The 60,948-nt window shown below is 37.9% G+C and overlaps 1 protein-coding gene across 2 annotated transcripts; it reads right to left on the bottom strand.

Annotated features, from left to right (window-relative positions):
- Positions 1–6,943: 6,943 nt before the first annotated feature.
- FAM98A (family with sequence similarity 98 member A) lies at positions 6,944–20,865 on the bottom strand. Of its 2 annotated transcripts, XM_069493895.1 has the most exons (8): positions 20,735–20,865; positions 17,718–17,866; positions 15,405–15,539; positions 11,654–11,838; positions 10,547–10,627; positions 9,873–9,989; positions 8,813–8,980; positions 6,944–8,729 (listed from the first exon to the last, which is right to left on the bottom strand). In XM_069493895.1, exons 1-8 carry the CDS (start codon positions 20,785–20,787, stop codon positions 8,067–8,069), a joined length of 1,551 nt encoding a protein of 516 aa, XP_069349996.1. In that variant the 5' UTR covers positions 20,788–20,865; the 3' UTR covers positions 6,944–8,066. The 2 variants fall into 2 exon arrangements, with proteins under 2 accessions (XP_069349996.1, XP_069349997.1); XM_069493896.1 differs by lacking the exon at positions 11,654–11,838.
- Between the last annotated feature and the right edge of the window lie 40,083 nt (positions 20,866–60,948).

Genomic DNA, 60,948 nt, shown 5'->3' with positions numbered 1-60,948 from the left:
ACAGCCCTTACTAAAAAAGAAATGCAACTTAAAAGATAACAGTTTCTCTTATCCCACTCAAAAAAAATTGAACACTTTCTTGGCACAAGTGTGGGAAACAGACATTCTATTCATGCATCACTATTGGGAATATAAGTTTATGCAACCTCAATGAAGACCATTTTGGCAATATCCATCAAAATTAGATTATGTTCCACATCTGGGAATTTATCCTAAAGATAATGATGATGGCAATAACAATAGTAATAGCAGTAGCTAATAGTTACAGTGTTTACTACATGTCAAGCACTGTTCTAAGTAGTTTACACAGGGTGAGCCACTCACCTCAAAGTCCTTAAACAGGCCCCAGCACACACACCTAGTGGGTGGGTCTGTGTCCAGAATCCACGCTCTTGCTTGTGACCTCTCAAGCCGTACTTGGACATAAGAGGTTTTTCACAACAGTATTGTTCAGGATAGGAAATGATTGGAGATAATAAAAAAGTCTGTCCGTAGAGCCCTGGTTAAATAAATGGTTACACCCATACAATGTAATAAATACCATTCAGATATTTTTTAAAAAGAAGAAACTATATGAATTGATACGGATAAATTTTTAACTAAAAACCAAGCTGAAGGCTGGCTCAAGAGCAGTGGTATTTAAACTAATTGATCACAACCAGTTACAATTTTGTTTTTTCCCTACTCCCATGCTTCACTTGACTAGGCTTAAAAAATAAAACAGAAGGCCAGGTGAGGCAGTTCACGCCTGTAATCCTAGCACTCTGTGAGGCGTAGGTGGGAGGATCACTTGAGGTCAGGAGTCCAAGAGCGGGCTGGCCTGCGCCAGACCCCATCTCTACCAAAAATAGAAGAAAATTAGCCGGGCTTAATGGCGTGTGCCTGTAGTCCCAGCTACTCAGGAGGCTGAGGCAGGAGGATCACTTGAGCCCAGGAGTTTGAGGCTGCAGTGGACTATGATGATGCCACTGCACCCTAGCCGGGGCGACAGAGCGGGACTCTTTCTCAAAAACCAAAACAAAATAAAACAAAAACCAAGGTGCAAAACGGTATGTATTGTATGCCACAAATGGGGGAAAAGAATTTTTTTTTTTTTTTTGAGACAGAGTCTCACTCTGTTGCCCGGGCTAGAGTGAGTGCCGTGGCGTCAGCCTAGCTCACAGCAACCTCAAACTCCTGGGCTTAAGCGATCCTACTGCCTCAGCCTCCCGAGTAGCTGGGACTACAGGCATGCGCCACCATGCCCGGCTAATTTTTTGTATATATATATTTTAGTTGTCCATATAATTTCTTTCTATTTTTAGTAGAGACGGGGTCTCACTCTTGTTCAGGCTGGTCTTGAACTCCTGACCTCGAGCGATCCACCCGCCTCGGCCTCCCAGAGTGCTAGGATTACAGGCGTGAGCCACCTCGCCCGGCCGGAAAAGAATTTTTAAAATATCTCTGAAAGTACACAAAAACACACGTAATAAATTAGACGTCTGTGGGAGGGGAACTGTGCGGCCGAGGGGCAACGGTGAGGAGACTTCATTGGATGACTTTTTTTTTTTGCATTTTGCATTTTGAACTACGTATTATCTATTCAAAAATTTAATAATGATAGTAACAGAGGCAAGGTGACAAGAATGACAAATGTAAGAACTGACTGCAAAAGAATGCATACTCTTTTAATCATTTAATGAAATAGCACAATCACAGAACTAGTTACTAGCAGAACTGAGACCTTATTTTTAAAAAACAAAAAACTCCTAATAAAATCCTCTTTCCAGTGCCTCACACCACCACTTATTTTTCCTATAGCTACAATGACGTCATAGGAAGTTTCTATCACAGACGATGGTAGAAGTTACAGTCTCAAAAAGGGGCTTTGTGTGGTATACAATATGCAGAGAAATCTCTCCGGTCAAGGACAGAGCGTTAGTAATGAAGTACATCCCTCAGATACACATAAAACCATTTACCAAATTAGTGGTCTTTAAGCCTGTTTACCTGCTTATTTTTAAGTTTCTATATAAAAATATTTCATCATAAATTTAAATAAGTTTATTGTTTGCTGTAAGATGAAATGAACATTGCCTGTGATTGGAATAAAGATTTCATGACATGATTTGACAACATAGGTTTTAACTACCTTACTGTATAGAACCCTGAATGGGAAAGTCATTTAACAGTTTAAAAGAGTTTTATCCAATGTATCTTGACAGATTTGGTTTTCATAAAAGATTCTAGATATGTTTAAAACAACCCACATAACTAACCTATATTGTTTTGGTTGCTCTGAACTCAGGATGCTATCCCCATACAGGCCAATTTGATCCTTTAGGAAAATAAGTACAGTATAAAAGTATTTAAGGGGTAAAATGATTTGAACAGATGTAGAATCAGGCTCCCCTAAACAAGTATTTTGTTTTGCTTCTTTGTTTGGCACCTGGAGGGTTTTATACTCTGGAACAACTCACAAGTAGAAGATGGGGAATGAGTTTTTGGCTTTTTTTTTTTTTTCTTTTTTCAAATAGGAAAAGCTGTTTTCTCCGCTAGTTTTAGGAAAGGATACCTGTGGAAGATGAGGATCTGGAAATTGATTGCCTTGCTTAAAGTTATCCACCTGAGCAGCACGACCTTTGCAATGACTTTGGGTACAATTGTTTATTCCATTTTGGAAAACACTATGCTAAATTACAGGCATCATTCTACCTTGTTTATTTTGTTTTTGATGAGAAAAAAAAAAAGCATACCCAACTAGAGGGAATGTTCTAAAGGGATATAAACAGAATTCTGTAACATGGGTCAATGAGCAGAATTTCACAATCTTTCAACTCTCTTTGTTGTCCTTGACAATGCTGTTACAAAGCTGCTCTATGCTACAGACACACATTGAATACTATGGAGGATTCTCATATTAGAAAAAAAGCTAGAATAACAAAGCAAAAGGATACATAGAAGATTGCCCGTCATGGATTCTGCATGTGTGGGCATTCAGGCTATTTTAGGCTGTTTGAAATTGTAGGAAGGAGAGCTAATGGAGTGCTATGCACTTCTTTGCAACATTTGTTCTAAACTTGAACCTGGAGGGGTAAACAGATGTTCTCTCTAAGATTCTGCTTAGGGAGTTCCAGAGTATTAATTACCTCTGTATTGATGATGATAGCTAAACATTGAGTGCATATTATGTGCTATACACTGCAGTAGGCATTTTATAGGGATTATGACAATTCTTACAGCTCTTCTGAGAAGGTGGGAATTACCTTCATTTTATAGACTGGAAGATTATGGTTTAGCCAGGTTAAATAACTTGTTCAAGGTCACGTAGCTAGTGTACCAGAGTTTGGAATCCAGACCAACTGCCTCCGGGTGATTCAAATGAATTGTGAGGCAAGTATTTGTTACATCCACCCATTGCTCTCAAATTTTAATTTGGATACAAATTTCACTGCCCCAGTTTGTTACAGAGTAAGTGCCACTACAGGAAACATGCTTTCTACTATTTTTTTCTCCATAGTAAGCACTTAAATAGTTTAGTAGTCACTTCTTGGCCTTTTGGCTAAGATCAAGTGTAAATAACTTGGTAAGGAATTAACTTTAAAAGAGCACCACAAAGTTTAAAGCTATTTATATTTTATCATTTAAAATAAGATTTTAAGATAGTCCTTGCTCATCCTTTTAGGTTGGGATTTATTAATACTATCTGCTTGTTTCTTTAGAATTTTTTACTAATTTCTGACAATTGAGGATTAGTTAGAATGAAGCAAGTTTCTCTGTAGTTTCACGTTAGTGTAGTTGACTTGTCATTGGTCCATCTTCCACACCACAAGAACTGGTTTGTCTCGACAGAGAAACAATTCTGAAGCAGTTAGGCCTTAAGACACAGCGCCAGTGTTGGCTAACGCCTTGATAAGTGTTGGCAACTATGTATAACTGGGAATAAACCTACCTGTTCTAAGGACTTGGTAGCACTTTTCATACATTTCCCAAAGAAAACCTCATTTATCTCAACCATTTTGTAAATGCCTCATTAAAAAAATGCAGTTTGGCTGGGTGCTGTGGCTCACACCTGTAGTCCCAGCACTTTGGGAGGCCAATGCAGAAGGATCACTTGAGACCAGGAGTTCAAGACCAGCCTGGACAACATAGTGAGACCCTGTCTCTACCAAAAAAAAATAAAAAAGAAAATTGCAATAAGAAACAGTGAGTACTAGATATGTTTGCTTTGAATTCCTAAACAATTCTACAATTGACACTTTTGGGTTCTTAAAGATCTTTAATTACATTTCCTTGAAAATTTCCTTGGCTTTTTATAACCTTTGAGTACATCACTTCATCCCATTAAATTTTGTATTTTTATTTTACTCTGTCCTTCCCTTCTCAGAGAAGTTTCTGGAACTACAGTGGACCCTTGGTATATGTGGGGGATTGGTTCCAGGACCCCTGCATATACCAAAATCCATACATACTCAAGTCCCATACTTGGCCCTGTGGAACCCATGTATAATAAAAGCTGGCCCCTCTATATACATGGGTTTCTTATCCCTCAAATACTGTATTTTCCACCAGTGTTTGGTTGAAAAAAAATCCACACATAAGTCTACCTGTACAGTTCAAACTTTAGGTTGCTCGAATCAACTGTACACTAAATTTATTTTTTCTTGTCTCATTATTTCCTTAAACTCCAGAAAACTGGCTCATTCTTTATTCTGAAACTGCCCTTGAAAAGACTGTAAGATGTAATGGCAATTTTTCAGCTCTAGTTCGTTGAATTTCTCCGTGGCATCTGGAATTGTTAATTACTGAGCTCTGGAGCCAGATGGCCCTAGGTTTGACTCCAGCTCAGCTGCTTACTAGCTATATGGGTGTGGGCAACTCTGTTCAATCATCCTGGCTTCATTCTCTTTATATGTGAAATGGAGTTAATAGTACTCACGTTGCTCTCAATAAACAGTAATAAACTGCTACTCTTACTACTACACCTGGACTTCCATGGTATCTTCCTCTTGGTTTTCCTCTTACTCTGTGACCCTGTTCCATCTGCCCCTTAAATGATTATTCCTCAAGATTCCACCCTTGGTCCACTGCTGTTTCCCCCTCTTGAGTGATTTGATGGAATCATTGTTTTGATAAAATGTTCTAAGGCAAAATCACTGGATGCTGACTGTTCCCAAACCTCTACCTCCAGGCATTTTCCTGAGTTTCAGACTGAAATTATTTTCTCCACAATGTCTTTCTCCTTTCTTGTAATTTTGATTTCATTTAACAGTCTATTATCTACTTAATCACAAAACAAGAAAACCAGGGGTTATACTAAATTTCTTGTCCTAATAAACTCCTGTAAATTTTATCTCCTAAATATTTCCCAAATCTGCCCCTTCTCCAACCCTATTATACTACATTACTTTAAGCTCTACGCTTCTGATTCCAATCTTTGCCCCCTCCCTAAAGTTATGCTCTTTAACCAACAATTTATATATTTATAATAGAGTCTATTAATAAATCTGAACATGCCATACTCTTTCTTATTGGTATACTACTATACACAAAACAGGTCTGAGTTATTTAGGATGGCAAGTAGAGCCCTCTATTATCTGACCCCTGCAATCTTCCCAACTCCTGCCAATTTCCACCCCATATGAGTAATACTGAAACACTATGCTATACCGGTACCCTGGCATAACTTTCATTATTTATGCTACAATTATCTATGTTTCTGGCTCTGTCACTAGACATTTCCTGAGGCAGGGACTTTCTAACTTATCTTTGTACCTCAGCCCAACACAGTTCTGGAATATAGCAGACACTGAAGTTTTTATTGGCTGGTGTGAGTGCAGTGGTGTTTACAACTAATTGATCACAACCAGTTACAGATTCCTTTGTTCCTTTTCCACTCCCACTGCTTCACTAGCCTAGCCTAAAAAATAAAATAAAATAAAGTTTTTATTGAACTAAACTGCAGGCCTTTTTTCTTGAAGAAATTATAACTCGATTGAACAAATACTGACATTTTAAGAGATTTTTTTCCCCCAAGATTTCCCTTCAAATTTGTGGGGAACAAAATTTTTTTTTTCCTATATCTGCCCCACACTTGACAATTTTATTTTTAATAAGAAACTTTTCCGTATACTAAACATACATATTTAACAGCATAAAGAAGCCAACACAATGTTCAAAACAACTTAAAACCTTAACTTTTAATGATAAAAAACTAAACTGTCTTCAAATTTGAACATTTTAAAATGGCAATTGCTAGCTGAAAAATACACGGGTAAAATTAAAAGGACCAACGTGGGATTTCAAAGATAGTTTTAGTTCTCAGAAGATGTGCTTATTTCAATATTCAATATTTCTTATTAAAAGTAAAATTGTCAAGGTTTCATATCTTAAAGTGATACCTTAGAGTGTATTCACATTTAGGTTAGCATTTGTTTTGCTCAGACTCCACAATATATCTAATGAATACATGTTTCATTCTTTTGAGAAATACAATTTTGATTTATATTTATGGTTAATAGATTGTTTTTTCAAACATGAGCAGAAAAATTTTAATGACAAGACATGAATTCTTTAAAAAAAGCCCAATTTTGTAGGAAAATACAATTTCTCTTTTAACAAACATGTATTTATATTTTCAATTCACTTCATTAAAAAAAAAGTCCCCGATTCTTAGGAACATTAATTTATCTTTGCCTAATATGTGTAGCAACAGCTACACCCAGTGGCCAAAGATGAGTAGTGAAGTTTTCTAGCTATCTTGTTACAATAAAAAGTAAATTTGGAAATAGCCGTTTTTCAATTTATTTAAGGTTTAGGATAAGGGTTATCTTTCACTACAAATTACGTTTTAAGGAAATACTCAAGAATCTCTGGGAACAAAAACCTTAGCTCACAAGCTTGATGTGAGGTTCCAGAATAGTTCAGTTAAAAAAAGTTGCTAAAATAAAACTCAAACCAAAGAGAGAACGTACAGATACTTTATTGCTCACCTTTCACACAAAGCACACCTCCAGCCATTTTCTTTCACAGCTTGACAATGTTTACGTATACAAAAACCCAGCAAGAAGCATCATGTCATGTAGATTTCAGTAAAGGAGAATGTAAAACATCAACTCAGCCAGGCTTTTGTTTTCTGCAGCAATAAAAAAGGGCCTCCTGCACTAAGCAAAAATCTGTCTTCCTTTGTAGTGCATTTCTTCCATTACAAAAAAAGTCTCCTGCCTAGAGCAAACTAACTTGTATTTGCTGAGCCAGTGGTATTAACTCGTGCATAAAACAAATTTCGGTTTGCTGTTTCTTCTAGCAGATTTCAAGTAAAAATAAGTTGAAGGAAGAACTTGTTTTGGATGGATGCAGGTCAGTTTGAATTGCTATACTTAACTAAATGCTTACATGTACTATAGGTTCACAACTTAGCTTGCTTTTATAATCCTTATGGATTTTGGCCGTGTCCAAGGTTTCCAGAGTTGAGCATATGGTACAGTATTCCATCAACAGAGTAAGGCTACTGAATGTGCTGTCTGCAGAAGAGCTCACTTAATAGGAACTGACCTAAAGTTCTATCAGGAAGCAACTGTGGCACAACCTCTCTGAATAAAAAGCCAACCGGGGCAGAATTGTGCTTGGAAAACAGGCATTAGAATACTTCAAGCAAAACACATATACATGGATTGTTAATATGAGGTTTCCTAGTAGTAAATCTAAAAAAGTCTAGGCGAATCCTCATTTTCAAAACTGCATATTGAAAACAGGAGAACTACTTATTCAAGTAATTTCTTCAAAAAATATGCACGTTCTGACTGTGGAATTAGTCTACTGGTCAATTAAAGGCAATTTTAATCACCTTTTAAAAATTTTTCATAGAAAGGAGATGTTGTATGTGTTTCTCAAATAAACAGCATTATGTAAATCCGTTAAAAGAAAAAACCAACAGAACTGAATGAAGACCTACAAATGCTATTGCCAAGCAGGAATCTGCCTGCCACCTGTGGTCTCACATTAATTCAAAATAGAACGCTGGATTCAGGATTCTGAAACTAAGTTTCTATTACTTGAGCTCTAGCAAAACGTAAGGGTCTGTAGCCTCAACTAGTATAATGTCTTCCCTGTCCAAACCCAGAATGATTATACTGATAACCTCCATGCTGGAAGTGCTGCTCAAACTGACCCCCTTGGTGATAATTCTGGCTCCCCCTTCCTCCCCAACCTCCTCCCTGGCCTGCACGACCACCTCGGCCTCCTCGACCACCTCTCCCTCCGCGGCCACCACCTCGATCACCATGGTGCCCACCATCTTGGTATCTATTGTCCTGCTGGTAGCCACCACCCTGGTATCCACTTCCTGTATATGATGATGTCTGGAAGCCACCATAACCTCCACCTTGATAGCCGCCACTGTGGCCACCATGATAGCCACCTGGCTGGAAACCTGAATCTCGATAACCACCATCTTGGTAGCCACCTCCTCCTCCACTCCCTCCATCTGTCCAGCCTCCTTGATGCTTATTTCCTCTTCCTCCCCCTCGGCCACCATGGTCATAGCCACCACGTCCACCTCTCCCTCCTCCTTGTTCATGACCTCCTCGTCCTCCATATGAGGAATGTTCATAGCCACCTCTCCCTCCTCCTCGGCCTCCTGCTTGCTGTTGGGGGCCATCTTGCCTTTTCTGCCATGGTGGCATCTCTGGGGGTGGAGGTTCAATTTCATTGGGTCTACCACCTCTGTCAGGAACCCTGCCCATCAACACCTATGGAATAAGAAAGATATTTTATTTTATTTTATGAGCTGAAATAAATGTATTTGGAAGAAAATTAAAGGTATTATAATCACCTTATTTATGGCACAGGCAGTCTTTTCTCTTATAGAGCCGCTGCTAGTCCTTAAAATCTTTGACAAGTCTTGTCTTGCTGCCAAAAGATGGGCAACAGAAACAGTACTTTTAGGAGATAAGACTGAACGTTTCGGCTGGTAAACCTTGGCTAATTTTTCTGTCTGACTCTGTTGAAAGAAAAGTGTTCGAAGACAAATGTCAACTTTCAAAATGGCATAAACACTCATATTAAGTTAAAGATCTACAAAATATTTGATAATGATATTTACTAGGTGACAGGCGCCAGGAAAAGTTATAAACTAATCATTGCTCCTACCTAGTCAAGAACTACCTTAAAGTATAGCTGTCGTATTTGCTAATATGGCAAAGAGTGATGGTGGGGACAGGCGTGGAGTGGGACGGCTTCCCTTTAGGGTTGTGGGGCCAAAAAGATAAAAAGAGTTCTCCCTGACGTTGGTCTCAGATCAAATACATTCATTTTCTCTATTGAAATATAAGAATGTAAATCCACTTCAGTAATTTTGCTTCTTAATTTTCCCATCTTTGGTTTCTGCAAGTTAATAAATTATCTGTTGCATGACTGAGACCTTTTACCTGGATTATCTCATTTAAGCTGAAATATAACTTGAGTCTTACTTACAGATTCTCCAATTCTCTATAAACATATTTTAATATTTGATCATAGTAAATCTAATACTTCTAAATTCAATTAGCAAGTTAAATTGTTAGCTTAAAATATAGTAAACAAATAATTTGAAAACAATTTATTATTGTAGTAATTTTTAGATTCTATAATATTTCCATTTCTCTCACAAATGGGTACTTCCAGTAAAGACTATAAAATTCAGTTTTGTTGAAAAATATTAAAAAGTTGAAAAATAAGTGCTTTTATTATTGCTGAATAGATAAAAGAGTTGCTATTCAGCAAGTCACTAAGGAAAAATTCTTACATGTGTCTCTTATGTATTTCTCTTGTAGTCTCCATTTTATCTAACCTGTTTAGATGTTTAGGGATCATGTCTATAAATACTCTGATCTTTTAAATTATTTAATGTATACCTTAGCTCTGTCAGACCAGCCAAAGGACTGTACAGTGACATCCAAACGTTTTATTAGCAGCTTTCTCCGGACTTCATATTCATTGGCTATGGCTTGGTTAATTGCTTCTATTTTTTCCTAAAGCCAAATTAAAAAGACCAGTTAGAATTTAAATCTGCTTGATCCTCTGTTTTTTTAAGGGCAGAAACTATGTCTGTCATTCATAACTGAATTCCAGGCAGTTAACACACACAGTCCCTTTTCCACATAATCTATTAACAATTAATGAAATGATAGGCAACAAAAAGCTAATTCTAAAACTTTATAAATATATGCAGTACAAAATTCTTATTTGGCTTTCCCATAAATCAGTTTGTGATGCTCAGTCCAATTAAGTTTTTGGCTTGAAGGCAATCCACTTGGCAATTAGAAACTTGTGTCATACTGAATTTCAGTTTATTTTAATCAGCTGTGTGAAATATTTACAAATTATAACATTAAGTATTTCTCATCTTACACAAATAAAATTACTTTGCATAAATCTTGAGATTCACAAAAATGATTCCAAGGATGTCCACCTAGAAAACTAATACATTACAAAACATAATTTAAAAAGCACAAAATGTAAGTGTCAACATAAAAGTCATGAAATAGACAATTCCTTACAAAGTTTATTCAAGATGGTCACTACTCACCCAGTGGGCTGGTCCCATTGGCTTCTTCAATAAAGGCTTTCCCACATGATTAGGTGGAACTTTTGCTAGTGTTTCCTTTAACTGACACAAAAATATAAACAAATGAATAAAAAATCCAAAACTCAAACATGTCCTCCTCATCTTCCCAATTCCCATCATATCTTGCCATCAAAAGAAGATTCCTGACAGAGGCAAAGGTGGAGGATGTTTTGAAATGTAAATGTAAATGTCAAAGACCCACAAGACACTCACTTTTCCCACTCCTCATGTGCCTATAGAAGCACGATTCCTTCATTGCACCTAGAACAGTGCCTGACCACGGTAGGCACTCAATGAGCATTTGCTGAATGGATGAATGAACACATAGGAAAATACGGACTATGGATACACTGCTGCTCCCCTGTAGAGTTCAGCCGTATTTGTGCATCATGGTGCCAGTCTACCCCACAAGGCAAATGTACCAATTCTTAAGAGTCCAGCAGATACGCAATAGGGAATAACTCTGCTATAACAGATACCATTTTCTGCTACTCATTAATTTTTTGTTAAAATTGCTTGATCCTAAGAAATAAAAAAATCTTAACTGTTGATGTGTGGTATAAAAATAATCCTAATTTATTTTCACATACCAAATTAATGTTATCAGTCAACAAATCTAGTTTGCCAATTGAAACATATGAGACCCGAAGTGATTGGATTTAAAAACAAAACATTAACATCCTTTTCTGTCCAGTCAATGGGGAGGAGAGTGGTAACATTTAATGATAAAGACCTTAAAAATTAATTGCATCAAAGTTCAATGATCAAATAATTTTTAAAGGACTTAAATCTTAATCCTTTTTCTATTATATCTAGCTTACTTTAGCTTATAAACCAAAGTGTAAAGTTTCCTTTTTGAAAAGAAACATGCTAACATGTTTTTTAAAAAAATGCTAAAATACTGATTTCTCTTTAAGGTATCTAGGATAAAAACCCAAAAGTCAATTAGTAACAATTAATAATATGCACATTAGGTTCCCATTAAGAGAAATTAACTTAATTGTTTCATTTCATACAAATGTAGGACTATGCCTTTAATACACTACAATTTGGTACTAAAGGTCTTACTTTTTTTTCAATCCCGCTGAAGAATTGGAACATAGTTATATTGGCTGGAGGTTTGGACATTCCTAGAGCAATACATATGCCTTTCAACTCTTGAAAGACCTCACTACCGCCTCCTTCTTGAGCTTTTTTTGGAGGAGCATTCACACAGAGCATTCTGGCAGCTTCTAGTTCTGAGATGAGGTATGCTGAAGTAAACAAAATAAGATTTCAAAATGAGATACAGCTATAGTTATAGTCATAAGTCTGGAGTCACAACTCTATCGACCTAATGATATGTAACTTTTAAAAAGCTGCAAGAATGGATAAAAACAAGAAAGGAAAACCATTTTACCTGCAAATGATATAACGTATAAATTGGTTATGTAATTTAGGTATTTAACCGATATTAATGCTTAAAGGTTAATTTAAAAATAAGTGATTCTTCTTTGAAACCAGAAGATCAAGGTAGATCACATCTAAAAATTTGGATTCTTCCACTATTAAGGAACCTCCAGAACAGGGGTTGGCATCTGTTAAAAAATTAGCAAACGGTGGCAGGTGGCCAATTTTTAGTGACAATTAAAAATGTTCCCTTTTTTACGTATTACCACTTGTGAACACCAGTGATGCAACTGCCTTACCCTCTTTTGTCTCCCAGTGATTAGGCAGCCTGTTTAGAATCGGTGTGAAACAACATTTTTAAGTAGTCAAAGTTTAACTTATAGGAGAAGTGGGAAGGCACTAAACTCCCAAAAGTTCCTTTCCCAGTATCCTTATGTTTCCCTCTGGCTGTAAAAAGAAAGCCTGCTTCCATCTAATGTTCTTCTCAGGGCTCCCTTTCCCCCTACTTTCCTCACCCCACTCCCCCAAAACAACAACAAAACTTTCAAATCACTTCTTGGTAGAGTCTCCTTTGTGTCAGTATCATCCCCTTGTGTGCTGATTTCAGCCAGGTATAATGAGGGCTGCAATCTGCTTCAGGTAATTCAGTTGAAGATATCAATATTCAATCTCATTCCTTTAACATTCCCAAGGACATTTCAATTTTTATAAAGATGATTAATAATCATCTGAATCTTAAGATGTCAGGTTACGTGACAAAGTCAGATCCTTCTCACAATACAAGGAAAACAGTTTTGGAAAAAGACATTTTCAAGGCCCTTAAGTCCTATTAAAAGTACAAAAAAAAGAGGGCAGCTTGAATATCTCATTTCCTACACCCAAAGTGTAATGCTAGAAACATAGGGGCCATAATTGTAGCAAATCATTTCTGAAAAGTTGCCCACTCCTGTTCCAAAACAACAAATATAGCTAAGTTTCTGGAAAGGTCATCTTAAATGGGTTTGATATTGTAAAATCTTTACATGTTCCATACAACAAACTGTATTTTTATGAGTTAAAACATCAAAACAGTAAAACTCCACCGTTATAACAATAACCACTGTTTTTATAAATACGGTTTTACTAGAACACTGCCACATTCATTCATTTACATATTGTCCAGAGCTGCTTTCATGCTACAACAATAGAGCTGAGTAGCCACGACAAAGAACTTACAGCCAACAAAGCCAAAAATATTATCTGGCATTTTTAGAAAAAGTTTGCCAACCCTTGTTCTAGAAAATCATATATTATGATTTAATATACTGGTTCTTTAAATTTGGGACAACATAGTTCAGGTATTCACAAAATTAGCTCACCAATATAATTACCATGAAAAAACTTTCACTGTAATCAATGTGTTCAAAGCACAAGGAAAGGCACTAGAAATATGATTAAAAAACACACAAAAACGAATATTTCCACTGACAGTCTAGTTAGGAATAAAGAATATATGCCCTCCCCCCACCCCAAAAAGGTGAATAGTTCTTCATCTATTAGGAACTCAGATATCTGACTTAATTTACCTAAGGGAAATAATCTGAGAACCATAAAAGGCCAATGAATCCTTACTCTGATACATAAGAGTTTTCAGCCACTCACTGAAAGACTATTCTATTTCACTAACAATTCTAATGAGGTTGGTTTATTTTTCCCTCTAAAATACAATGTGATAAAAGACTAAAATTACTGAAGTAAGGGTGCTAGAAGAAGTAAAATTATAGCATTAGGATGTGACAACTGATACTTGGAAAGATGAGAAATATTTACACAGAGCAAGTAGAAAATGAGTACACGCACGTAAATACCAGAATGAAAGAGAGGTTAAAAATCGAGGGGACTATATTAGAATGGGGAAATAGCAGAAGCAAAGATAAAGAAGGAGATAGTGTGTATGTACGTATGAAGAATTAGAAACACGAGTAACCTTCAGTTGATTTAGTAATTTAACTGAGGAACAAACAGTTGTATATTCTTGAAAAGCTTTTGAGGGTGACAGCACATTAAAATACAGTCTATAATTATGACCCTGAGTCCAAAATAATGGTCACTGCAGTCTGCTTAAAAAACAGCAAAGAGTAAAAAGCATTTTATAAAAGATTTACATTAAAGTAGTTCTTGTAAGCAACAGCGTTAAAAAGGCCAAACTCTGAGCTCTTTGGAAGAATTAACTATTCAGAGTCATTACTAAGCATTCCTCACAGCTCTTATCCTCATATGTAGATAACGTATTCTAAGTGCAAATATTATTGAGAAGGATAAGCAATGCTACAAAGGAAGAACCAGGTGAGTACAGTTATTGAGCCAGTTATAGAAATTATACAATTTGAAGGATACTGAATATGTAAGAACTATATATGGCAATATTAACAGCTAGGAAGCAATATCTAACCTTATATGCACACTCCCCCAATAACACCCATTTGACAGACAAAGGGGAAGTTAAGAAAGTGATTCTGGAATAACTTAGTGCTTAAGTATAATGGCTATGAACACATTCTTTTCCTAATTGAACCTTCAAAACAGGAATTGTGCTACTTTTCAGAAATCAAAGCGTAGCTATAAAAACAAACATTTAAAAAGTCCTTTTAATTGTGTCTGTCATAGTGAGAACTATAATATTTAGTTAACCAAAGCTTAACCTAAATGTGCTTTAGAATGCTACAAAAATTCTGAGTTAAGACTATTGGTTATGTTTAGTGGGAAGTTTATAGAAGGCAATAAAATTTTTGAGTCTACTAAATGTTTCCAGTGAAGAGACAAACAGTAGTTAGTATATAAAAAACATGCAACGGAAGAACTTGTCATAAAAATTTACTTCCCAGAATGATTAGCAAGTACAAGACCAATCCAAATATTATTCCAGAATACTTACAAACAAAACCAAAACCCCTGAACAATAATTCAACCACAAAGAAATATCAACAGAATACTTTAAGTCATTACATTAACCATTAACTGCATCTAATGAATGCTTACTCTCCTCAAAGAAACTAATTTCCAAAGAAATTTTTCATTATTTCCACACTATCTTCCCAGTCTATTTTAAAATGTGCATCAAGTCTAAAATGCAAAGGTTTAATGATCACACACTTGAACACTCCAGCACTACCACTGGTCACACTAGGTGAAGCACAACGGCCTGAGTACCACCAAAGCTGAAATGAAAGAGTATCAATTATAAAAACAACAATGCTACCAATGCATACACCCACCATCAGCTCCTAAATACTATTTATTAAAAAATAAATACATAAATACTATTTATTTAAAAAAATAAATAGTATTTTGAATTAAATCCATAATGAAACAAAATAAGAACCACTGGCTTATTAGTCATGGAAAACGTAAACAGAAAATAATAGCTACATTCTGGTAGTCATGAACTTACTGAGCAAAAGGAGGCAGTTCTTCTGAACAAGAAGGCGCTTGGTCACATCCCCAGATGTCAGTGAAAGATAGGGACAGTTCATCTCCCCTAGCAGCCCACTCACCTCAAGCTGGAATTCTTCAGCTTCACTTGGACCTTTAAAGAATTAAAATAATCTTATTTAATAATACTGATTGTTTCTCTCATTAGCATAGTAGTTATGTATATTAACTTAAATTTAAAATAAGATTTTCATAACTTGAGTTTATCCTTTCTCACACTGCTGAAAATGTTCTTTCTTAAACAGTGTTCATTAGGTTATTCCCTTACTGGAGAATCTTCAATGGCTCCCTAATTCCTACCTCATCTAATCTAACTTTTTGTCTGCCTTTAAGGATTCTTCACAGCTGCTTATGCTTGCCCTTCCCAGCACATTCAGTAACAATCACCTACTTACTCCCTTCACAAATACTCCCTCTATTTGTGCCAGGCCAGTCTCTTCACTGTTCCAGGAACAGCCAGTCTCATTTCCACTTTTGTGCCTGCATTTAAGTTATTCCCTGTGATTGATATGCCCTCTACTTTCTCCTCTAGCAAATCCTACCCATCCATCGAAGCTCAGTGGTCTTGCTCCCTGATGAAACCCTCCTTAAGTATTCTCGCACTTATGATTTCCTCTCCCTGTGAACCACAAAGTGAACCATTTAATTCCTGTACTAATCTCCAGTTGTTTCATTTGTGCCTAATATTCCCAGTTAGACTTAATTTGAAGACAGCAAAGATGGCTTATAGTTCTATAATTCCTGTAATATGTAAAATATGTAAAAAAAGAAAAAAAAAAAAAGAAAAAAGTACAGTTCATTGGGTGAGCCAAGGGAAAAAAACAATGCTCTTTTCTCATTATTTTCACAACCATTTGACAAAGGGGAAGAAGGAGTAGAAATTAACTAACAAACTTTGAGAGAGTCACTCAACCTGAGTTCATCTTCTCATCTGTAAGACTATATTACCAATGTTTTGCAACCCGTGATTGGGAACCCTACAGTTACACAGAGCTCCTTTAGAGGCAGTTGGGAAGGATGAGGAGAGAGTTGTGCTAAAGGTACCCTCTCTCTACTTTAAGTAGAACAGCTACACCTTTTTACCTGTTTTATATGCTGGCTTCTATATCATGTTTCATTTGAACAAAAGGGCTCCAGGTTAAAAAGAGTTATCATCTAGTATTGATGTTTTCAAAGGTTCCTATAATCTCTGAAACGTTAGGTCAAGAGGCAGTACCGCACAGTGTTTAAGAGCACTGGCTCCTGAACTTGACTACCGGGGCTGAATCTGGCTCCACCTCTTACGGGTTGTGTGACCTCGGGCAATGCATTTAACCTCTTTGGGCTTTCTTGATTAATATATAAAAGTAATAAAACCTGCCTCATAGGGTTACCCTGAAGTTTAAATGAGTTAACACATGTAAAATGCTCAGAATATATGCTCAATAAATGTAAGCTGCTGCTATCATTATTGTTACACTATACCCTCCTTAATAATTAGAATTGAATGCAATTAACATGTACACATTACTAACACATAAGAAGGTGAGCTCTTCAAAATGGGATTATGTGAGAAAAAAGGAGATTGTGTGTATAGTTCTCCATAAGGGTTAACTGGTGGGCATTTTTCTTGGTCTCCTATTATAGGTTTACCTACGGCAGGAGGGAACCAGATGGTGAAGTGTCAGGTTCCAAGCTTTTGTCTCTTTTGTAGCAGCTACTAGCATTAAAAGCGTTAACAAAATTGGCAAATATAAAACAGCTCTCAGGCCCCTAAATCTGAACATGTTGAATCTGGTTGTGACGTATCTAATGGTACACTCCTATGATAAAGATAGCTTCTTAACAAAGTGTTCTCTGTCTTCCCAAGCATAATAGAATTATATTGAATTTACCATGGTATATGTGTTTCCGGAATCTGGTAGTCCTAAGAGAAAAACATCCCAATTTCCAGGTCTAGCCACCAATCTAGGATCTTAAAATTCATATTTTATAAAATGCAGAAAGTTCACATAGTCTATATTTGTGGTCTCCATTTTTCTGTATCTCAGTAATAGGGTCTTTTCAGCCTCCACCAATTTTTAATAGTTATGTGACTATATTCTGGCTTTTCAACTTCTGAATTACCTCATCTCTAAAAATAATGGAGGAAAAAATATCTTGGCTCCTTTACAAAATTCCTCTGCACATTTACAAAAAGCTTGAAATTTCAGCTTTAATACTATTAATGTTCAATTGATAATACTCTAATTTTGTTTTTATATTTTGTACCTCAAAGTGAATGTTTACTTACTGTTAGTTGCTTGCACATTTTCCTCTAGCTTACAGAGCACTCTTAATTCAGACACCAGCCAAGCACAGAGTTTGGTAAACTCGGGGGAACTGGCTCCAGCCGAGACTGCCTGAGACAGAGCGCCATCTTCCAACAATGGGCCCTTGTAACTGGTGAGTAAGAAATTACACTTAAGAATATAAAATCACACCTAATTTATTACAGATAAAACACACCTATGAATTATTTATGTAATTAAGCAATAATGTAATAAAGATAGGTAATGATTATCAACTTCTAAACTTGCAAATATAAATAAAATTTAGAACCATATTGAACCATTAGAAGAACAACCTAAATGTTAACTACATTTCAACCCTTCAAAATATATGTGAATGTTTAACAGAATAAATTATGTCAACTTCTTCTGTACATTTACTGAAAGCTCTTGTTGTAAAGGTTTATTTTCTTACTATAACTGAATTGAATTAAAACCAGATTAACAAGTGATAGCTAATTATAACTTGTATTTTAGAATAAAACTTATTTATAGTTTATCTTATCTAGAAAGTTTTAGAAATCAATTAGGTTAGACTTTCTTTAAAAGCAAAAACTTTCCAATTAACCATTTATTTCCTTTTTCTATATTTAATGACAGTTAAAACTAGTAAGACATAGTAGTACCAGAGAAATGTCAATATGAATTTAATAATTGTTGGGGCCAGTCAATGAACTGGAGCACCTGAATCCTAATCCTTTGTAGGTGATTCCAGTGTAATTTTAAAAATTATAAAATGTTCAAACATTTATAAAAGACAACAGTAACAATGAACTTCAAGCACTTATATTTTAGAATTTAAGATTTTTATCAAAGTAATCTTAAAATATATTATCCAGATTGTTTTATATTCTTTTAAATGAAATATTGATAAAAACACTGCTATTAAAGATGACACATTAGATATGGTTAAGATAATGTGAAATTTAGAAGTATAAGTATGTTAGAAAAATGACAATTTTCAATCCCTTTAAAATACAATTATATGTTTATACAGCATATGAAATGGAATGGAAAAAATCATACACAAAATATGAGATTACATATAGTCTGATATCTATACTTAAAAACCACCTGTTATTAGACATTGGAATAAAGAGACTAAGTCTAGAAATTTCTCCTTATGTTTCACATTTAGACTCCATTAGTTTATTCAACATGTAGTTACTGAATTCCTACTGTGTGCAGGTTAGAGATAAAAGGTAGTCATTTAACTTTAATATTTCTCAGTGAATCCTTTAAAAGTACATATCAATTAATTAAGACTGAATTTTAATGCTTGAGTGTCACCAAACTAAGTAGTTATGGTTAAAATTTTCAATGGTTTTTAGAAAATCCATCTCAATTATTCAATTACAATTGCAAGTAACAATGATTTTTATAGTGCCCAAGAAAAAGTTAAAAGAGGGTAAAAGAACAATAATGTGAAGAAACAGCATCCATGGCCAATTCTTAAGTGATCTCTGTCCATGCAGAATGGCTACATTTAAATAAGGTCTACCGCTTCCTCTCATTCCACTCCTCCTTCAACACTATTAAGTGCCATTTCTTCCAGGCAGCTTCTAGTACTTCATTTCCTTTCCCAGTAAAGGGATCTCCCTCAGTGCTCCTCACAGTATTATTTTCACAGTATCCTGTGAACCTCTCTTTCACCTCACCTTGTACCCTTAAATGCCCAGCAGCCCAACAATGCCAAGAACAAGTGTTTCTCAAAAATATTTAATCAATGAATGGTTTCATATGTGAACAAGGAATTCAGCCTGAGATTCCAGTAAAAAGAGACCATTGTGCTGAATGTAATTTTTACTTATGCCCTAATGAAGGAAATAAGTCCCCTAAGCTCTGCAGTATATATTAAAATTTAGAGCAAGTTTCAAAGAAAAGAACAATGGTATTTCACATTGACAAAGATTATAAGCACAATCCCTTTCCTTCCTAAAAATTTCTACCAGGATAGCAAGTTATTAATACTTAAGTGGGTAGACTTTGGGAACCCTCAAGGTGTCCTTTCCTAAAGAAAGGTTTCTCTCAAAGGTTTCTACGTCATGGGAAAACCTAAGGGAAAGTTTTGAAGTTTTGATAAAGGACTTGTTACTTAAAAATACAGCCAGGTAACTTGTACTTTGTTTTGACACTGTACCTGTAGGCAAATATTTAATCACACAATTTGTTTCTGGAACTACCTTTAGCCTAAGAGGTTCCAAGTTCTCAAGTTTAATAGAGTACATTGATCTGGGTAACCTGGTGAGATAAGAAACCCTATTTCCAGCTCCTAGATATTGACAAATTATGGTTGAGTAACTCAGGAGGAGAGAAAAAATGCAACACAAATATGCAGGTTCTTAGTGGGTGAAGATGGGCTAATGGGGCTCAACAAGGCAGAGTGTCAGAGTCAAGGGAAACTGCCAGTGGTTCCCAGGGAGGTGGTGATAGGTTAGATGCACAAGTGGGCTGGCTGGCGGAACAGATGCAGCGCCCAGACATGTGGCTTAGGGAAGCCTGGGTGCATGCACAGAATGACTGGGCAAAGGAGAAATTTTGAGAGAAGTGGGGTGGGGTAGGAGTAGGAGCTCAAGACCAGAGCAGGAAATTTGGAGGGCAAGCAAGGAAACAGAGAATCAACTTTGGCAACCTCTAGAGCGGGGGTAGAGCAGGAGGATGGGGAGCAAGAAGCGAAGCTCGGGAGTGGGGGGTGGCGAGAACCAGAGCCCAGACAATGACACGCATGACTGACAAACGCTGCGGGTAACTCGGCTGCACGGAGCACTGGGCAGGCCCAGGGGCGTCGGGATTAGAGGTCTCCGAGCCGGCAGGGCAAGCAGTGGACGTGGCACGGCGGGTCCCGGGGCCATAGGAAAGCGACAGCCAGGAGCCCCGGGGTGCGGCGTGGAGAGGCAGGTGTCTCAGACTGGGGCGCAGGAGGTGTTCCCGGGGGACTGGCAGTGTGGGGTTTGGGAGACTCGTGCCCTGGCAGTCTTACCCTAAATCTTCCAACGACTCCAAGATGTCAGTCTCCATGAGGTCACACTCCATGCTACTGTGGTATTCAAATTTCCGAGTCGTCAGGCTCCCCTCTTCGCCGGCAACGCGTACACTCGCGCATGCGCTACTCTCCCGGAACTTCCAAATCGACAGCTGGCGCCTCAGCCCCTGCACTGCGCATGTTCCGAGCGTGCGCAAGAAACTTGGTCTCTCCCACCGCCCCGCCCCTGCCCGCTAAAGAATTGCCGGGCCCCACAGTTTTGCACATGCGTATTACGGAATAGTGAAGCCGGCCGCCCAAAGAAGGGCAGGAGGACCGGCTGCGTGGCAGCTGGGCGTGGGGATCAGGCAAGGTGGGAGCGCTCCAAGCTCCCAAGCTCTCTTTATTGGGTATACGCATGTGTGAATCTTGGGGGCGAGGCGGGCGGGCTAGGAGCTTGGGGCGGGGTGTGTCGGCCGTGAAACCGAGTATGTGCATCCCAGATGGTACATGGGGTGGTTCTTTGCAGCTTGCCGGCGTGTTCTGTCCTTAGCTGGGGGTCATGGAGAAGGAAAATTCATGTGCTCCGGTCTTAATTGCCCAGGACTGGTAGATGGGCCAAATGCCGAGAAAGACAGTTAACGTGCCATTTGATTTCCTTGTGGCTGCAGTAGCTGTAGTTTAGGGTTAGGGATGAGTCAACTTTCCTTAGACAACGGATGTATTCCGATTGTTGGGTCGTTTCGCCCCATGCATTCTCCAACTGACTTTTTAAGCCTTTCCTAGACACTAAGCATGTTATTTTATGGGGAAAGGTGGGGGGGGGGCTTCACTCCTTAACAAATAGAATAGAATTTATTTAAAACCTTGTAGTTTAGAAAGTGAATAAACTTTTTGGCTGTAATTTCATTGCTTTTGACATTATTTGCCTGGGCGTAACATTCAGTCCACGATGGGGTATGATTTCTTGGCAGTTAATGAGTGTGTGCTTAGGGATTATTGAAAAGTGAGGAAAATTGTTTTCAAAGTGATGGCGTGTTTAGAAAATTATATTTAACCATAAGTTGGCATAGTTACATTGTGTAGGCATTTAATTAAAGAGTTTTCACGTTGGTACCAGTAGATTTTATTTTGTAGTTCTCAAGCATTTTCGTGTCTAATGAATAAATGCTCCTTTTCCTTAGTAGTACATTTTTTTAGCTCCTTATTTCGCATCATCTGAAGTAGGGCAAAGTTATTACGTACCTGCTGTGGCTTGACATGGTATTATTTCCCTGACCCACATTATGATGCAATCATCATAAGGCTATGTAAATATGACATTTTACAGAGGAAGACACTAAGGCTCAGTATTTTAATGATCTGTCAACGATCTTAATGCCCATAAGTATGGAACTAGATTTTGAGATTGAGGCATATCTGAATCCATATTCCTTCCTATTTGACTAGTCAAAGAAGGATTTATAAGCAAGATATGAAAAGATAGAAAGATTTAGCTACTTGTATTTGTTTAATCTTTTATATATTGTACATAATTATAATAAAAATGGAATAATTATTTTTTCTCATAGGGTTGTTGAAGGTACTAAACAAAAAGTAATGCTTAATACAATTGGTCAATTCAGCCTAGAAGAAAAATACACAATCAATTTTGAAAGAAAAAGTGTTTTATTCGTGATTCATTTTTTGATGTTAAGTTGTAAAACATAATATTAGTAAATGAACCATGATGCCTTAGCTAAGTTTATCAGTATTTTCTTTCTAATGCAGATCATTAGTTTAAATCAAGGGTTGCTGATGTGAGATTTTTATATGTATTACTATTAAAAATAATTCTATAGTGGCTTTTTCTGTTATTAAAACAATGCTTTTAAATATTTTTCAAAAATTGTCATCATTTCTATAGGATCTACTAGGAATCTTTTGCAGCTCATTTAGAAATTGTTTATCTTGTTTGTAACTTATCTGAAGACCTAATTCAAACGGAGTTTAATAGAATGAAAGGAACAATAATCTGGGTATTAGGGAGCTCTGGTTTTTGCCTCAGATTAGTATGAGAATTTTCTAACACTTAGAATGCTCTTAGAATTGATTAGGTATCTGTAAGGCTGGTGGCGGGCACCCCTCCCCTTCCTGATGGAAAAAGAAGAAGCCCCTCCTACTCCTCCATACCCGCCCTAAAGCTGAAACAAAGAAATTCCTCACTCTTCCTGCTGAAACCTTCCCTCCAGAGAAACTCCCATGCCCCACCCCTAAAAACGTATATAAGCCCACCCAGACTTCTGGGCGGGGCGGCTTCTCTGGTTCCACTCGTGGGACCATGAGGCTCACCCGGGCCCCTCTCTTGGGACCTGGGACCCACCCAGGAACGCCCCAATAAAGCCTCTTTATTTATCCCTTTCAACTCTGCTCATTTTTCTTTCTCTGGTGCCGGCCACTCCAAAAAACCTTACAGTATCTTTAAGAGGTGGTAAGCTTCCTGTCTAGAGGGTGTTTACCTACAGGCTGAATAAATACTTGAGGGTGCTCTTGTGAGAAGGCACAGCCACAAGTGCCAGCACAGAACCTTTTACTAACTCTGATGACTTTTGGTTCTAGACTTTTCCCCCAAAAGAATATAAAATGTCAATTTAAAACTCTTCTAGTGTCCATCTTTGAAGAGCTAGATACGGTTTGTCGTAGTAAGAAATTACCACAAATTTAGAGGCTTAAAACAGGACAGATTTATTATTTTACAGTTCTGGAGGTCAGACATCTGAAATGGGTCTCACAGGTTGAAATCAGCAGATCTGTGTTGCTTCTGGAGTCTCTAGGGAAAAATATGTTTTCTTACCTTTTCCAGTATCTAGGGGCTGTCTGCATTCCTTAGTCTGTGGCCCCTTTCCTTCATGGAAGCCAGTAATATCACTCCAACCTCTGCTACTCTGTAGTCACATTCCTTCTCTCTTACCTGCCTCTTACATTTATAAGGACTCCCTTGTGATTACATTGGGCCTGTCCAGAAAATCCAGAATAATCTCCCCATATTAAGATGTTTAAATTAACCACATCTGCAAAGTCCCTGTTTCCATCTAAAATAGCATGTTTGCAGGTTCTGAAGATTAGGACACAGATAGCTTTGAGGTAGTCCATTATTCTGCCTACAATGCTGCCTTTCTTTCTTAAAAATTTATTATTATTATTTTTTAACAACCTGAATAAGATATCCCAGACACTGCCTTTCCTAGAGAATAGGAATAGTGAATGATCTTAAAGACCGGACTTTCCCAGGTCTCAAAAACAGTAAAGAGAAATTATTTTTTATACCTGTAAAAAAATGTAGGGGGGGATAATTCAAAACTGATTCTAGTGTTTAGAGGAACATCTTTTATGTCATAACCTTAAAAATTATTATAAAGAAAGTTTTTAATTATGTAGTATTTAAAAGTTTGCATAGCACAGCTGAGATCCTTAAGAAAATTACTTCTAAAATCCATAGAAGGGTAATTTTTTTTTTATCATGGCAATGAGGGAAGTATAAACTTGAACATAAGGTTTGTCATAAAATGGTTTCTAAGAGTTGATTAAACAGGCATCTAAAATAAATAATTTTTCTTTCTCAAATAAAAGAGTGCTGTCTGAAAAATAGCAGCATTTTCCATGTTTAATGAATTTGCCTGTAGAATGACCTTCCAACAAAGAGAAAATAAGAAAGACCATAGATTTGCTCATGGTGCTCATGAAATGCAAATTTATATATGCTACCAAATAAAGTCCTTTTCAGCTTGCACAGTAAAAACACAACTCTTCTTTTTCTTAAATGTTAGCATGTAGAATCAAATCTTGTATGATCTTAAATACTTTTGTATTACTAAAGAATGCTGTTTTTGAAATCACTCTTCTGGCCATGTTAGTGTATTTTCTGAGCCCTGGCAATTTTTAGAGAATGTTACAAAATTTGAGAACAACATTTTACATATGTTTAAACTAAACACAGGAAGATATATGTATCTTATGTATACATGTGTGTGTGTGTTTGTATGCAGACACAGAGATATATGCAGATCTTTCCAGAATAAAACGTCCCAACTTGATTCCTATTGTTCTCCCAAAAAAACCTTCAGCCTAGTTGCCATGTTCTGCCAACCTGTAAATCAGGCATGTAGTGAATCAGATAGCCATTCATCTAGTTTGGATGCAGTAAGAGTTTATTAGAATCTAGCCCAGAGGTGATAAACTAGCATCGCTACCAGGACAAGAGTTATATTATGTTTGGCCTGATTACTAATTTAAAGAATTTTGAGTCAACATTTAAAAGTTTGTAGATTTTATCTAAAAATCAGGAATTCTGGCTTTCCTTGGAAAAAAAAAAAATCAGCTGACTTGGCAGCATGGGGACCTCACTGCCCATAGAGGTAATGATTGGCTTAGGTTGAGTAGGCTGCCCCTCCTAGCTGGGACCTCAGTCTACCAGTTCCATCGGTTTCTGGATCCTGTCACTCACGCAAAATATCATATGCATGTACATCCAGCACATTACTTGCTCCCTGTGAGTTTGAGACTTCTAATTCTTTTTAGTCTTTTACGTCTTAAACATGTTCATGACTTCCTACCCTCTCTCTCATGGGCCTCTCCTTTTTCCTTTGCCTATTCTAGTCAGATGGAGCTTCTGCTAGTCACTTAACTTGCTATTTCATGGCTCTATACTTTTGTGCAAATTTTTCCTGGAACCTCCAGGAATCACCTGGCAGGTTCCTCCTGCTCAATCTCTGGGACCCAGTTTGAGAGAAGCCTTCTCTGACTGCTTTGGGCACTCATTCCCTCCTCCCAAAGCTTCCTTAGCACTTTGGCACAGGCAGCTCCAGGCGAGTGCACATGTATGCCCTCTGCTCTCTGCTGCTTTGCTCCTATTCCCCCCTATCCTCAGGACCTACCTCAGCTTCACTGCTCCGTGAAAGAGGTAGGAGATGTTAACTGACAGCACTGGTTGAAATTAATTTTCCTCTCTTCTGTATTTATAAAGTGCCCAACTTGACTGATTATCACAACCATCTGGCAGACGTAACTGCAGATTTCTGGGCCCTGCCTCTGATAAGTCTATGTCAGCCTTTCTGGGATTGGATTTAGGGATCTGTATTTCTTAAAACCACTTCAGATGGTTTTATAATTAGTCCTTCATAATTTATCACTTATTAGTGTTTTATTTTTATGTTGCTTGTTTCACGTGTTCTGATCTTTTCTCTCCAGTTGCTATAAAACCATATATGTCCTACAAATTGCCTAGTACATTGATGCATACATAATAGGCATAAAAATGTTGATTAGTTAATTGACAAGAAAAGAAGAAAAGCTTCCCTTCCTCATAACCAGATTTTGCTTTCTTTGAAAAGAATAGTGATTCTTTGCTGAGAATAAATAAGTATACAATAATGAATTATGCTCTGAGCTCTCGGATCATCCTGGAACTCAGTCAATGTCTATTTAAAACTTGGCTATTCTGGTAGGGCGATATGTTCTCTGCTGACTTAGATTGTTCTTAGCAACTTTGTCTTTTATTCTAGTGCAGTGATTCTTTTTGGTGTGGTTGGCAGGGGAAAGGGGATAAACATTAGAATCTTCAAAAAGACTTTTCAAGCCCCCCCTCCTCCCAGTCCCCTGAGAACCACAGCATTGTGATGAGAGATGTTACTGATTAGGAGTGGACCCTGCACAAAGCAGAGCTGAAGCAGAACAAAGGCTGTGAATCACTATCCTAGGAAGAGTTTGTAAGTATGACTATTATGATTAGATAAATGAACTAGATTTTCATGTTCTCAACAAATCCTAGTCTCTAGTTTTTAGTAAAAGTATGTACTTTATTTCTTCCTTATCACAATAGGATCAGTGTCTGAAATCACAATAGAGAAAAGAAGAAAATACATTTTAAATAGGAACAGCTAAATTCAAATCTTTGTGTTAGAATACTTTATTTTATGGTTTGGAAACCTTGGGTTAAGTCACATAAATTTACCTCTGAAGGGAACCTTGGGAGATCATTTTATATTAGCCCTTCTCAACCACTTCTAAGAGAAAGAATTAAGCCCTACTGCACTAAGGCATCTGTTGTATGCAATAATTAACTCCTTTCCTATGAGTCTCCTAGAATACCAGCTACTTACTTGGGAGAAATGACAAAAGTGTCACTGAAATCATGTTCTCTAGGGCTCAAATCTGTCCTGTGATTGAGAAAGGCTAGATTATCTGAAACTCAGTGTTTTGTTTGCATCAGAATTACCTGTACCCTTTTAAAACACAGATTGCCTTTCATGAGTGGAGTGCTGGATGCCAAAAAACAAAAAACCAAAAAAGAACACAGATTCCAGGCCCCGCCTTTACAGGTTCTGATTCGGTGGGTCTGGGATGAGGCTCAAGAATTTGCATTTTTGATAATTCCAAGGTCCCAGGTAATACCCGATGCTGCTGGTAGAGGGACCATAATTTGAGAACCACTAATCTAGATCAACTCTTACAATGTTTAAAGAAACTCATGTCAATCTGTAAGAATCTGATTTTATATCGTGACCCAGTGCACTTTGGCACACACGTGCATGTGCGCACACGCAGCTGCAACAGTTGCATGAAACAATGAACACCCCTTGATATGTGCTGTGCACTGTGAATTTTTTCCCTACTCTAGTATATTTATTTAAAAAGGTTGGTTGGGACCTGTTAGACTGACTCCCATGTCACTCATTAATAGGTTGTGGGCAGCACTTTGAAAAACAGTCGACAAAGTGGTCTCAAAGTCTTTCCCAGCTTTAGCATTTCACCCTCATTTAACAGAGTACAAGAGGACCCCAGCATGGGTGCCTAATAGATGGCCACCCACTAAGGATTCAGACACAGCTGGGGAGGTTAGTGGGAAGGGGTTTGGGACCCAGTGAGCAAATACCAAAAGCTTAAGGTTTGCCTCAGCTTCCTTTATCAGGAAAAAACCAAACCAAAACAAAACATATAACTGTCAGGCACTCAACGTGATTGTGTAAAGCACTAACCTTGAGCAGAGAGCATGACGCTGTACCAGCTTAATCAGGGACGCTGACTTGGGCTTATCTGGAAGAAAAGGTTCTGAACACATTATAGGGCAATGGCACTTAAGTAGACTTCTGGCCTGGCTCAAAGGAAAACTGAGCCTAATTCCTAGAGTAGGAAAATTGAGGATAAAGAAGAACTGTAAGGGGGAAAAATGACGACCATAGGGGTATGACAGATATTTGAACTACAAGAAAGCCTGTTTAATGGCCTAGAAGACCTGGAAGGCGGGTAGGGTGGTCAGGGAGAAAAGGCATTTGTTCTTTTCTTTGCCAGCTTCATTGCGGTGACCTTGGAAATGAGAAAGCTATGGATAACAATGTCCCTAGGATGAGCACAACACTGACACCAACAGTGACATCAGGAGCTGTGCTAAGAGATAAGAGCAGATCATTTGGATTTCACTAATGAGGACAGTCTGAAGACTAAGGATTTTTTAGGGTGATTCACAATCTGTGACTGTTCACCAGGCTGATTTGTTTTGGGCAGTAAGTTTACTTACTGACTTGCCCTAAGCTGCAAGAGGTGATGAACTGATACCTAAATCCGTAGCCTCTGATTCTCGACTTTGTGTGTGTGCATTGTTGTTGTTCTTTGCTGTTTTTAATCCAGGCTGTTTTCTTTATGTAAAAAATACTTCTCTGATTGTGAAGTACAATTGATTATAAGATACTCTATCAATGTAATAACAATTTTGGGGAAGGCAAAATACTGCATGACATGCACATAAATTTCTTTTTCACATTTTTTTTTTTTTTGCAAGTATGAAATGAAGTTTATTGAGGAAGGACAAGATAGGTTACAGAGCAACAGCAAGATATAGGTTCACAGAACAAGAGCAAGATACGTTCGCCACAGACAGCGAACGGACCTCTCTGTCATAACAAAAGGGTCTCTTTTTCACATTAAGAAAAATAGTACATTCTACAGAATCACAAAGTTTGAGTTTAATCCTTTTATACATTTAGAGTCTAAAGATTCTTCTGGGTCGCTTTTTGCCATTGAGAAGCTTGCATAGCATCATGATGACATTGGCATCACTTGGGTATGATGATTGTGCAAGATTAGGTATGAAGAATGACCACCTGGGATGAACTTTATGTGACTGAATGGAGGGTAATGCCTTTCAGCTGCTATATGGAGCCATGGAAAAGGACCAGATTTGTGGAACAAGATGATGAGATAAGTTTTGGACATGTGGAAACATTCTGAGACATTCCTTTGAGACATTCAGATAGAGCTATCAAATAAGCAAGTGGATAAAAACGTCTGGGATTGAGTGACAGGATCTGGCAGGCAATGTAAATCTGTGAGTTGCCTCCATAAGGGTGAGACTTAAGCTGGAATGTGGATGGGATTACCTAAAGAGAGAGTATAGTGAGAAAGGAAAAGAATACTGGACCTTGAGAAAATCCAGTATTTGTGGCAGACAGAAGAGGTGCAGTGACAGGGCAGATAGAGAAGAGGAAAACCAGAGGAGGGTTGGACTATGGAAGCAAGGCATAGAGAATTTCAGGATGTGACACTGTTTCCGCTGTGTTACATGGTGCTGACAGGTCCAATAGGATTAGAATAAAAAATCCAATTAATTTAGTTCCATGGAGTCATTGATATCCTCAGGAAGAGCTGTTTCAGTATAGTAATGGAGGCTAACGTAAGACTGGAATATGCTATGATGAATGAGAGGTGAGGAAGTGAGGATGGTGAGTATAGAAAAAAACTTTTGAGAAGTTGGATTTTTATTAGGTAAAGATGAAAGCAATTGGGATGTTGCTAGACAAATGTATAGAGTCAAGGAAGTTTTATTGTTGCTTTTGCTTTTTGTAATTTGAGCATATGTAAGGGCCAGTAAAAAGGATCTCACTAAGAGCAAAGTATTGTATAAAAGTGAGAGGAAAAAATTGATCACAATATTTTTTAGAGGTTGGGAGGGGAGAGGATGAAAAGTATTAGGGTATGGATGAGGCTTAGAGGCTGGAAGGATGGTAACTCATGTTATGCAGTGGTGAAACAGTTGATACAACGGTTCCCTGCAATAACTTGGGAGAAGTATCATATATCTAATAAAGTTTGGCTTTAGGCAATGAGATGGCAAAGCTGAATATTAGAAGCTTATTTGGGTGTATATTGGTTGAATTTGCAAGTTGTTATTAGAAAGAGATGAACTCAGAAAAGAATTGCTATGTTTACAATCAGGAATGAAATGGAATAGAGAAAGTCCTCACACTCGGGGACTTATTCTTGGAAGAAGCAATTGCTTTTCAGGCTCAACTAGAAAAAGCTAACAGTAGGAAGGCTTCTGAGCAGCAAAAACTGATAAAAACTGAGCATTGTGTCAAGGGTCAAACTCACTGATGTTAAAACAGCTGAATGATCTAAGGAGTTTCAGAGTAAGCATCCAACTAAATGTTTTCCAGCCCAGTAAATCCCTTCGGTGACTCAGGGAAAGCAGATTTAATGTGGAGCGCTCCCCCTCAAGCCTTATAAACTGCAGATACGCACAATTAACTTGTGAGAGAGTGTGTCTTGAGGGCAAGAAAGCAAAGGAATGTATCCTTTAGGAGAACTCTGTCTAAAAAAATAAAATAAAAATTGGGGATGTTGAACTGACAGGAATCAGAATATTCAAGACCTGTTTAAAGGAAGTTGATGTGGCAAAGAAACTACACACCTGAACCCAGAAGCCCATGACTGGCTGAGACTTAACAATGATCTTGGGTCCTCAATTCACATAGGCAGGAAGTAGCCTGAGAAAAACTTCTCAGTACTCAAGGAGGAGTGTCTATCCAATTCCACTTTAAGTGTGGCCAAGGAGGGTGACGGAAAAGGAAGAACCTCCCAGAGGGTGGAGCCAAGGGTCACTAGAAGGCTCTTATTCTACAGGTTGTGGAGCCAATGGGAAGCTTCTTTCAGATGCTGAGTATATCCATCTGTGTTACACACTGGAGAAAGGAGCAGAAGGTGGGTCCATTTGACTAATGGTGAGATGGACTCAAGTTATGGCTTCATTTATCGTTGGCCTCCAAATACTCCCATGCTGAAGTGTGGTAGGCATGGTGGCATTTTGGTTGCCTTCACCCTCGTGTCAGCTCAGACTCTGTATCTCACAGATTTGAGTATATCTTCTGCTCTGTGAACAGCTATTCTGGAAAGTGGCCAAATGTGTACCTATACATTGAAATACTATTCAGAAATGAGCATGAACAAACCACAACTACACACAATATGGACGAGTTTCACAAACATAAAGTTGAATAACAAAATAAGACATAAAAGAGTACAGAGTGATATGTATCATTGTACAGATGATTCCATTTATATAAACATCAAAGACAGGCAAAACTAATCTATCATCACTGAAGTCAAGGCATTAATAGGTAACATTTGGGAGGTTAGTAACTGAGAAGGAAAAAATGTGCGGCTTCTGAGATGTTTGTAGTGTTCTGTTTTTTTTCTTTAGTGTTACTTACATTGTTTTGCTCTAAAAATGTATCAATAAGTCAAAACACTTATGACTTGTGTACTTTTCTGTATATATTCTATACTATTAATATTCTTATATAAGTCTTTGTGGGTATGTCTATATTTATATCCATATGTTCATTTCTTTTAGATAAATACCTAGTAGTAGTAGTATAGGGTTATAGCATATGTTTAATTTTTTTAACTACCAAGTTTTGCAAAGAGGTTGTTTAGCATTTTACCTCCTTACAAGGAATAAGTGAGAATTTCAGTTGCTCCACATCCTTGTCAACCCTTGTTATTGTTTGTCTTCTTCAGTTAAGTCATTCTGGTACATGGTTATTATTTTTTAAATTTAAAATTTTATTTTTATTTTTTAGAGACAAAGTCTGGCTCTGTCACCCAGGCTGGAGTGCAGTAGCTTGATGATAGCTTGCTGCAACCTTGAACTACTATGCTTGATCACAGCTCATTGTAAACTTGAATTCCTAGGCTCAAGTGATCCTCCCACCTCGGCCTCCCAAAGTAGCTGGGACTACAGGCACATGCCAGCATGCTGGCTAGTAAATGTTAGTTTTTACTGTTTTGTAGATATGTAAAAAAAAAGCTTGTAGTTCTTTTCTGTAAGCTGTACATTTGGATAAGAAAAGAAAGATAGCTCCTTTATACAGATAAGAAACTGATGCTCAAAGAGTTATGTTTTTATATTTATACAAGGTGCTATTAGAAATTTATAGTAAGAGTTATTCCTCTTGAATAGCATGGAGAATTCACCTGGCCAATTACTTGTTTGATAAATTTGCAAATAAAGGAGTTCATCGAGTAGATTTATCAATTGCAATAAATGTACTACTCTGGTGGGGGATGTTGATAATGGGGCTGTCAACTAAATAACAGAGAAAGACTCTTAAAAGAAAATATTTATTTGGAACGGGTATTGTAATGGGCATATGTGTGCCATAGTAAACTATGTGCATATTCAGGGAGGTAAAGGAGGATAAAGGTTTTTAGAGGAAAAATGAGGAGGATTAAATAGTTGTTTTGTGAAAATTGTCTTAGGCTACTAGGATCAATAACAAGGGTGATGCCAGTCTGAGATTGGACAGGCAGTTGCTGGGCAGATGTCCTTGCAGAAATATTTTTTGTGTGTATGTAATGTTGCATGTGATGTTCTTTGCACAAGATTGTGGTTTTTGTTTGTCTTTATGATAGTTCTTGTTATCAGGCAGAGCTAATAAAGGTAAATTGTATTTAGGAGCTTTCTTTTCTTATTCTTTCTCTTCATATAAAAGTAAAAAAACAAACAAACAAACTTGAGTGGTACTAGGGAAATAAAATTCCAGGAGAGGATTCTCTATCTCTCTTTGTCTATGATCTCTTTCTCTCTCTCTCAAAATACTTAGAGGCCATGTACACATATTTTTATGGGTTATCTAATTTCCATATCACCCAAAGTAATCTTAAAATTCATAATCTAATGAAAGGAAAGATTAATGCTGCTGAAGGGTATCAGAGCATGCCACCCCAAATATGCCACTCTGGCATACATATTTATTATTTTGAGCTGAAGGAAGTTGAGAAAGAACAGACACAAGAGAAGTTCTCTTCCCTCCTCCTTCTGCCTAAAAGCAGGGCATAAATTTTCCCCCTCTCTTGTGCCAGATTGAGGAGAGCAACACATCACTGAAGATGGGGGAGCTGGTACTGAGATGGGTCTGCATAAACAAATCTTACTAAAATAACCCTTGCCTCCCACTACTTCCCCCCATATATTTCCTATTCACTTTCCACAATCTTTTGGCCCCAGAAGCCCAAACCCCCTTTCTTTCATCTAGTCACTTCTCCATAATTTATTACCCTTTGTTAAAATAGTGTGTAAACCTCTGAATCTAACTCCTTCTTTGAGTTTTCACTTCTTTTCTGTGAAACCCCTGTGCACAGAAAAATATTAACATCAATAAAATTTGACTTACCATTAAATGGGTGCTAATTGATCACCACTTATGTGCACATATGGAAGTCACATTCATTGGGTGTTGGGTAGGTGGTGGGGGAAGGATGGGTATGGTGCACACTGTCTGGGGGATGGGCACACTTGTAGCTCTGACTTGGGTGGTGCAAAGGCAATATATATAACCAAAGCATTTATACCCCCATAATATTCTGAAATTTAAAAAAATGACCTAGTTAAAAAAATAAAATTTGTATTCCTTTTCTCCCATTAATCTGTATTTTGTCAGTTTAATTTTATGGGTGTCAGTTACTAAACCTAAGGGGGTGGAGAAAAAACTTTTTTTTCTCCCCTATGCTATATTCTCTTTACTTCATGGTTACTAAGTAAAACTCTATCCATTTCTCACCCCCTTTCTACCAATAAAATTGATCCCTACAGCCCTCTTTTTGCTTACAGTTCTAGTCAGTACAAATATTTCTGTGTAATGAAAAGATGCTCAGGAAGAAGAGAAAGAAAGATCCTCTCTGCACTGCACCTTCTGGGGGAGAGAGGGCTTTCTGTGTCATTGAAAGCATTCAAATAATCTAATTTGATAAAGCACTGGAAAAATTCATTAGACTCCCAATCTTGATCTTCTGTGTAATAAAGAGATTCCTGTGAATATCTATAACTGTTTCTAACTTGTTTCTTGCTAATATCAATCTGTCCTTGGAAGCAAAATTTAAACAAAGAGAACTTGCAAGATTGCAAAGACCTTAGAAAATGGTGCCATGTCCTGTAAAAATAACCTTCAAAGATACACATAGAATACTGATTGTTTTTGCTCACTTGTTATGTTTTTTGCCTTGATAATAATGTTGAAATTGACATCTCTATATTCCTAAAAAAGGCAAAAATATTTATGAGATATTTTTCTCAAATCAATGGCCCTTTTTTTCCTCTTCATGTGGATGGAGAGTGAGTAGAACTGGTCTTTTCACCACTTAAATATGATTAAAAATCTTATTTGAATGAACAGTTGTTGGACATACATATATTAGCTTAAATAATTAAAATGATTTTCTTTATGTAATTGATATGATCACCAGCTTGGGGGTAAAAATCACTTCATACTCTTCATCCTCACATGCTTTATTTGGTGAAAAATCAAATAAATCCCACTTTCCTTTTCTTCTGCTCTTCCCAATTGTCCAAGAACCCTTGGACTGAAGCTTTAGTACTTCCACACACTGGGCAGAGAGCAAAGTGGGAAGTCCAATCAGCTCATTAGCTGATGGTTGCCTCAGTTGCTGTCACTCAATTATGCTATTAAATATCTTGGACAGCCTGATGAACTCTTGTGTGTTCCTTCAGTGATGCCCTTCCTGGCACAGATCCTTGCAAAGGCTTCTGTGGGTGCCCTGGGCTTTGGCTCCAAGGTTATGTTCACATGCTCAGACCCGTAGCCTGACACCATGCGGCGGTGGATCCATGGGGGCTCAAGACTGAGCTCCACACTATACCAGGGTCAGCCTCCACCTTCCTTTCACTTGAGCCTGCTCTATAGCCCCAAACTCCCTGTTCCCTTGCAGTTATTCCACTTTGGGGCTCATGACATCTTTTTTGGCCCAGTGGACTAATGTCAAGGCTACTCTGGTCCACCCACTTCAGGTGGGGCTTCAGTATCCTTACCACCACACCTCCCTGGTCTTGGGATCCTTAATTAAAGTGGTCAATCTCTCCTTTTGAGTGCTGTATACAAAGGGATCTTAGGTGGATGGGAGCACCTAAACCCACAGGATTCTGTTACATCTTCCCCCAGGACAATGCTGCATGCTTGTCTTACACCTGCATCACTAAAGGAGTTGCCATTGAAGAGAGAGCTCACTTAACAAAGACAATCTGCTCCTAGGTGAATTGTGCCTCGACTTTGGAGCCAGAGGTAGCTATCATAATATCAAATTTTTTCCTCATCTGAGACTCTAAACATTTATCCATGGCCAACAGAAGGAAGGATTTGAGTCCTGGGCATACAAAAGGAAGTATGAATTTTAAAATGTGTGTATTAATATTGCTGACTGGAAATTTCTGTGTGTACCACAAAACAAGTTGGACCTCTGTCTGAAAAATATAGGGGTGAAAAGAACTTTTCCTCTACCCACTCAGGCTCAGTTACTGGGGGCCTGTGAATTAAATTAACAAAATACAGATTAGCAAGAGAGAAAAAGAATTTATTTATGCTTGCAAAGTACATACACATGGGAGTGCTCCTTGATGAATAACTGAAAGGAGTGGTACCATTTTAACAGATAAAAGGGAGGAGGAGAAAGGCATTTATGGGAAAACAAATAACTTTTTAGAAAGATAAATGGATCCTGTGTAGAATAGATGGGCAATTTGATAGTCTTGTGACAATGTCTGTTTAGGTGTTGTGCCCAACTAACTCACTCCTAGTTTCTGAGAAGATAAGAGTTGCTCCTGGAACCCCATCAATAAATGGGCAAAGGAAATGAACAGAAACTTTTCAAAAGAAGACAGAATAATGGCCAGCAAACATATAAAAATGCTCAACATCTTTAATCATTAGAGAAATGCAAATCAAAACCACAACGAGATATCACCTAACCCCAGTGAGATTGGCCTCTATCAAAAAATCCCAAAACAACAAATGCTGGTGAGGATGTGGAGAGACGGGAACACTCTTACACTGCTGGTGGGACTGCAAATTGGTGTAACGTCTGTGGGAAAGAATTTGGAGATACCTCAAAGAGCTAAAAATAGAAATACCATTCGATCCAGCAATAGCACTATTAGGCATCTACCCAAAAGAGCAAAAGACATTCTGTAATAAAGACATCTGCACCCGAATGTTTATGGCAGCACAATTCACTATTGCAAAGATGTGGAAACAACCCAAGTGCCCGTCAATTCATGAGTGGATTATTAAAATTTGGTATATGTATACAATGGAATATTACTCAATTATAAGAAACGACAATGATCTAGCACCTCTTATATTTTCCTGGATTGAGCTTGAGCCCATTATCCACAGTGAGGTATCACAAGATCGGAAGAATAGGCTCCACATGTACTCGCCATCAAATTGGCACTGACTGATCAACACTATGGTGCTCACACGGTAGTAATATTCTCCAGGGATTAAGGGGTTGGGGGTGTAAACTCACAACTAATGGACACGGTGAGCATGGTAGAGGGGAAGGGCATGCCTCTAAACCTCGCTTGGATGAGGGTGAGGCAAAGACATAAAATGTTAACCAAAACGTTTGTACCCTCATAATATCCTAAAATAAAAAAAAAAAAGTTGCTCCTGGGGAAGGATTTATGACAATTAGTTCTTTTGCGAGGCTCTGGTTTTAGGCAGGTAAGAGATTTTAGGAATGCAAATGCCTTCATCTCAAAATAATTTTCATGTCCCAGTGGCTATTTTGAGTTGGCACTTTCTGATCTCCTTCAAAAGGATAAAATCATTTGAACATTATAAAATATAACAAACTTTAAAAATATGTAGAGAATAGTTTCTCTCCTATTCCTTTTGAAGAAAATTATAATTCACTTTAAGAAAGTTCAATTAAAAAATAATCCAGGCCATGCGCAGTGGCTCACGCCTGTAATCCTAGCACTCTGGGATGCCGAGGTGGGTGGATCATTTGAGCTCAGGAGTTCGAGACCAGACTGAGCAAGAGCGAGACCCTGTCTCTACTAAAAATAGAAAGAAATTATATGGAAAACTAAAAATATATATAGAAAAAATTAGCTGGGCATGGTGGTGCATGCCTGTAGTCCCAGCTACTCGGGAGGCTGAGGCAGTAGGATTGCTTGAGCCCAGGAGTTTGAGGTTGCTGTGAGCTAGGCTGATGCCACGGCACTCTAGCCTGAGCAACAGAGTGAGACTCTATCTCAAAAAAAAAAAAAAAAGTAATAAAAAAAAATAATCCGGATATCCACTAACCTCCCTAGATAGCTAACCACAATTAATTTTAACCCTACATATGTGTTTATTCCAATGGATCTTGGACAAAGGAGTTTTGTGATCATGGAATTCCCTTTACTTTGAAACCTCAGCCAACAGCAGCAATACATTCTGATATCAATAGACCTTGGCTGGTGTTTCTCACTGGTCAATTTCCTGGTGCCTGCAGGCATGGGTTGGGAGAGGGGGCTGGTTGCCTACGTGGTATATTGGTATAAGGAGTTAAAATGCAAGTAACTCACATAATAAAATCTTGACTTCTTGCTTTCAATTTTTCTACTCTTCGGTTTTTAGTTTGTAGTCACTAAAATCTTAACAATTTTCTTTTCTCTTTGACATATTTTTAACCACACAATAGCTTACCAGATTGGTTTATTCTAATATCCACTGAAGACTGAACATACATTATTTTTTTTTAACTGGAAAGATAAAATTTAGAGAAAGTATCATTTTCTAGTCAATTGTGTGCCTATGGGTCTAAAAAAGACAAGATAAGTTGATTAAATCTTAATGAAGTGGAAAATATTTGTATTTTGTTTAAATAACTATGAGCACCATTGCGTGTGGGGACACTTAGTTTTTTATTCTTTGCTGCTGCAGATACTCAACAATGGCCTTGGAATAGTGTCTTTGTGCTGTGGCTATTGAAGTTTTCCTGCTGGTGGCAGATGGCAATTTATTTTTAAATTGGTCTGGACAGGAAGAATTTTTTTTTTTTTTTTCTTGGCTATGGTGATGATTTCAGGAAGACAAGCCCCCATAGAATGTTAATCCTGGCAGGTTAGATTTTTCATGTAATCTTAATTGGAAGAACCGGGAATAATGACTGTAAGTTGACCAATAAATACTTACCACTCGGGAAAGATCTACACTGAGTTGTCGCTAATGATGTCAAGGTCTCCAGCTTCTTCCACAGCTGATGACTTTTATAAATTCAGACTTCTCTCTTGTGCCTTATCTTGGTAGATATGCCTTGAAGACCCATTCTCCCTCTGCTACCACAAGGCCTCCAAACATTCTTGCAAAACTGCTCTTTTATATTTATGTTTCCTTGATGACTCCCCTGAGCCCATAGCAACATCTGCTCCCACAGTTTGCAGGGCATTAAAGCGAGAGCTCCTCTCAGCACTATATGATCTATGACGGACACTTCCTATCAACTGCATTTTAATCAGGTTCTCTCTTCTTACCTTCTAAGGAGAAGTGTTTTCTGCATTGTGGCATTGACACATAGAGGCTCTCACCAGCTCTGTCCGTAAATTCATAAGAAAATTAGTTTACAGTTATGAGATAATACATTACATTTTCTTTACACAGATTTGTTTCTGTCAAAAGAGGAAGATTTGCTATTTGCCTAGGAAGGATGGGCTGAGGTGGTTGTGCTCTTTGTTAGAACACTGGGTAACACTTTGGCAGAGCCTCTGTGTGTTTGTTTATTCATTTTCAGATAAGAAGACATCTATCTGTTACCGAGTTTATGCCACATAAAAAAGTTTTAGCTAAAACAATTCTGTACATCCAAGCTGTGGTTTGAAACTCTCATTCATTTTATGGGAATTTTATTTCTGAAATGACATTTGTAATCCCATAGTAAATGACTTCTCATGAAATGATTTCAGAGCACCAAAAAAAGGAACCAAAGGAATCATGGAAGTAAATGGTTTAAGTATATGCATTTCACAAATCAATCACTGTTTGATCCAAGGGCCATTGTATGGATTTTACTGTGGAGTCTTATATAATAAAAGGACCTTAGAATGTTCATCTTAGAAATTATCTTATGGTGGTATTTCCTTACGTTTTCCACAGAACAACAACAATTCAGAGAATTGTCAATGGATTCAAAGGAAAAAAAATGAGAACACATGGTCTGATAGATTTATGAAGCAGGTTAAACAAATATAAAGTTTTATTTATCATAAGATTTCACATACCTTTTAAAATGCTAATATAGATTCGAGTCTCCAAGAGCCAATGGCATCATGCTTCCCAAGGTGACCTGACCATACATTCATTTTTTTTTCCAACATATCATTTTGTGGGACTCATGTTTTGTCCAATATTCTTGGACAAATGCTAATCTAGGAGGATCCTTGGTGCCTCAGTGGGAGAAGTGGGACCCAGAAGAGGAATCGACATGCTCAAGACCTCACAGACTCAAAGCTGGCACCAGCACCCTCCATGTCTGTGTTCTTTCCATGTCTGAGTTCCATGCGAGCCCCACTAGGTTATGCTTCCCTACATGAAGACCCCTATTAGAGTTATGCCTATATCATGTTTTCATGACATGCTTTTTTAAAACTAGACGTTTTATATTCATATGTTGTTATAGTATAATCTCTGTGCATATTTTCTTTTTTCTTGTAAAAAACCCTTAACACAAAATTTACCATCTTAACCATTTTTACATGTACAGTTCAGTAGTATTATGTACATTCATGTTGTTATGAAACATATTTCCAGAACTTTGCAATATGCTTCTAAAAACTAGACTTTATTTTTTAAAGCAGTTTTAGGTTCAGAGCCAATGGTACAGAGATTTCCCATATACCTCCTTCCCCTACATGTGCACAGTCTCCCTCACTATAAAATCCTACATGGGAAGGGTAGCTTTGTTACAACTGATAATTCTACACTGACACATCATTATCACCCCAAATCCACAGTTTACATTAGAGTTCACTAAGAATGGTGTTGTACATGCTATGTGTTTTGGCAAATGTATAATGACATGTATCCACCATTATAGTATCATACAGAATAGCTTTATCACCCTAAAATTCCTCTGTGTTCTTCCCTGACCACCCCAGCCCTAGCAACCACTGATCTTTTTACTGTCTTCATAGTTTTGCTTTTTCCAGACATCAAATAGTTGGAATCATACAGTCTGTAGCCTTGTCAGATTGGCATCTTGTGCTTTGTAATATGCATTTAAATTCCTTCATGTCTTTTCATGGCTTGGTAGCTCATTTCTTTTTAGCACTGAATAATATTTAATTGCTGGGAGGTACTGAGTTTGTTTATCCATTCACCTTCTGAAGGACATCTTGGTTGCTTCCAACTTTTGGCAATTATGAATAAAGCTGCTATAAACATTTTTTTGCATGTTTTTGTGTAGACATAAGTTTTCAGTTTATTTTAGTAAATACCAAGGAGTGCAACTGCTGGATCATACGGTAAGCATATGTTTAGTTTTATAAGAAACTGCCAAACTATTCTAAAGTGGCTGTACCATTTTGCGTTCCCACCAGAAATTAATGAGAGTTCCTGTTGCTCCACATTCTTGCTAGCATTTGGTGTTGTCAGTACTTTGGATTTTTATCATTCCAATAGGTATGTAGGTCCTACATAATTCTTAAATTTAATTTAAATTTTATAATGTAGCTTTATTCCTTAGTTAATAAAACCAAGGAAAAAAAATTAAACTACTCAATTCACCCCCTTCCCAATCCCAGAGGCAAATGCTTTTAGCTATTTCATCCATTTCTTTTGGTATCTGCCTCCATTTTAAAAAATAACACTGCAATATCTTAATTTATTAATTCTATACATCATGTGTCCACTTCTTATTACGAGGGATGAAGATTTAGTACTTTGAAACTATGCTTTCCCTCAGCCTGATTTCATTGCTCACTCTCCCTATTTTTGTTTTTCTATACAAGTTTTTTTTGTTTGTCGTGAAGTTAATAATTGCCTTACTTTTTATTTATTATGTACATACAAGCATATTAAAATATTCATATAAATATATTTATATACATATGAATACAATATATACGCAAATATATGTATGAATAAGGAAAGAAAGCGAGAGAGACAGAGACAGAGATAGAGAGACAGCGATATCAGTGTGACAGGGTCATAAGATAATTTGCCAGATCCTCTTTTCTCTAGAGTCCTTTCCTGAGCCCAAGAAGTTCCTCTCTCTGTCTCTGGGCTTGTTGTACAGCCATCCTCTGGAATATTCCTTGTCACACTTTTGGATCCCTGTTTCATGGATACTAAGTCTGTTTCTCTGTTTGCTTACTTTTTTGGATGAAGAACCTTCTTCAGTGTGTCTAACAAATATCTTAAATTTACTCTCAGAATTGATTAATATTATACTTTGGCTAAGTATAAAAATCTAGGTTGAAGGTGATTTTCCTTCGAAATTTTAAAAACTTTCCTTCAAGATTCCAGTGTTGTTCTGAGAAGTCTAATTTAGTCATCCTAGTTTCCAAATCTCTGTAAGTGACCTTTTATATGTTTATGTGTTTTTTCTTTGTGAAAGCCGTTATAATCTTCTCTTCAACCTTGGTATGCCGGAATTTCACGAAGGTGTGCTGCAGTTGTGGCTCTTTTGTCATTCCCTGGTCGGGCTCTTGACAGTCTTTTCCAATCTCTGAATTCATGTTCATCCAGGGTGACAATGTCCTTTTGCCTGTTTCCTGTTTTTTTATTATCTTTGTTGTTATTTTTAATTATGGTAAAATGCACATAATATAAAATTTACTGTCTTAACCATTTTTAAGTGTAGAGTTCATGGCATAAAGTACATTAATATTGTTGGGCTACTATTACCACCATTCATCCCCAAAACTCTTTTCATCCTGCAAAAGGGAAACTGCCCATTAAAAAATAACTCTGTATTTCCCCCTCCCCTTAGCCACTGGCAACCACCATGCTACTTTCTGTCTTCATAAATTTGACCACTCTAAGTGCCTGTTTGTAATAGTCGAGGTTTCCAGAGAAACAGAACCAACAGGACGTGTGTGTGTGTGTGTGTGTGTGCAGAGAGAGAAATTGATTAGATTGGTTTATTTTAAGGAATTTGCTCATGTGACAGTGAGGCAAGAACAGCTGGAGTCCGAAGGCAGTCTCCAGGCAGACATCCCTCTTTGTTCTCTTAAGGCCTTCAACTGATTTGATGAGGCCATCCACATTATGAAGGGTAATCTGTTTTATTCAGAGTCTACTGATTTAAATGTTAATCTCATCTAAAAAATGCCTTCACCACAACATCTAGATGACATTTGAACAAATATCTGGGTACCATAGCCTACCCAAGCCAACACATAAAATTAACCATCATACTCACCTAAGTGGAATCATATACTATTTCTCCTTTTGTGTCTCGCTGATTTCACTTAGCATAATGTCATCAAGATTCTTCTATGTTGTAGCATGTGTCAGGTTTTCCTACTATTTAAAGCTGATTAATATTCCATTTTATGGATAGACTATGTTTTGTTTATCCATTCATCTGTAAATGAGCATGGGCTGCTTCCACATTTTAGCTGTTAGGAATAGTGCTGCTATGAACATGGGTGCACGGATACGTCTTTGAGTTCATGCTTTCAATTCCTTTGGGCTTATACCCAGAAGTGGAATTGCTGGATCATATGACTCTCACCTGTTTTTAATTTTGAAATCATTTATTGGATGTTAGACTTCTTGGATTGAGTCTCTAATTTTCATATCTTCCCCCCCCCCCCCCCCCGTTTGATGTTCTTTTTTTATTCTATTTTCTGGAAGTTTTCCTTTGCCATGGTTTTTAACTCTTCTTTTCTCCCTTTTTTTTTTTTTTGGACTTCATTTATGTTTCTTATGTTGAATAAGCACTGCTTTGTTTTTGTTTTTTTGAACAAGGACTGCTTTGGAATGAAATCATGAGGCAATTTAATTTTGTTTACTACTTTCCCTTCATTATTATGTGGGGCTAGTTCTTTCCCTGCCCTTTAATGAAATTTAAGGACATTCCCATAACTTTCCTCATCATTTTCAGATGACCAAAGATGCTTTCCAGATCCATGTCAGAGTCAAATGTTTAATCTTGATTTAAAGTTAAATTGTCTTTCTTTCCCAGTTTATGCTGCTGCTGCAGATGGGATGTCTGAAGTCGAGAAAAAAGAGAGTATATAGTCTGCTTCTTTTCTCTTTATTACTTGGCACTTTTATTCCTTTCCCCACATCATTCTAATCACGTTTTCTGATCTCCTTCCCCTCCAAGGTCAGAATCTTTGAAGGGATAGAAGAAGGTATCAGAGACCTGTCCATGGTGACACTGGGGTCAAGGTGTGTGATTTCTTGTAGGTAATAATTTCCTATATGATTGTATGAGAAAACATAGGCATTATGGTTTTTTTTAAAGGTAAGTAGTTTATATATTTTATGATCTCATAACAGATAGGAAATGTTAGTATGTAATACGAGCATAGCTTCAGCATTTCAATTATGCTGAAGCGTCAGCTCTTCTGAGAACCCTTCCAAAATATCTCCACAACCCATCACCCTCCAGCGGGGTTAACCTTGCCCACATCCTCCACCACAGCTGGTGTCTGCTTCTATTTTACTCCTAATGGACTGCATTGGAATCGTCTGTTTGCTTGTCTGTTTCCCTCCCAGTCAATATGCTCCCGAGGACTTCATATCTCTCCAGTGCCTGGGTTATAGTGTTGTTAAATAAATTTCCACCAAATTGAACAGACAGAGTTCAGAGGCCAAAAGATCAAAGATTCGGCAAAAGAAGCCCCCAAAGTGAATGTGATTCCAGAAGAGAGGCTGTTTGTCCATTTGGAAAGAAATTATCTCCCAACCCTGGATTATGGTCTCTGGCCCCATCTTCTTTTCCCCCCATGCCTCAGGGAGTAGAGGGTGGCAATTTTGTCTACTCTGAGCTCAGAGCTGCCTCTACTCAGTAGGCATTAGACAACAGCGCTCAGAACATTTTCTTCCTATTAAGGAAATTCTGATCACAGTGATCTCGCTCAGATACCTGAAGAGTGGCTAGAATCTGACCTCTAAATACCGGGGGAATTATCATATTGTAAAAAAAATCAGTCTGAAAAAATAAAAAGAATAATGAGATGGGCTTGTTTGTAAATATTTGGCTCACCTTTCTGAGAGACATATCTTGAAGCTATAAAAGTGTACGGTGTGTTTTATGGGTTTTGTCTTCCTTCATAGCTCTATAAAATCATAGTTTTATTGGTGTGAGCCCTCTGTGTGAAGTAAATGATAGATAAGCAGATGATCATTTTATTTCATGGTTGAGACAAGATGTGCTGGGCTTTATTGCACCTAACCTCCCAGTGAAAGAAGAATTTTAAAGTGCATAGCAGTTAATTCTCTTTGGTGGATATGAGCCGTAAACATGTTTTCATCTGCTTTCTGTTCTTATTAAATCAGAAATTTTCAATGGTAATAAGTTTTTGCTTCTCTCATGGAGAATTTGGATTTTTTTTTTTTAAATCTATCTTTCGTATTATTCAGATGCCTGGAGTGATTTGGGATTATATCCTAAGTATTAATTAGTTTCAGCATATTGCTGCTATTGGTGTAAATGGCATTTTGGCTTAGAATCCTCACTGTAGTCCAAACAGTGATTCTTGATCACCCCAACCAGAAAAGCGCTCTTCTGTCTTCATGCTACTCAATCACTTTTTGTCAACATTTCATAAATAAAGTTCCTATGATTGGGGGCACTTTGTATAATAACAGGGCTGATTCCCAGGCTCCCTTTGATCCCTACAGATGGAACTGCCTTGCTTTAACTAGTATAGGATGGAAAATTGATTTTCTCTTTTGCGCCATGTCTGACAAATAGTTTTTGGCTTTATGGTGTACTGAACCTACAGATGATAAGGTGACATCTAGACTCAGTGTTAAACAGTGCTGCAATTGCTTAGGGATGCCTTCCCAGGGTCAGGAGTGGGAACACAGAGGATAGGTATGTGCTGGCCCTGTCTGCACTCTCTCCTCATGTGTCCTGATTTGGGAATCACGCAGTTTTCTATCAGGGAAGTTATGGAATGCTGTCAGTTGCTATGGGCCTATCTTAGTGCATTTATACGGCTATAACAAAATATTGGAGACTGGGTGATTTGTGAAGAAAAGAAACTTATTTTCTCACAGACTGTGGAGGCTGGGAAGTCCAAGATCAAAGTGCTGGCAGGTTTGGTGTCTGGTGAAGGCCTGTTCCTCATAGATGGCACCGTCTGGGTGTCTTCACGTGGTGGAAGAGCAGAAGAGAGAAAGTAAGTACTTGAACTGTCCAACCTCTTTAGTAGAGGAATGCCAGAGAGAAGCAAGTTGAGAATGATTTTGGGGGAGGACAATCCATTCTATTTGCCAAAGAACGGTAGAAAAAAGTCACCGGGAAAATGAATAAATCTGTGATAACTGACAATCTAGCAAGGGAAACCACAGCCTAGGTGCCCTCAGAGAGGATCATCACTGCCAGGAACAGAGAATTCCCACACACAGATGTCTCTGTCTGGTTTTGGTATCAGGATAATACTGGCCTCAGAGAATGATTTGGGAAGTATTCCTTTTAATTCTATTTTTTGGAAGAGTTTGTGAAGAGTTGTTATTAATTCATCTTTAAGTGATTGGTAGAATTCATCCATGAAACCATCTGGGTGAATAATTTTAAACATGCCATGAGGGTGGCATGTTTGAATTACTAATTCAATCTCTTTCTTTGTTATAGATCTATTTAGATTTTCTATTTTTCCTTGAGTCAGTTTTGGTAGGTTTTGTCTTTTTAAGAACTTTCTCATTTCTTCTATGTTATCTAATTTGTTGGCTACTATTGTTCATAGCTTTCATCTGAGAAAAATAAAATCCTAAGCTCCCCAATCAAATGAATGGACCCCCTCTTGGCCAAGGGACCCCAGAGAAAACTTAAAACTGAGTTTCCAGCCATGGTGGGATGGGAGGTTAGAAACACCTTGTTATACCCCCTCCCTTGCTAACCGCCATTAGGCTTTTTTCTCTAAAAGCTAAACAGAAACCAGCCCTTTGGGAAGACTTGCTCCACCACTGATTTCAACCAACCTTGTGATTGCCCCTCCCTTTTGCAGTTTCCGTGCAACTGACCAGCATTCCTTCCTGATAAAAGACCACAACCATGAGTGGTTCTGGCCAGTCTAGGGAGACTGCTCACTGAGTAATCTCCTCATCCTCTGCTTCACCTTTTGATGTCAGAGGGCCCAAAACTCCAAACTTAGATCATGCTAATGCCACCATTTTTTAAACATGGGACCTATGAAGAGGCATGAAGCTCAATTGCGCATGTGCCTGTTTCTTCTTTCATAAATATTCATGAATCCTCCTGTTGCTTGTTAAATATGTATATTTGGCCACCCTGTTCAGCATAAATTTCTGTTTCTTTTACCTCTCCTTCAAAGTTCTTGCTCTGGGCTTCTACCCAATGCTATGCTTCCCAGCCTGCAAGATGGCCAGCCTGCAGGCTGCAACCCTTTATGAGAAATAAAGCTCTCCTTTCCAAACTTATGAACCTTGTGATTCTTCAGTTGATACATACATAATCCTTATGATTTCTGAAAGATAATAGTAATATTCTGCCTTTCATTCCTGATTTCGTTACTGAATCCACAAGAAGGTTCTGGCCTAGGTGTGATTGCTTGCCACACAGAAAGCCAATTACTGAGACAATGAGGATTGCCAAGGAAAAAGTAGGATTTATTGTAGATGACATCACCCAGAAGATGGGAGAACTGCCTCAAATCTGTTTCTAATCAACCAGTTGAAGGTAGGGATTTTTATAAGGGGTTCAGGAAGGTGACCATTGTATTGGCAGGTTGTGTTGAAGACAACATGTACAGTGAAGGGATGGCCTTGTTAAGGAAACTGTCAAAGAGAAAGTAAAAGGAATAAACTCACAACTCCTTTGAAAGGAAAGATCACAGCACAACTGCCCCTTTGTTTGATCAAGCACCTGTGGCTTAAATTGTTTTGGATGGATTTGCTATCATGTTCCTTTTTCTTTTTTTTCCACAGCCTTGAAGAGCCCTGAACAGAAAGCAGGGGTGCAAGCTCTCTGTCTCAGTTCCTGCCAGAACCATCTTTCAGTTACCAAAAGTGCGGTACTTGTCCCAGAGGCTGCATCAGAAGAATGGGAACAAATGGTTTGAGGAGAAGGAAAGAGAGGTTTATTAATTTGCCAGCACATGAGGAGGCTAGCAGACTCCTGTCATCCTGTCTCGAAGTATGAGTGTCCTGCTTTTGAGCAGAATTACAGAGCTTTTAAAGGTTCTGATCAATTCCATCTTTGGCTAAGACAATCTCATGACCTCTGCCCAGATTAATCCCATCTCCTATTGCACAAAGAACAAAGGACACTCCCTGCTCCTCACAACCACTGGCCTGAGGCAGGGATGCAGGTCCTAGTTCTCCAAAAGGAGTGGGGGATGTTTTAAAGAGACATAAAACATTTTTGCCATTTTTTTCAAACCATTTCTTCTGTTACACATTCCCCACTGTCAATTTTGCCCTTCCATATCTATGGGAGGAGGAGTGACATAGTCATTGACTACTTCCTGCTGAATTGGGGCAATGTTTTAGGTGGAAGGTACAGATTATCAGGTAAAACCGTTGTGATGCAATTCCCAAATAAATATAATTTTCTTTTAGAGAGCCTCTCTGAGTTTGTTATTTAGGTTGACATACACTTTTCTGTTCTTTACATGTCTCATAATTTGTTGTTGAAACCTGGGCATTTTTGACTTTTGACAGAAATGCTGGAGGGATTTCTTCAGAGTATCCACTGAGCTATACATGCTGTGGAAGAGATATACTAGAGGAAGTTTACTTTTATGGAGGAGACGTAGAACTCTGAATCAGATTTCCTTTGCCTCCTTTTAGACTTAGAAGACAGTGGGCAGATGGTGTGGAAGTTGCCATTCAGCTACATACTATATAAATGAATGTGGTGGGAATAAGATATATTCCTAAAGAATGAGTTCTCCCACTCTTTTACTAATTAAAGGTACCTCCGTACTTGCCCACACAGATTCTCTCCTCTCTTTAGCCTCTAAGGAGAGGTCTGTCTCTACCAGTCTGATTCCAGGGTTTTAAAATTACCTATAACAGAGTTGGGAAAACTAGTGGAGAAGTATAAGGCCAGAAGGATTAGAGGAAAGGGAAAAGACTTAGGTAGAGAGGCTAAGAGCTGGGTGGGAGTAAGTGGTGAAGGGTGGAGGGAGGCATACCTAGCTAGTTCATGGAGAGAGAAAGTTTTTTTTTTTTTTTGGGAAATGGATGAAAGAATTGTGAAAAATAAGAAAATAAAAAGGATTTAAGGCCCAGCCTAGTGGTTCACACTTGTAATCCTAGCACTCTGGGAGGCTGAAGGTGGAGGATTGTTTGAGGCCAGGAGTTTGAGGTTGCAGTGAGCTATGATGACCCTACTGAACTCTAGCCCAGGAGACAGAGCAAGACCCTGTCTCAAAAAAAAAAAAAAAAAAAAAAAAAAAGAAACAAACAAACAAAAAAAAAAAAAAAAGAAAAGAAAAATGATTTAAGAAGTTTTGCTTTGAGTTATGGATGGATTTGCTATCATGTTCCTTGAAAGATGCAAGCAAAGTTTGTAATACTGTTCTAATTTCTCTCAGCTAACAAGCCATAGTTCTTTATATGCAAATCCATGCAGAGACTGGTTTATGTATAACTCTTGTTATTACTATATTTTAATAAATAAATGCTAAATATACTTCTCTTCCTGCTTCTTTTTTAGGTTTCTACCAGGAGTACTGACTATAAAGGACACCAATCATTATATTGGACTCAGGAGAAATGGGAGAATACCCTGTCTTAAGAAAAGCATCTGATTGACCTGTGACTCTTCTTCTCATTAAAAAGTTATAAAACATAAAACACATGTATTTTTATTTGATTGACATATTCAAGTCTATAGCCCTATAGTGTGTGTTTCATTAATAGCTGCTAAAATTGAGGTCCAAGAGTGACATTGCAGCTAACAGAATTCTAATCAAAAGGATATAAAATGGAATTTTCCCCATATTCCTCAAAAGAACATGTGCCATTTAAGAAGTAAATTTAGAGTTTTTTTCTGTATTATTTCACTGGCTGATGTATACACTGGTGTGTGTGTGTGGGGCGAGGTAATAGCTGAGAAGGACTCCTCCATTTACTACTTAGATAACTAAGGATGGTCTTTCTTTATTTCTTTACTTACTTTCTTTCTTTCTTTCTATCTGATATGAGCTTGGAGGAAGAGCAGTTTAGGGAGGTAGAAGAGATGATATTTGGAGGTGGCAGGCTTGCTATGCTTTTGGGACATCTAGGTGGATGTTTAATGGGTAGACAAATATATAGATTTTGGCCCTGGGGGTGCTTGAGCAGAAGATATTGATTTTGATGTTGGTAATATAATGATAGCAGTAATAGACAAAAGAATAAATGTGGTGATCAAGGGAGAAAGTGCATCCATGGTAAAAAAAAAAGTCATCTGGGTAGAATGGGGCAAAATACTGGAGAATCGATAAAGAAAGAGGACCAAGCATCAGGGACTGAGAAGCACTAAACAGAACAAAGAATCTCAGGAACTATGGGAGGCAAGAGTTTCTAGAGGGAAAGAAAATGGTCATTAGTGTCTAATGCTGAAGATAGTCAAACACACACACACACACACACACGCACACACACTCACACACACACACAGTAAAACAGAAGAGTATTGTGGCCACTCAAACCTTTACTGAGAATTGAGAGAGTGAAGTTGGTGGCCAGGAAGTTATTGGTGACTTAAGTTATAGGGTGGTAGAGCAGTGGAGGGGATGAAAGATTCCTGTAGGTCTAGAAGTAAATTGGAAGGGGAGAAGCTGACAGATGGAATGTAATTTCCTTGAATGAGTAAGGAAGGAAAAACTAGACCATCAGCTCATCTACTGGAAATTAAGCCCCAAGAGAACAGCTTAATGTCTTTTCATTTTTGAATTATCTGGACTCGATATATTGGGCCTAATATATAAGAACTAAAAAAAAAAATACTTCAAAGAAAGGACAAGGGGCCGGGCGCGGTGGCTCACACCTGTAATCCTAGCACTCTGGGAGGCCGAGGCGGGTGGATCGCTCAAGGTCAGGAGTTCGAGACCAGCCTGAGCAAGAGCGAGACCCCGTCTCTACTAAAAATAGAAAAAAATTATATGGACAACTAAAAATATATATAGAAAAATTAGCCGGGCATAGTGGCGCACGCCTGTAGTCCCAGCTACTTGGGAGGCTGAGGCAGGAGGATCGCTTGAGCCCAGGAGTTTGAGGTTGCTGTGAGCTAGGCTGACGCCACGGCACTCACTCTAGCCTGGGCAACAAAGTGAGACTCTGTCAAAAAAAAAAAAAGAAAAGACAAGGGGCCAAGGGGTTGAAGGTAAGAACAAGAGGGAAGTTTGATACGGTTTGTTCTACTTTCCCTTCTCTCAGTTCCCTGCACTCAAACTTGTGCTTGGTTCTGCTATTCTTAAGACAGTAATTGGCTAACAGGCTTTGTGGTTATGGGTAGCTTGGCCATGTGTGTTTAAGTTGATGGTTTAGAAATCTTTCCAGGGTACATATTGAGAGTACTATGAATTTACCCTTCCTATATGCAAATGTGTCATTCTGAAGCCTGAGAGACATGCTAAATGAAATGATTACTCCCTTGTACCTTCTTCCCTTTTCTGTTCATCACAAAATAATCTCTCTGTATTCCCATTAAATCCCTCACTCACTTCAACCATTAGTTCCACTGCCTTTCCACACCTGAACAAATGGTTTTCTATTTAAATCATGTTCAATTGGTTTTATCTTAAATGAGAGGTTCTCAGCTCTGATTACATGTTAAAATCACCTGGGAAGATTTAAAACCTACTTATTCCAGGGTCCACTCCAAACCAATTAAATCAGAACCTCTCAGCACAGTGCCTGGGTGCTGGTATTCTTTAAACTTCCTTGGAGATTTTAATGGGTAGGTGAGACTGAGAACCAATTTTCAAAAGACTTGCATGGACATGGTTCTTAATTATGCCTCCAAATAATATCCTACCTTTGCCCAGGTGAAACTGGCCATTGATCTTCATCTCATCCTTCAGGAATGGAAATAGAGCATCATATATTATGAATTTGAGGAAGTACCCTTCCCATGCACCATGGAATTTATCCTTCTGTGCTCCCAATGCCAGTTAAGTAGAATGTGCTGGTGACAGTCATGCCAGGGAGGAGCTCATCTTTAAAACACCCTCCACTCCTTTTTGAGAACTGCAGCCTGCATCCCTGCCTCAGGTCAGTGGTTGAGAGAGGCAAAGTAAGTCTTTTGTTTATTTGTGCAACAAGAGATGGCCCAGCTCAGACCTAGTAAAGGAAGGTCCTGAGCAGAGGTCATGAGATTATCTTCAGTGGAGATGGGATGATCAGAATCATCAACTGTGGTTGTACAGTAATTGCCTGAAGCTGAGAACCCCTCTGTTAAAAGCTCTCCATTTCTGTGAATGTTCAGGAAATTTGGATTTTGAGATGAGAAGGTCTACCATTTTTCCTCCTTTGCCGGCAAAGTGATAAAACTTCTCCTTCCTCCTCCCCAAATGACTTGTCCTCATTCTTCTGATTCAGCCTTGTGGACAAGTGCTGTGTTTTCGGTAACAATCTTAGTTGGGGAGATAAGCTTGTTTGTGCTATTAAGAGCAAAGGCAGCACTCTCTGAATGCAATTGATACCTTGATCTCAAGTTGGTAAACTACTTAGAAGAAGCTGAATCTTAGGACAAGGTATTCCTGCCTGAATAGAGCTATGTTAACATCTCTGGAGATTCCTGCTATTCCTGCTATCCCTGTACAATTCAAATTTTAAAATAATTTTTTTCCAGGACAATTTTTTTTCTTTTTGAGACAGAGTCTCATTCTGTCAACCTGGCTAGAGTGCAGTGGCATCATCATAGCTCACTGCAACCTCAAACTCTTGGGCTCAAGTGATCCTCCTGCCTCAGCCTCCCGAGTAGCTGGGACTATCTATAGGCGTGCACCACCATGCCTGGCTAATTTTTCTATTTTTTTGTAGAGATGGGGTCTCACTCTTGCTCAGGCTGGTCTTGAACTTCTGACCTTAAGCAATCCTCCCACCTTATCCTCCTAGAGTACGAGGATTACAGGCGTGAGCCACTGCACCCAGCCACCAGAATAATCTTTCCAAATGAAATTCCATGCAGAAGCTGATTATATAGTTGGATAAAAGTATAGCTGCTCTAGCTGAAGCAGAGATGTGGGAAGTTTCCACTCCTGGCTCTTGGCTCCTCCTGAGGCTGAACTCTCTCCAGGAACACAGATTGAAAATCACCACTTTAGGATGCTAGCAGCAATATCAAAGGCCAAAGGGCAAAAGATAACATTAGAACAGAATTATGAGTTGTTTTGCCCCATAGAATGACAAGGACACTCTTATTGAGTAGTCAAGGTTATAGAAGCCAATACTCTCAGTGAGAATGCAGAGAAGTGTGGAAGAAGCATCAAAGAAAGGAAATGGGAGCAAGAAAAAGAGAGAGAGAGTAACCAGGATAGTGACATTAAAAAATCGCACCGTGGGAGAAACAGTTGAAAGAAACGGCAATGTTTAGCCTGGAGACAAAAAAATGTGGTAACTTTCTTCAAATAGTTTTAGGGCTGTCACGCATAAGTGGGAGTGAAGTAGTTCTATGTGGCTGCAGGAAGTAGAACAAGCATCAGTGGGTGGGTAGCAGTTTTAGAGAAAAAGGCTTTTGGCTCAATCTAAGAAGTAAGTTTCTAATATTATAATGGGCCACCTAAGCAGGTAGCAAGTTCCTGGTCTGATCCCTGGAGATGTTGAGCCATGGACTAGATGACAAAGTCACTTATTTACTCCCTCCTTGATTTCTCCTTTCCTCACATTAAAGAAAGGAAATTATTCATGACATTCGTTAAAGCATGGTAAAGCAGACTTTAATCAGGACCATCTCGATAGGTACAGGGACCATTGCAATGGGGTTTGCAGTAGGGGAGAGAGATTGAGCTCAACTTTGAATACAACAAAGAAAGTGGGAATTTATAGCTAAGGAACAGGGCTGGGGGTCAGTGGATGGAAAAATTACTAAGAGGGAACATCAGGGGTGGGAGGGCTTTTGGCTAAAAAACCTAACAGGATTCTTGCTGAAGACAGGCCAGGGTGATCACACATCACTGGGAGATGAGGACTCTGATCAGATATTGAGGATGTTCAGATATTAAGGATGGAGGATTCTGGCTCAGCTGACTTGGCAGGATTCTTGCTGGAACTAGACTCTACGAGGAAAGACACAAGGTTGAACCTAGTGAAAAAGAGAGTTCAGAAGAGCTTGACTAGAGTTTGGTCAAGGAGAGAATCTTTGCCACTCACACACTTGATCTGAATACTCACATTAATTTAAGTCAAAATATACCTTTCATCCAAAAAAATTAAAACTTGAGTAACTACTATATGCCATATGAGTGGTTCCCAATGGCAATGCTGAGAGAGAGAGAGAGTTATTACAATTATCTGTGAAGTATGTCACCCAAAATTGATTTCTATTAATAAACTACTAAAGCTTACAAATGATTTGCTTTAAAATTAATAATAATTTAGAAAGGATTCAATGTTGTACCTACACCACAGTCACTTTCATTCTTCTGTATTCTATGATGCATATCTGAGTGGGAGAATGGTACGGGTTATTAACTAGAGTGTCTAAAATTAATTATAACCCATGTCATATCAAATTTAAGTTACAGCCTGGAGTAAGGGATGGATACTAATCTACCGTGGAAAAGTGTGGCAAAATATAAATGATCACATCCATGTGTATTGCCTCTGGCATTTGTTTTATTTTCCTGTAAAATATTTTCATGTTTCTTCAAATTCTTGAGAGCTCCGTGGGAGTGTGCCTTCCATATGAGTGTTGTCTGTCATAGGAGAGAGATCTGCAGGGTCCCCTCTATCAGACTGGAGGGTGTGGCCAAGTTGACAGAACTTTGGAACTGGACACACCTTGATGTGATGTTGGTGCTGACTTTTTCTAGCTCTGCCACTTTGGCAAGTCACTTAAACCTCCTGAGCATCCGCTTCCTTCAGTATTGTTTTCTGAACTACTTAGCTTATTTTGTTTATTTTCTTGTAAGATTTCCCTGTTTCAAAGCAAAAACTAAAGTTAAATAGTAGATGCAGGCTGAGCACAGTGGCGCAGGCCTATAATCCTAGCACTTTGGGAGGCCAAGGCGAGAAGATCACTTGAGGCCAGGAGTTCAAGACAAACCTGGGCAAATAGCAAGACCCTGTATCTATAAAAAATTAAAAATTAGCTGGATGTAGTGGTGCATGCTTGTAGTCCCAGTTACTCAGGAGGATTGCTTGAGCCCAGGAGTTTAAGGTTGCAGTGAGCTATGATGATGCCACTGCACTCTAGCCTGGGCAACAGAGTGAGACTCTGTCTCAAAAAGAAAAAAAAAAAAAAAAAAAAAAAGAGAGGAGAAGTTATCAGCAAAATATAGAGCTGCAGAAAATACTCTTTTTATTTTTTTCTAAGACAGCAATTATTTTAATTCTCGGCCTATATGCTGAACAGTGGCTGGTATTTCTGCACCTAATTAGTGAGACTTGCAAATAAATAAGGGGCTTTGAAAAGATTTACCATTTTTACATGCACTAATTTTATGTATTTCTATAAAATGTGAATCATGACCAGGCCTCACTAGACTCTGATTACAAGGTGGGAAATATGTTAATGTCCATGTTGCCACAGCTCTGAACTTTGCCCAATCTCTTTCTACCCCAGCAACAGGGCTGGAATAAGGGGGAACAAAGGAGGTGTTTAGGATGCCAAGAATGCCCTTTTACAAATGAAAAATTTCAATAGTTGGAAATTATAACTATATATTTAGCTATTACTTAGAGAGAGTAAGCTAACATTTTAACAGGGGAAGAAGAACTTTTGAAACTCCAGTGAGAATTATTTGAGAGCCACAGGCTGATCTGAGGATTGTACAGTTATTCCATTGCTAAATAATTTCAGAGCCCATTGAGAGGACACCCTGCTGGGATCTGGTAATTAGAATTATCTGTTTCTATCTCTCTCTCTTTCTCATCTGTATCTATCTATCTATCTATATCTCTGTCATTATCATCTCTTGCTCATCAATCAACCATTATTTATCTATTTATCTGTCGCTACCTTGCCTGTCAGTGTTACCTCATCAAGTCAACCCATATGTCAGGGTATTATTTGGACTCTGACATGCAGTTTGAAATGATATTTATTCAGAAACCCAGCCCATCATGCCAATGTTATATTAGAAATAAAATCTAAATCTTTTTCTTGCCTATACTGTCTTGTTAAAACTCATTCATTAAGTAGAATTTGGAGACTATTTTGTTCAAGTGTCATCTCTGTGAAAAGTCATCCTCTGATGATAAAAGAAGAAAAAGCTTTTGGAATAAGTGTTCACACAGAACATCCCTGCATGCATTCCTGGAATGGTTAGGGCTACTTCTTCTTTGCACTCCATCAATAAACTAAATGCAGTGGAGATAAAAACTGAGAGGCTGTGATAAAGAACCCTCTATGGTCCATTGTCTGAATGATTTATAAATACAGATGATATCTATAATGCTGCTGTCAGGTCAAAGACATGATAACCACAATAGTCAAGAAGGATCCTGAGGGATAGAGTCATTGCTCAGGATATGATTGCTTTGTTCTTTGATTTAATAATTCATTTTGCAGAAAATCAGCCCTTAAATTCTGCCTCGTATATGTCAAAACTCACTTTATGAGACAATTGTATATAATGAAAAATCAGTGGCAATCAGAAACTTTTTCAATCAAGTAAGATTCGATGATCTTGACTCATACATTCCTATGTTCCTCAGACCTGCATCTACAGGTGCAAATCTGGCACTTTATAACTAATTCAAAGAAAAGATTAAATTATGTGTATTTTATGTCATATAGTAAGTTTCTGAACTTGGGTCAAAGTGATATTCAAATTGCTATGATAGTCTACATAATTAGAAAAAATTATGAGAAAACTAACCTCAAAAGTTAGAAAGTATGTCTAAAGCTGCACCCAAGAGAAAATTCGTAGTATTAAATGCTTGGAAAAATTAAAATAAAAAAATTATATGTTCCAGAAGCTAGGAAAAAAATAATATAACAACCTTTGACAGCTAGCATAATATATTAATAAAAAAGCAAAAAACACTTCAGGACTTGATTTATCTAACAAACACTTATTGTTTGCCTTCCCTTACTATTCCCATAAAAAATATACGGTATCTGCAAGAGTGCCAAATGATTGTTTTCAAAGAGTAGATATGAGTTTTGGAAAGAGTTCTATGTACTTTGATTTGACTTTTGAATAAAATCTTAATGATCCAGATTTTTTTGTTGTGAAAAAAGAAGTGAGACAAAGTTATTTTGACTTTACTCAAACATTGTTAAACTGCCCTTTTAAACAGTGAAGACAGATAATCCTCCGTAAAAGGAACAGGGCCCTCTCATTGTTCATAGTTTTGCCTCAGTTTTGTTTCTTGGATACCCAATTACCCTCCTAAAAGCTAACAATTTGTTTTATATATTTTATGAAGATAGTTTATATATATTCCCCTGGTAGTACAATATAGTGCTATTTGGACCTTTGCTTTTCCCCCTTAATGATATATCTTGGAAGAGAGTTTCATGAGTACATAAATATCCTCTTGCATATTTTGTTAAGGCTTTATCATATTCTAGTTTGGGAGAGCAACTTTTTTCTCATCACTCTTAATTTTCATAGTTATTTACATTTCAATGTAATTTAGCATCTTCTTGTTTAATTAATAAACCCTTTTAGTATTTAAAATTGAAAGTATGTTAAATTTAGATTAAGTTATAAGTATCTGACATCTTTATGATGCTGTATCTTCCAAGCCAAACACATGATATATCTTTCCAATTTTTTAGTCTTTTTAATCTCAGTGAACCTTTTATAGCTTTTTTCTATATATCTTATATAGTTCTTAAATATATATAATTTCTTCTGTTATTATTTTAAGTGTAATCTTTCTTTCCATTGTATCTCCTAGTTGGCTGTTATTTGACCGTGTAAAGGCTACTTATTGATAACTGTGCATTAGTTCTGAGCCTATCCCCTTACAGAATTATTTTATTGTTTGATGGTTTTTCTATTTTTGGTTCTTCAGCTACATAATTATTTTACTTATAATTAATGAAGATTTTACCTCCTCTTTTCCAATATTCTTTATTTTCCTCTCCTGTCTAATTGAATTGGCGAATACTTAGTAGAACAATGTTAAAAACTAATGGTCATAATGGAAATCCTTGTCTTACTATTATTATTTTTTTTCTGAGTGGATTGTGGGAGGAATTGTTTTAAGTATATTTAAATCTTCTCTTGATTGTAAGAGATATTCCCAATGGGGAAATGCCATGATTAGAACAGTGGTAGTGGGACAAATGGACAATCAGGAGCTCACCAGGCTTTCCCAGCCTAGCCATGAGTTATCAGTAAAGCAGTGTAGGATCCCAGGTTGGGATCAGGGGATGAAAAGAGGTCCTTGCACTGATCAAGGAACTAATGGAGGCAGACATGCTGAAAGAGACTCTACCTCCCTATAGTACCTCTAGGTGGCTGGTGAAAAAGCCAATGGTATTTGGCACCTCACTGTGGGTTGCCCTTGTATTTCCACATATAATGATCACAGAGTCCTCTGGGCAGACTGGGGAGCCTGGTTCATGGTGGTAGACATGTGAATGCTTTCTTCAGATTCTACTGCATCCTGAGGATCAGATGCTATTTGACTTCACAGGGCTTGGATTACAACTCATATTCAATATGTTGCCTTATGACAACTTTAGATCTCTTTTGATACTTCATCATTGGATAGGCTGAGACATCCATTGCATGGAGGGCATTATTATTATTGTAAAGGCTAGGGATAGCATACTGTCTGTCCTAGATAAACAGTCAAATATCTGAGTAACTAGAGGTTGAAGATTAACCTGGTAAGAATCAACAATCAGCTACCCAAGTATTGTTCTTGGAAATCATGTATGTTGATGTTCAGAAACCATCAACTAGTCAATTGAGGGAAAACTAATAGCCCAAAAGCCTTCATAAAACCAAGTTTTTTGGTGTATATGATATACTTGTTCAGTATTGGATGTACTTCTTACCTTACATAGGGATCCAGGTCAGCCCCAAACATTAGATTACAGGAAAAGCACCCACTTTGACCAGCAACATGCCTTAGAAACTCTCTCACAATCAGAACAGACCTGCAGACTCTGGCCAGTCACCTGTGCAGCACATTTCAGTGACTGAATTTTATTGAATGGAGCACACAGATAAAATATGTGTCCACTAAACAATGACATCCTTTAGAATTTGTTTGCAGCACTTCCCTGGCACCACCACCTCATTTCAGAGAGCACCCCTTGCTTGTTAGTGGGTGCTGGTAGACACACAGAGAGTAACATAAGCAGGTCATGTGTGCTAAGCCCTGCCTTCATTGTCATTTGATGAGTCCCAAAGGAGAACACCAACAAAGTGGGTTGCTCAAAAACACCTGGTTTTAAGTGAAAGTACTATATCCATGGAAGAAGTAAGCTAGGTACTAAAGGTGTCTTAGAGGTACAGGAAAAAGCAACCAGTCTCTCTATCAATGTGGCTGTTTTGGAGGCAAGGCCTGTGCTAGCACCTTGCCCTTTCTGTTCGCCTCAGTACCCCAAGGTTCCTGAGGGTGCCTGGTTCTGGTGGTAGGATGCCTCAGCTAAGTTAAAGGCAGTTCATGTACAAGGGGTTGCCAAACCTGTACAACACTAAAGATAAACCCTTGCATCTGTGGCAGGAAAAGTACAATCTGTTCAGTGGGTAGAGATGAGGGCTGCAGTACTTGCCCTGTGAAACAGCCCCCCAAATAAACCTTGTTACATTTTGATAGATTCCTGGACGGGTACCCTCCTTATCTTATTCTTGACTTTAATAGGATTGCCTGTAGTCCTATCTTGTTGGCTTTGGGACTGAAATAGAACTATATCTATATAGTTAATATAATATAGATAAATATAATATATACATAGTATGATACATACCATAAAACTAAATAATATAATAAATTTAAACAAATAAATATGTGATATATTCAGGAATATTCATCTATTTCTATTTCAGTATCTAAGGTAGTTGTCATATATTTTAATACGATGAGTTGTAACACATTATGTATTTATGGAATAAACCCTACTTAGTTTTCATGCATCCACATCTAAAGATATATAAGCTTACCCTTCAAATGTTCTCCAAGGGACGATTATAGCAGACACTATTTATTTGCCTACCTATCATCCATTCCTCATTCATTTCCCCCCTTCTGTTAAATCCCAGTTTGTGGGGTGTTATACACATTGATCCACAAGGACATTTGTTTCTTTAAATCAATCATTGTCTGTCATGTTTCTTGACCAGTAATTGGATTAGGAATGGATACAGGATGCATTAGTCTGCTAAAGATGTGCAGTGCCCAAGAAGGCAATTGTTCCAGCCTATCTCTGTAGTCATGAGGACAGTGGATAAAGACGTAATCTTGGAGGGTAAAACCAGAGGCCCAGGAGAACAAAAGACAAGAGAGAGCCTTCAAGGGAGCAGACTCGCAGGGTGACAATCATTCATCAAAGGACTCTCTCTGTTGCTACAGAAAGGATTCCTCCCATTCCTGTCCAGCAGGATATACAAAATAGGCACCATCACTTAGTGATGACGGTATTCTGTCCCCTTTCTTCCTCTTTTTAAACTAAAAGAAAAATTACATTTATGCATTTTCTTCCTTACTATTGGAGACTAGACTAGAAAGGCAATAAGGGACTGTATTGTCTGTAGGGAATTTAAAAAAAATAATAAAATAGACTAAAAGTCTATCTGCTCTTCAGTGTCATCTTGTGCCAGCCACTCTGAACAATGTCAGTGATAAAAATATCCTTTTCTACCAGGGTGGATAGAACCCACTACCATCCTCCTTCATACATCACTTCTGATGACATCACTGAATTAATTACTGAATTAACCTAGCATGCTAACACCAAAGCTTTTATATACTTCTTCATCACACTTGTTTATAATTTTCATTTATTTGGTTTTTCAGTGATATTTTGAATGCCTTGAGGTCATGACATTTATCTTATTCATATATATATGATATATATATATTTTTATATATATATTTCTGAGACAGAGCCTCACTCTGTTGCCTGGGCTAGAGTACAATGGCATCATCATAGCTCACTGCAACCTCAAACTTCTGCGTTCAAGCTATCCTCCTGCCTCAGCCTCCTGAGTAGCTAGGACTATAGGCCCAGGCCACCATGCTCAGCTAATTTTTCTATTTTTTTTTTTTTTTTTTAGAGACAGGGTTTTGCTATGCTGCTCAGGTTGGTCTCAACCCACTGGCCTCAAGTGATCCTCCCGCCTTGGCTTCCCTAATTGCTAGGATTACAGTCATGAGCTACCTTGCCTGGCCCTATCTTATTCATATTTGTCTCTGTAGGACAATGCATATAATACTAATTGTTCAATAATGTATTATTCCATAGATATATCTGTAGCCTTATTTGACAATGCATTCCATTGTCTTGTAATCATCACTGTTAGGATAATGACCTTTTGGAGTACCCCATTCTCTAGTTTGGACAGCAGGAATTTATTAAGACTTAATAAATAACATATTTGCTTTATATCTCCCAGACTAGCCATCCTAGTCTAATAAAATAAAACTTCATGATGTGGTGGGCAATGTGCTCTCTAGTTCTTTTCAGTATTTTTCTGAGGGATGTCTGCCCACATAACTTTTGTTGAAGATATAAGAAGTCTACTAAATATACACACAATAAAACCTTTTTGAAAGAAACTTATGCTTCCCCTACATCGGAGCTTAGAATTTGCTAGTTTCCTGTGTTATGGATGAGAATCCACTAGATGGTACTATTACATAAGTGATCATACT

This window comes from Eulemur rufifrons, chromosome 19 (genome assembly GCF_041146395.1).
Source record: "Eulemur rufifrons isolate Redbay chromosome 19, OSU_ERuf_1, whole genome shotgun sequence".
NCBI lineage: Eukaryota > Metazoa > Chordata > Mammalia > Primates > Lemuridae > Eulemur > Eulemur rufifrons.
This window is presented reverse-complemented; position numbering and strand designations above follow the sequence as displayed.

Excerpts from the sequence above, each read along its gene's own strand:
- FAM98A (XM_069493895.1), bottom strand. The coding sequence starts at position 20,787 with ATGGAGTGTGACCTCATGGAGACTGACATCTTGGAGTCGTTGGAAGAT. Across the intron at positions 17,867-20,734 it reads GAGTCGTTGGAAGATTTAGG|TTACAAGGGCCCATTGTTGG; the intron begins GTAAGACTGCCA and ends CTTACTCACCAG. Across the intron at positions 10,628-11,653 it reads TCAGCGGGATTGAAAAAAAA|TTAAAGGAAACACTAGCAAA; the intron begins GTAAGACCTTTA and ends TTTTTGTGTCAG.